This window comes from Lycium ferocissimum, chromosome 5, assembly GCF_029784015.1.
Source record: "Lycium ferocissimum isolate CSIRO_LF1 chromosome 5, AGI_CSIRO_Lferr_CH_V1, whole genome shotgun sequence".
NCBI lineage: Eukaryota > Viridiplantae > Streptophyta > Magnoliopsida > Solanales > Solanaceae > Lycium > Lycium ferocissimum.
Window position 1 is genome coordinate 6,952,962 of NC_081346.1, and position 70,386 is coordinate 7,023,347.

At 34.2% G+C, this 70,386-nt stretch overlaps 6 protein-coding genes and 1 long non-coding RNA gene across 9 annotated transcripts; 4 read left to right on the forward strand and 3 right to left on the reverse strand.

The window, feature by feature from the left end:
* Positions 1-11,739: 11,739 nt before the first annotated feature.
* On the forward strand, positions 11,740-18,033 carry LOC132055695 (ribulose-phosphate 3-epimerase, chloroplastic). Of its 3 annotated transcripts, none has more exons than XR_009414632.1 (10): positions 11,740-12,165; positions 13,577-13,691; positions 13,960-14,100; positions 14,194-14,307; positions 15,676-15,754; positions 16,461-16,570; positions 16,644-16,700; positions 17,134-17,203; positions 17,314-17,429; positions 17,845-18,033. XR_009414632.1 is itself a non-coding variant. In XM_059447644.1 (9 exons), exons 1-9 carry the CDS (start codon positions 12,044-12,046, stop codon positions 17,361-17,363), a joined length of 858 nt encoding a protein of 285 aa, XP_059303627.1. In that variant the 5' UTR covers positions 11,741-12,043; the 3' UTR covers positions 17,364-17,626. The 3 variants fall into 3 exon arrangements, 1 of the variants encoding a protein (XP_059303627.1); XR_009414631.1 differs by having other exon boundaries at positions 17,314-17,418; XM_059447644.1 differs by lacking the exon at positions 17,845-18,033 and having other exon boundaries at positions 11,741-12,165; positions 17,314-17,626.
* Positions 18,034-18,232: 199 nt separating this feature from the next.
* Positions 18,233-29,644, reverse strand: LOC132055694 (vacuolar fusion protein MON1 homolog). Its single transcript, XM_059447643.1, has 14 exons — positions 28,925-29,644; positions 26,611-26,690; positions 26,401-26,472; positions 26,227-26,266; positions 25,689-25,790; positions 25,400-25,521; positions 23,716-23,848; positions 23,505-23,596; positions 22,189-22,270; positions 21,668-21,732; positions 21,124-21,426; positions 20,947-21,038; positions 19,290-19,354; positions 18,233-18,571 (listed from the first exon to the last, which is right to left on the reverse strand). The coding sequence occupies exons 1-14, from the start codon at positions 29,378-29,380 to the stop codon at positions 18,476-18,478; spliced, it is 1,800 nt and encodes a 599-aa protein (XP_059303626.1). The 5' UTR covers positions 29,381-29,644; the 3' UTR covers positions 18,233-18,475.
* LOC132055696 (uncharacterized) lies at positions 22,274-23,498 on the reverse strand. Its single transcript, XR_009414633.1, has 2 exons — positions 23,286-23,498; positions 22,274-23,145 (listed from the first exon to the last, which is right to left on the reverse strand). It is a non-coding gene; the product is annotated as an uncharacterized LOC132055696 (long non-coding RNA).
* Positions 29,645-30,523: 879 nt separating the features above from the next.
* Positions 30,524-32,542, reverse strand: LOC132055697 (putative pentatricopeptide repeat-containing protein At1g74400). Its single transcript, XM_059447645.1, has one exon. It carries the CDS (start codon positions 32,349-32,351, stop codon positions 31,071-31,073), a length of 1,281 nt encoding a protein of 426 aa, XP_059303628.1. The 5' UTR covers positions 32,352-32,542; the 3' UTR covers positions 30,524-31,070.
* A 1,176-nt stretch (positions 32,543-33,718) lies between these two features.
* LOC132055698 (pentatricopeptide repeat-containing protein At5g66520-like) lies at positions 33,719-36,779 on the forward strand. Its single transcript, XM_059447646.1, has one exon. The coding sequence runs from the start codon at positions 33,847-33,849 to the stop codon at positions 35,497-35,499; it is 1,653 nt and encodes a 550-aa protein (XP_059303629.1). The 5' UTR covers positions 33,719-33,846; the 3' UTR covers positions 35,500-36,779.
* An 888-nt stretch (positions 36,780-37,667) lies between these two features.
* On the forward strand, positions 37,668-42,761 carry LOC132055699 (protein NEN1-like). The gene is made up of 6 exons (XM_059447647.1): positions 37,668-38,048; positions 38,406-38,563; positions 39,594-39,640; positions 40,190-40,253; positions 41,341-41,957; positions 42,395-42,761. The coding sequence occupies exons 1-6, from the start codon at positions 37,769-37,771 to the stop codon at positions 42,624-42,626; spliced, it is 1,398 nt and encodes a 465-aa protein (XP_059303630.1). The 5' UTR covers positions 37,668-37,768; the 3' UTR covers positions 42,627-42,761.
* Positions 42,762-53,154: 10,393 nt separating this feature from the next.
* LOC132055700 (two-component response regulator-like APRR1) lies at positions 53,155-59,903 on the forward strand. The gene is made up of 6 exons (XM_059447648.1): positions 53,155-53,997; positions 55,063-55,224; positions 55,313-55,446; positions 55,784-55,951; positions 57,197-57,293; positions 58,426-59,903. The coding sequence occupies exons 1-6, from the start codon at positions 53,865-53,867 to the stop codon at positions 59,388-59,390; spliced, it is 1,659 nt and encodes a 552-aa protein (XP_059303631.1). The 5' UTR covers positions 53,155-53,864; the 3' UTR covers positions 59,391-59,903.
* Positions 59,904-70,386: the final 10,483 nt, after the last annotated feature.

Sequence of the window (70,386 nt, forward strand, 5' to 3'; positions counted from 1 at the left end):
TGTTTAAGGATAAAGAAAAACGAAAGGAACAACGCATGCACGAGTTAAAGACTTTTTGTTTAATTATTAAAAGTTAATGATGGGATTTATTTTCCTCTTTTATGGAAAATACAATTCATGGCAGAGAAGGCTACATCATATGAACCTGGTGAAATTAGTTGGATATTGGTAAAGAATGATACAATGGCAGAAGGAAAGGTGGGAAAGCCTAGATATTTTCCAGTTCAATGAAAAAAAAAAAAAAAAAAAACACAATCCATGGCAGAAGTTTGGAATAGAAAGAAGAATTGAGGGTATGTCAATGCCTATGGCAAGGCTGACAAATTACAGAATAAATTTTTTGGTAAAGAATAACACTACTAATCTTTTCTATTTCTTCAGGTTAACAAATATATTTAATTTATTGCCTATGATTTCTTGATACTATAACTAATATAGAAAAGATTACAGGTGAACCCTACTCAACAAAGTATTCTCACATATTTTTTTAGTCGCTCAAACTAATTATTTGATCTTAGAATTTAAAAATGGTAAATACTTATGTATATCGGGTGTTTATGTCAAGTCAATTAATTTAATCTTAGAATTTAAAAAGGAGTAATAATAAAATAACATCGCTTAATTATGATTAGTGATAAATACGTGTATGGAAGATATGAGTAATACATAATTTATTTATTTGATATAATAATCCGGTGACAGCAAATTTCTACCGGTACAAACTATGAAAAGCTCCAACAACCACTTTTTCCTGATTTTCAAGTTGATGTAGTTGATGAGTTCATGAACATTTTATTGATATTTACCCTTTTATTAAGTGTAGAATTGACAGGGAGATTACGGAATAGGAATGAAAAAAAAAAAAAAAAACAATGAAGAGAAAAACTGAAAAAGGAAAAAGAATGGGAGAAGAAATAGGTACTTGGGTTAATTTTTAAGAAATCATAACTTTTTCTTATTTAAGGGAATATGTTTTTCATCTTGCTCGAATTCTTAGAAGATATAAATAATGTGTCATTTTTAAATTTATTGTTGTCTTTAGTATAATCGCGCGAAGCGCGAACAAGTTTACTTGTGATTATATATTCCAACAATCTTAAGCAAGTAGAGTAACATTTGTCCAAGACGATAAGAGTATCATTTGCATTAAGTATTTAAGGGAGCTAGTTTCTCGGTACGTGCATTGCACGTATACGCCGAATCATGTACCATGTGAATTTATAAAGTACAGTTACTATTATTCAAATTATTTGAACAAATATTTATACATGAAATAATAAAATACGAATTTGTGTGAATGGTCGACGCAAATCACGTTATGGTAACATGTTAGTCACCATCAGGATGATTGCATGTTGTCGGAACCTGCAAAGATGAACAATTAAAGTTTATTTAAATACTTGTAATTTTTTGCTTATTTTGATTTTATGACGTACAAACATCTAATGAAGCACATCTCGCCAAATATTTCCTTATAGAAGTATTCTTGATTTATATTCTTTTCATTAGCTGTGGTTGCTCTATCATTACCATGTTGGTTATGTGAGAAAACATATTATAGTAGATACAATCCAACATTGGTGATTGACTACTTCAGTTGTCATTTTGACTACACTTGAGATGGTTTGTTGACAAAATAAAATAAAATAAAATAAAATAATAATAATAATAATAATAATAATAATAATACGTACCTTCTATTACGATTAACATTTTTGTTTGATATAGACAATAATTTAAAATAATTTTAATAGCTTTAAGATTTTTTGCTAAAAAGCAAATATTACCAAGTAAACTTACATGAAATAGCTACCCTTTAATAGGTCCTTACCTTTAGTAGCTACCTTTTCAATATTACCAACCATAGCTACTATTTAATGAACATATGTATTTTAACGGGTGTATTTGTTTGTTTTCAAATACATATTGATTACGTAGCTACATTTATGGGTTTTCGTTGTCTTTGATGCCATTTCAACAAAATTTCAAATACATTGTGTACATTCAAACTACATATGAAGTCAAATACATTCAAAAATCCGTGTATTTGAAAACAACGTTCATATATTCAATGTATTTGAATGGATTTTAACAAAATGTCAAATACATTGTGTACATTCAAACTACATATGAAGCCAAATACATTTAAATTTCCGTGTATTTGAAAACACTGTTCATATATTCAGCCAAATACATATGTTCACACATTCAACCAAATACACTGTTTCATATATTCAGCCAAATACACTGTTAACAAAAACACTCAAATCCGCAGATCTGAGCTAGCTAGATCTGAGCCATTTTCCCCATATACGAGATATACATTGTTCATCTATTCACCCAAATACTCTGTTAACAAATACACTCAAAAAATACAAAAAAACACTCAAATCCGCAGATCTGAGCCAGCTACATAAAGAAAAGAAGATGAATGATGATGTATAATATGTGGAAGATCAGTTGGTCTGCGAGTGAATTAGTTGTATTTGGATGCGCCGACACCGGAATCGACCAGATCTGGAAGCAGATCTGATTCTCTCCGCCGTTTCATGCTGCCATTTATGGTGACGCTGAGGTTTGTCTTCAAATGTTCAAAGCCGGTCCAGATGTGAGAAGGGGGGAGAGAGAGAGAGAGAGACGGTTGTTTTGGTTGGGATCCGTTGGAGTCGTCGTCGGAGCTCCGGGACTGTGGCGGCGGCGATTGTAGTGAGGAGGGAGAGAGAAAGTTTTTTAGGGTTTTGAGAGGATGGAAAATCTGAAATGGATAGTGAGTGGGAATAGAGAAAGATATATGTATTTGGGTATGTATTTTGATATAACTACCAATTGTAATTTAGAAAAGTGAATTAGCTACTAATTATAATTAAATAAAAGGGTAGTTATTATTAATAATTAGGTCTTAACAGAAGCTATAACCAGTAAAAATTCCTTTTATGATTGAGTAATCCAAGTCCTATTAATAGAGCACAAAGTAAATTTCCATTAGATGCAATATTTAATTTGTAAGTAAAAGAATAACTATTTTAAAATAAAAAATTGTTCCAACAACGCTTTGCGTGCAAACGTCTTACTTAAACCAAACAATATAATTTCTGAATGTGGCACAGTAATTAAACAAATGAAACATAAACTCAATGCTAATGTCTTCGTAAAAGTAAATGTATGGAACACAACCGATTTGATCGGTAATTTAATATTTAATTAAAAATTGAGCCTAATTAATAGAATAACTAATTTGAAAATATTTTATTTAATAATTAATTAAAATATCTTATTTTGGGATACTTTTGATAGCATCGTCTTTCTATTCTTTTGATGTCAAAAGTATTATTCATTATCTCCATTATACTTCAGAAAATAATAATAATAGTGTTATAAAATAATAAAGCAAGCAAGAAGAATATTGTGGAGAAAGAGAGAAGAGGGGAGAGTTCTTATTTCTCTTGAAGGGATAAAATACAATGAAGAGAACCTCTCTATTTATAGGAGAGAATTGACTTGGTGCCAAAGTCACAAACCCTAACAAACCCTAAAATTCCTCCTAAAGATAGACATCACAATATTATAATAATATTTATAACACTCCCCCTTGATGTCTATTTTGATAGATAATATGCCTCATTAAAACCTTACTAGAAAAAACCCAGTGGGAAAAAATTCTAGTGAAGGAAAAAAGAGTACACATTTCTAATAATACGCTATTTGGTTGCCTCATTAAAAACCTTACAAGGAAAAACCCAGTGGGACAAAAACCTTGAAAGGGAAAAAGAGTACAACGCGTATTAACTCCCCCTGATGAGAACTTCAATCCAAAAACTTGAATCTTCACATCTTCACTTGAGAGTTGCAGTTGCTATAGACTTGGTTGCAGTTGGTATAGACTTAATGAATAAATCAGTCATATTAACGCTCAAACAAATCTCTTGCACGTTGATATCACCATTCTTCTGGAGCTCGTGTGTGAAGAACAACTTTGATGAAGCATGACTTGTGCTTTTATGAATCCTCTCTTTAGTTGGGCTATGTATGCTTTATTTCGTCTTCGCTCTTTGGATAGAGTTGCATTGGTATATGATATTATTGAAATCACCGCAAGTGTATTCTCGACTTGCTTTATAAATAGATGCTATCTTTATATGATTTGATTGTCATGTAGACCAACATCATATGACTATAATCCCTTATAGTCGTAGCAAAATATATAAATGCATCAATTGCATAAAGATATGGCACTTCGGACCAAAGAATTCGCAAGTTTCTCATTTCAACTTCTTTTAACGAATAATATACTCTTTTGAGAACTCTTCAAGAGTTTCAATAATATTCAAGTAATCAACTTGCACCAACAATATGACAGATTTTGATTTTCGCAAAGACGTAAGGATAAATAGAGTCATTTGTGACCTTAGTCAGTAAATATTCATTAAGGTGATAAAATCGCGTTCACCTTGCTTAATTCATATAAGAATTATGAACAAATTTCTACAACATGTATATGCTTCAGGCATTTAAAATTCTTCAGAATTTTCATATAATTTTGTCAAGTAATTCATATAGGTCAGGACAACATCTATTTCTATTTAAATATGTGACATCTTCTCGGTGTCCGAATAACGAGTCCAATAAGCTTTACGCTTACCAAGATGCGTCATTTCACTTGATAATAATTTACGCGTTAGCATGCTTTAATAGACGTAGAATTTAGATCCTCACAATCTTTTACAATATTGCGCTATATTGTACCAAAGATATCATCGATGATATATCATTTGTATCGGTTCGCAATGTGACATAACTTATCGAGATCTCATCACTTCCATTATTTTTAGGTACCTAAACCTCTCATGAGGTTTCATGAAGTGTTATGTCGTAGGCTCTTCAAGAGCACATTGCCTCCTTATAATGATCATTGATCATTTGCTCCTCTTTCTTTTCCATGATTATTGCGTTTGGAACCGATTAGTCTACCACACTTCATGTATGCTATAGACTCTGTCCTTCAGGGACATGAATTTAATAGGAGCATTTTGCAGCTGAAGTTAGAAATTAATTTTGGGTCAGCAAATGCTTCTAGCATTTGAGTAGAATTATCTTTTGAATGAGGATCATACTAATGATATATAATTTATCACATATTCCTCAGCTGCTTATTCTCTCCCTTATGTTAGAAAAACTAACATACACCCCATTTTCTTTGGGGGAATCCATCTTTATGCATCATGGTAGATTAATTAATCGTATACCACATATAAAAAGCGTTAGATGGAAATATCGGTTCCTAACCCCGAACCAATTGTGAGGGGAAAATTTATCATAATTTAGCACATGAAGCATTGTTCTCATAAGCAATGGTTTAGCTTTTTATCTAAGCATTCAATGCCAAACCAACTTGGATATAAACTAGCATTCACAAGATGAATTATCTTGATTACATAATCTGAAAATTACGCTCTCAACTCAATCATTTTTGAGCAAGTAACATTGCATATGTCAAACCGCAGTTGACAATAAACGCACATGTGATCGTCTTATCGATGCATCTATTTAAGACATCACATAACAATGAACGGCCCATATTCACCTTTTCTATATTTTCAGAATTTGGGAAATTCAATCCCAATATTAGCCAGTATAATCCACTTATCATGAGAACAAGCAACAAAAATAAATTCTTGAAGAATCTTCAAGTTCTTCAATATATGTCGAATATTCAATCTGCACATCATATTTGAATCGGATGGCCAAATTGCTCATGCCAACTGATAAAATTATCTATACTAGTAAACTTCAGGTTTACCATGCCATGTGCTATTTGTTTTAGTAAACTTCTGGTTTACTATGACATGAATTATTTTTTGTACCAATAAACTTCTGGTTTATTGTGGCATGCAATTCATCATGCTTATATTTGTTGTACAAATCGAGTAACCTTTCATATTCATATTTCTTTTCCACTATGATATTTTGAAGATATTTAGTCCTCCAATCATTTAAATCTTCAATATGATAGTCATTTACTTTAGTAAACTTCGGGTTTACTAGGACTTTTGTTTCAATCATCACACCTTCAAATATTACAATCTAGGATGAATGATATAATAATATATAAGCTCTTTAGGAGCCTTTAATTTATTCTCCATAATCACATATTGTTCGGACACTACTGGTGTCATGATACTTGTAGACAAATGATTAGGCTCTTCTGGACCTTGATCATTAATTTTTAACTACCAAATATTGCTCAGATATCTTTAGCTTGGTATCATAAAAGAGTTTTAGTTAGACACTGAGCCGGTGTCATGAAATAAACAAATTAAATGGACATCTAAAGACAATACAATTTATAAATGATTAAACATTAAGTTCTAAACTTCGATTTTCAAACATCTCCTTCGGGAGATTTGCTATTAACGTCCGAATATTTTGGATCTTAGCGGTGACCACAAATATTACATCCTCGATCAAGAAAAATACATGAATTTGTTATTTCCTTCGGGAAATCAATAACAACTAATCATGCTATCAATGTGGTTATAATAGAAAATATTCTATAAAATCTTTTTCATTTGCCTTGGAATGATATATAATAAAAGTATCCAAGATAATTTGACGTACGACAAGTACGTGCGGCAATGACCTTCATACCACAAAATAACATCTATATCTTTTGCTATTTTATCTCTTCAGAGGTGTGTTGTGGTATTTCTTCATTCACTTGTGGAATAAAACTTGGTCATTTAGATGAGCTTTATACATAATTTTCAATAGCTCATTATTTCTCACAAGAATCCGCTTTAATATATTTCCCAAACTTTTTCTACTTATCAAAAGTTATACCGATACTTGTAGACCACCAAAATACATATAGAACAATTCCTTAGTAGTAAGTTACGTAATACCAAGACATGTTAGTAATTTCCGAATGCTGACAACTTTAAAATCTCTAGTTAACTAATTATATCCGCCACAAATTGCTAACAACTTACTTTCCATAAACATGCATATAATACCAAATTAATAATCAACAGAATAAGTTCTCATAATATGACCAAACTAGCAAAGGGAAGGGACAAAAATATATTCCCGTTTAATATAGTGAAAGAAGGCAATTTATGAGTTCCACCGCAAATAAAAATAAGGCTAATCGGATGCCTTTTCCTTTTAACAAATATAGATATTATATCAATTTCAAAAGTTACACATAAAACCCTTAGCCAATTCCAAATATAGTATAAATTTGACGTTTGAAACCAAAGGATTTTGAGAATTGCAATTGATATCAAGATATTGAATTGAAACGTTGGACACTTTCAACCACGATATATTTTAACGGCATGTACTTTGTCCTACGACTTCCATAGTTTGATATTAGGTCCAAGATGTCTAAACTCAACCAAGATTAGTACTTGACAATTCGTTTCCAAAGTAAAAACATGTACAAAAATAGGATAATATTTATCCGCTTTATTTTCAGAGTCTTACTACTTCGGGAGTAAGTTTAAAGTTTTACTACTTCGGGAGTAAAGTTTAAATATTTACTACTTCGAGAGTAAAATTTAAAGTCTTACTACTTCAGGAGTAAATTTCAAAGTTCTACTACTTCGTGAGTAGATTTCAAAGATATACTACTTCGGGAGTTGAGTTCAAAGTTCTACTACTTCGGGAGTAGGGTCCGTAGTTTTGCTACTTCGGAGCAAATTTCCGAGTTTACTACTTCGAGTAAAACATATAATATTCAGAATATTTCTTCTCGATTACTCTACCTCTTCTGGAGATGAATCATGATATTTTCACAATCAAATGCACGTTTATATTTATAGGCTTTACTACATATTATCACATTCACTTCAGGGAATGGATCTATATTTATAGCTTATATCAAAAGTTCTCATTCTTCATAAATGGAACACAATCATCCGAATGTGCAGGTGCCATAAGCATATCAAATTGTAATAGCTTAGAATTTCTTTTAAGATATTGCTACTTCAGAGCAAATCGAGGCATACATATGATGTAGATAAATTTTCTTAACACATCTTCAGTTGTAATCACAACAAGCCTATGAATAAATGAATTTACTTAAGAAAAGAAATATTATCACTGCATTGGACTTCGTAACACAACAATAGCAATGTATTGGATGCCTTTTTTTTTCACTGTCAATTTTCCAAAACTGGAATACTAAATAAAATAACTCAGCAGTAGCCATGGCAATAAAAAATGCACTTGCTAAGATAAAGCTAAGGAAATGATTTCACTTACCTCGTGGAAGCCGATTTATAGCTAGTGGACTTTCATTGCTTGAGTTTCGCCTTTCAAAGCTAGACACGGCCATCCACAATATTTTAATAACCAAGAAATTAATATGGCAAATCATACCTGTGGACAGATTAATTAGTGGACGTATTCGGCGTCCAATTCCTCAATTGGTTAGAGTCTCGTGCTGATAACGTGTTATAAAGTAATAAAGCAAGCAAGAAGAATATTGAGAAAGATAGAAAGAGGAGAGTTCTTATTTCTCTTGAAGGATAAAATACAATAGAAGAGAACCTCTATTTATAGAGAATTGACTTGGTGCCAAAGTCACAAACCCTAACAAACCCTAAAATTCCTCCTAAAGATAGACATCACAATATTATAATAATATTTATAACAAATAGCACGTTTTGATTTTACATTTAACCGGTCTATTATAGCCATAATAACATTCTTTTTTAAAGTTAACAACTTTGGTACTTGTTATATGCAATCTTTTAGTTCCGGACATGCAAGCACTTGTTATTTTTCATTTAATTTGTTCTAGCTGTATTTATTATTGCTGAAAGGCATACATGAAGAAATATAAAATATCTTTAATAAGATATTATTTCATAATCTTTAAAGTACTCCCTCTGTTTCAATTTAAGTGAACCTATTTGATTGGATAGGGAATTTGAGAAAAAAGAGAAAACTTTTGAAGTTGTAGTGTAAAATGAGCCACATATATTTTGTTTGGCTATAAATCATTGCATAAAAGTAAATTGTTTTCAACTATGAAAAAAGGTCATTCTTAAAAAGGAAATAAGTTTACATAAATTGAAACAGAGCGAGTAAATTTCTTACTAAGGGTATGCAAGGATTTCATTTCAATACCCATCTAATATTTCTTTGGAATGTTCTTATAGTCAACTTCAATTATCATAATTTAAAAATTCTAAACACAAAAGAAAAATCAAGAGATTAAAATAAGTAACATGAATACTAATTGAATTAGATAATTAAAAAATACATAAACTAAGAATAATACTAAAACTTACAGATTCAAAGAGGGAAAACGCTTGTAGCCACCGATGAAATTGCAACAATTAAATACACAAAGAAAAAAAGTGTTTGTAAATGTGTAAGAAAATAGCGTAATATTAAAAATAAGAGCGAGATTGTGATTACTTTTTGTCGCGCATTAGCCGAAAATTTCTAAGATAACTATTAAAAGGTGTTTTCAAGGCTTTTTAATGTTTCTGGCTCTTCAAATAAGAAAAAGTAACCGTTTGAAATATCGGTAACTAATATTTAGAATAGATGAGCATGTAAATGTGAATTGAGAAGACAACAATCTTATAATTGTTCATAACTTACCAGTTACCATGTATATAGAACCATATTAAGGACAAAAAAAAATAAAAATGGCAGATTGCTAGAAAATGTATTGTGAAGTCATTTACTGATACCTAAAGACAACCGAACATTAAAAGTAGTAACTAATGAGAAGGGTTGCATCCTTTCGGATAAACTTTTTGTTTTTGTTTATTCTTTATAAGTAAATTATTTAGAGGGGTACTTAAGTAATTTAACTTTTGGCTTAAGAAAGGGTATTTTAGTAATTTAACTTTTAAATTAGGAAGTTCATGCTTTTAATATAATATAGATAGATATGTTTTTCATCTTGCTCGAATTCTTAGAAGATATAAATAATGCATCATTTTTAAATTTATTGTTATCTTTAGTATAATCGCGCGAAGCGCGAACAAATTTACTTGTGATTATATATTTCAACAATCTTAAGCAAGTAGAGTAACATTTGTCCAAGACGATAAGAGTATCATTTGCATTAGGTATTTAAGTGGAAGAAAATCATCATCGGATGTTTATCCTTCGACTTCCAATTAAGGCGAGCTTTGACTTCTAGAAAGTTGCTACTACTCCATCTGCCAATTTTTACCAATCCTATTTATTAAAAATCATTATTCATTTTTATTTGTTCAGTTTAAAAAATTAAGAGATAAAAGTTCAAGGAATTCTTAATAGCTTTACAACTATTAAATTATAATTTATTAATTTCAATCATTAAATATTTAGCAATAATTAGAGGTGATGTAATAGTAAAATTTGTCATTCTATAGTTGGCTCGTTAATAGGCTAGTCAAGTCAATACATGACCAGTAAAAATGGACGGAGTGAGTATTATATAAATACTACTCTCTCAATCCATTTTTACTTTTCCATGTTTGACTTGGCACACTCTTAAAGAGCAATAAATAAAATGATAATTTTACTATATTACTCCTAATTGGAGTATTATAGATCATTTAAATAATAAACAGTTGTGCAGCCACTACAATTCCTTGAAATTTCCAACCCAATAATTAATAATAAAGACAAAATATATGTGAAACGATAAATTATTTTTTAATTTTTTAAACTGAACAAGTAAAAGTGGATATCTATTTTTAATCCACTGGACAAGTAAAAATGAATGGAAGTACTAGTATTGTAAGACATATTTGTTAAAATATTTTTGCCATCAGCTATCACCAACTCACTGGTAAGAGTTCAAGACAGTAAAATCCAAGATAGTTCCGTTGGTCATTTAATGCTGAAGCTATCGTAGTTTTCCTTCTGTTTGTTATAGTAGTATTAATATTATAAAGTTTTGGTTTAACTTATACACACATGGTAAACTATACTACTCTTTGTAGTCCTAATTTATACAATTATATTTGATTAGATACAAATTTTAATTTTTTTTAAATGTTTACGGTCTAAAATAAGTCATAAGTATTTGTATTATACAAATCATCTCATAAGATAAAAAGCTTAAAATTGAATCTTCACTAGTATAAAAATGTGCCACCGACTAAGAAAAGAAATATCATTTAAATTGAGACGGAGAAAGTATTAGATATAAAAGAAAAATTACACATAATTGCTTATAAGTCATAAGGTGGAACTAATTCCCTGAAAATTAAAGCAGACAACTTAGGGCAATAAATTATTCACTCAACAATTTAAACATTATCAATATACTCCCTTCGAATAGAAAAGAGTGTCCACTTGCCTTTTTTTTCTTGAGAAAAAAGAAGTGTTCACTTATCAAATCAAGAAAGAACTAACCTTGCCCTTTCAATTTTGCTCTTATTAAACGTTAAGTGACCAAATTTCAAATGCCTATTTACTTAAGAATTTTTTAGTCAAATTACTATTTTTTGCCTAGAAATTAGTATATTTTAAAAAGTCGTATATAAATGGCTAAATAGATATTATTTTTAAATCGGAGTATCACTTAATTTTTTTTAATTTTTAATGTCAATCCCAATGGAAAGATCATTAAACAAGGCAAGAGAGAAGGTGGCTTTTGGCCTTGGCCTTTGGGCTTTAGTTTGGGCATTTTGTTGGGGGTTAGAGGGCGGGCCGGGGGGGGGGGGGTGGGTTGTTTGTTATGTGTTGTATTCTATCTTCGTCTCTCTGTTGGTGTGCTTGTGCCCATCATGCGAAATGAAGGATGGCAGGTCCCTACAAATTGAGTCAGCAAGATAGAAGGGCCAACCATTGAAGATAAGCAAAGTACCCTATGAGAAATCAAAACGGACACGTGTCAACCTGATATTTCATTCTTGATTTTCTTCAAAATAACAGTTTGTTTCTTGTCTTGGGAGTCTCAAAAGTTAAAAAAAGAGGGTGGTTGGGATTGTTAGTTCCATTTTGTCAAAGCACCAACCTTTCTCTCCTCAATTTCCCAAACTTCCAAGAAGGGAAAGTTTGCTGCAAGAAAAAGAAAGAAAATTAAATGGCGAGTGCTTCTTCAGTGGGTTCATCAACTGTGTTACAATCCCAAATTAATGGATTTGGCGGGAGTCATAAGCTTCAAAAGACTTCTTCCTCCAACCCCAATTCACTCACTTTCACCAGGTTGGTTCTCTACTTTCTTGATTGTCTTTCTTCCCCCCCTTAAGAGTTAAGTTTATATATTGTTTATCCAATCGTTTACTTGTAATCTTTATACTTAGAGTTAATGTTGAAAGCAAATAAGATTGCTAGCCTTTTGTGGGAAGTCTTGAATCCGTCAATTCCACTGGAAAAAATTCGCACCTTGATGTTTTAGGTGTTCAAACTGGGTTTTTGGATATTCTTTATGGTGCTGTTGTCATATATTTCCTCCATACAGATAAGGAGACCTAATTTGACTTGTGCGGTTGTTAGAGTAAAATGTTTGTGGAGATTATTAAATTGATTTTGGATAGTATTAAAAACAAGAACTGTTAAAAATCATGGAATGAAAGAACTAATTAGTTGGTGAAATATCCGGTTAAGTCTGAAATGAAATTCGGCAGCGCTAAATTATGATTATTTGAATTGTCATAGGAGAAGTTGCTAAAAGATTTTCTGACGGTCCTAAAATGGAAAGAAGGTTAAGTTTATCGGGATAGAAGGGCCCTTAGAGGTATCATGATGTTGCATATTAAGGATTACCCTTGAAATTTTATTGGTCAGAAAAGTATAGGAAATGATTGATTAGGGAGTTAGTTGGTAAAGCCCTGAGTTCCTTTCAAGGCTAAAAAAGAAGGCTTTCTTGCGGTGAGGGGATTTAGATATGTAATGTAGTGTATGATAAAGATATAGCAGGAATTTTTGCACACCCTATGTCTGTGAATATGCCTTGCTGAGCTTAAACTAGTAAGGTTCTAATAAGGCCTGAAGGAGAAGTTTCAATGTCATATCCTATTTGAAGTTTGATCCCTCTGTGCAAGGTAAGTAAATAGTCTCGAAGAGTCAATGTTATAAGCTGGATAATATGCAATTCAACATTGCCTTGTGGTGATAATTTAGAATCTAACAGCATCAAGAAGCAACTATCTTCAATTGGCAATTGGCTGATAATGTAAAGTCATTAGGGGCCTTGTTCTTGGCAATGTCAAAGGTCTTTTGAGTTTTGAAATCCTGATTAATTCTTGTTCAAGCCACCGTAACTTGTATGTTTTTCAACAAGCGCCAATCTTAACTTGAATTTGATTCCAGTTGCTATTAGCTCTTTATCTCTCTGATGAGATTATGTCCACTTGGTGATGCAATTTTGCTTATATAGTTGTAAAAATGAGTCAATTTCTTGAATATCAGCTGAGTTTATGCATTTTATGTTCTTTCTGGGGACGAGCCATTCGTTTTCTTTCCTGCTACAACTGCATGTTCCTTTCTTACTTCCCCTCTTAGAAAATATAGGAAATTTATCTAGTAGTCGTTTCTCTTTCTGCCACTATGCCCCTTATAGTAGCGGCACAATCTGTCCAAATGTTATTATTCCTAATTTCGTTTATTAATGCAGGAGGAGAGTTCAAACTGTGGTGAAGGCTTCTGCTCGAGTGGATAAGTTTTCGAAAAGCGACATTATTGTTTCTCCATCCATCCTTTCCGCTAACTTTTCTAAATTAGGAGAACAGGTTTGTGGTCATATGGATCTCTTGCTCTACCATTTTTATATAGATCTTATAAAGGTGTAGTTTTATTTGGAAACCAGATTATGAGAAATTTTTATACATTTACAACTTTGACATATTGAGTAAATAAATTTACCTTCCTGATTTTAAGATCAAGTTCTTTTGTGAAATTCTTCTTTTTGGTTTGTTATTTCTCGTAAGAATGGCTCTTAAGCTGGTCAATCATTCATAACATGTAAGTGCTTTACTCTTGTACCTTTCATGCATTTAGGTGAAAGCAGTTGAGCAGGCAGGTTGCGACTGGATTCATGTAGATGTGATGGATGGTCGATTTGTTCCAAATATAACTATTGGACCCCTCGTAGTTGATTCGTTGCGCCCTATCACAGATCTTCCATTGGATGTGCATCTGGTATTTCCCATTGTTCATTCATGTTGTAAAACTAATTTCAGGTCTATAGGCATGAGGATGCCTTTTCTAATGTTCAATTTCAAACTTCCGCAGATGATTGTCGAACCTGACCAGAGAGTACCTGACTTCATAAAAGCAGGTGCTGATATCATCAGTGTTCACTGTGAGCAATCTTCTACCATCCACTTGCATCGTACAATAAATCAGGTAAGTGTCTCTCTCTCTCTTTCTATCTTTCTTTCTTTCTTTCTTTTTTTCATGTACTTATGATACCATACAAGGAGTCTTGAAAAATCTTATCAACAGTGCTTTCAAAAGTGTTGATGTACTGCAACTTGAAGAACTCCTCTTCACCTCAAATTTTTTAGGTTACATAATAGATTGGCCCATGAAAATATATTTTTGGATTAAACACAAACAATGAAAGGGCTTTTAACTATTCTCATATACAAATTTTTGTAGAAAGTGCACAAAATGACATTCAGATTAAGCTATCTTAGTATGATTGATGCATGACTTCTGCGGCTACTGGAGCTAGTTGTGTGAACCGCAAGATGACTGCTGAAGTGATCTTTCAAACAAAGAATTGCATAGTTGAGTGTGTTACTCTGAAATTTTCTGTAGGAGCAACCTCCAAATTTGCTAAATCTTTATGGTATAAGGCCTATCAAGTGCCTTACACTTGCTAGAATTTTTGGTACACGGGACTTGTTAAGTGTCTTTTTCAGTCTCTTGAAATTTTTGGCTTCACTTACCTAAAAAGATTTATTCTTGGTTTTGTGATCCTTTAGACCTTTTGATGCTCAATGGCATGCTTGTTTTTGTCGAATACTAGACACCTCTTTGTCAGTAATGACTATCTCCTCATAGGAATTAAATTGCAAACCTACTTAAATAAGGTTACAGCAAGGGGTTTTTTCTTAAGTTAAATTGTTAGGAATGTTGTACATAAGTTACAGAACGATCACAAGCCTAAAGTTTTCACTCACTACAAATTTTGTATCTGTGAGATCAATCCATGATTCTTGGTATCCTTTATCAGAAGTCTAAATATTGGTGTTTTTCATTTGCCTTTTTTCTTTTAGGATATCAGTTATAACAGACTTGTTGGAGTAATTGTTTAACTATTCGTGATGAATTTTATTACTTTTCTTATAGATAATGTCTCTCTTGAAAACTTTTCACATGATGCAAAGCATCCAAACTCACACCATGGAGGTTAAGAAAATAAAATGTAGAGTGCTTGTTTTTCTTACATTGAACACTTCTTCATTTGAAGTTTCTTTTTTTTCTTTTTTTCTTTTCTGATTACCTTTTACATTAGATCTACTTTATCTATGTGAAATGAACTTCTAGAGAAATTATAAAATCATTGTTAGGTGTTCCATGACATTGGAACTGGTCTGCTGCAATTTGTAATTGTGAGCGCCATAGGTGTAATATTTCAGCATGTTATGATTTTGTTACCCAAAGATAGTTCTAACTACATGGTTAGCTTCTTGTGTTTTGTTAACTGTCTATTATTTCACATATTTAAGTTTTTATTGACCACCTTATTAATTGTTTCTGGTTCAGATTAAAAGTTTGGGAGCTAAAGCTGGGGTTGTCCTCAATCCTGGAACCCCTTTAACCGCAATTGAATATGTCCTTGATGGTAAGATATTGCTTCTTAAAGACAATTTTTCAGAGATGATACTCTTAGGATTTTTCCTAAAATTTTCTGCTTCAGTTTCCTTCTTTGTTACTGGTGATGTGAGAGTCAATAATGAAACTGCGACTGAGAGATGGGAGAAGTACTCCTCTAAATAGGTGATAGAGTCATATAGATTATGTTGTCTTTCAAAGTTGACTTCATATTGTAGAAAAGCATGTTAAAGCACCTCGGATCCTACTAGTTAAATCATTAGGCTCACTATGCTGAATATACTGAAAAATGTCGCAACCGTATTAGATTGGTGAATGAAGCAAAAGCATGGGAAGTGTACCCTTGAACTACTTGTATATTAATTTGAGTGCAAGAATGAAAACTGAACTTAGAGATGTTGATTTGAAAAGCAAGGTGTTAGGAGCTATGTTGCTCGGACTCTTCAAAAATGTTGATGGGTGAGTGTCGGATCCTCCAAAAGTAGTGCATTTTTGGAGAGTCTGAGCAACATAAGTTAGGAGTCCCACATTGGTTGAGAGTATGGGTTGCAGTCCCTTTATATGGCCTGGCAATTCCCCCATATGAGCTAGTTTTTGGAATTCAGTTAGGCTCAAGGTATATTATTCTTAATATGCTGTTACAGCCAGAACTGAACATTATTCTTGGTTTACCTAAATTGCTTGTGTCTTTATTTATTTTTTTCTTCGTGCAACAGCTGTTGATCTGGTGCTGATTATGTCTGTAAACCCTGGATTTGGCGGACAGAGCTTCATTGAGAGTCAGGTCAAGAAAATCTCAGACTTGAGAAGAATCTGCGTGGAGAGGGTAATTCTTTTACCATTTTTTCAGTCTCTTCAAACTATGCAATGTGATGACATGCCTTATGTGAACTTCGCAGGGATTAAACCCTTGGATTGAGGTTGATGGTGGAGTTACTCCCAAAAATGCTTACAAGGTCAGTATTGCTCTCCCATGATTATAACCCCTCTCCCAACAAGCTTGTCCCTTTAACCCTCGTTAACTGTGAAAAGATTTATGTTTCTTTTTGATATGTTCTTGGGATAAGTCATAGGTTATGAAAAAAGGATAAATCTTACCTGCAGCATTTTAAGTGGTGTGCAAATATTACTACTTGATTTGCAACTTGTGTATTCATATCTTTTCCTAAATTTTTTTGATATTTTATCAGGTTTCGTGGAGCACAACCTTATCTTTCTCCATAGTTTTTCATCTATTGTGCAATCGTGTTTTATATTGCAACGAAGAGTAACCTACATTTCAAATTATAGAGAATTATATGTGATGATGACAAAGAGAACATTGTGCATCAAAGCAACCAACCATTTATCCACACGAGATTACAATTTAACAGTCATTTTTCCTTGCAGGTCATTGAAGCTGGAGCCAATGCCTTGGTAGCCGGTTCTGCTGTCTTTGGAGCTCCTGATTATGCCGAAGGCAAGGATATGAAAACTCTTTATTTGCCATACTGAGAGACCCAGAACATGATGTTTATATATTAATAACTAATAAACTTAGAACTTACATAGTGTATTAACATGTTGCAGCTATTAAAGGAATCAAGACAAGCAAAAGGCCTGAAGCAGTTGCTGTGTGAAGTTTCCGCCTACTTGGTTCAAGTCGTCATAACTGTTAATACGTAGTTGTCCTGTGTATGTTCATCGTCAGTTTCTGATTTTTCTTCTTCATCTTTTTCAGTCAAATCACATTAAGATAATTACTTTTCTTTTTTCTATCATATCTTTATAACCTTTGTGATCATTAGAGGGAGCCATTTTAAGGTTGACCTTCATATCTTTGTATTCATCATACGAAAAGTTCATGCTATATGTATTTGCAGTGGAGGAGAAATTCGTTATCCATAGCATGTTTTATGAGACTGAATTCAGTATTTTTCTTCTTTTAGTAATCACCACATTCAATTTACACCTCCATTCTTTTACTCTGTTTTATTAGGCTGAGACAAGATTGGTAAGATCGATCCATTTTAGATCCTTATAAGTGGATTACACTTCCATCGTTTAGTTCTTTACATTTCTGTGGAGTGCTCACAGTAACTTTATTTGCATTTGACGCAGATGACCTAGCAAATCATAGTAGCAAAGCAAGAATAGTTGCGACACTGCGTCATGGTTCACTGTACAACCTACACAAAATAGGAAAAATGAAATAAGCCCATTTCAGAGATTGTGTAATACAATATGTTGTATAACTTTTCTTGCATAGGGATCAAGATAATTCTATATTGAATATCCAATTTCCACTTATTTCCAAGATTGACATTTTATTGATGTTAACGACTTAAATTGTAAACGCCCTTTCCCTCTCGGAGAAAAAAAGTAGGGAATGAAGGAATAGATGGTTGCAACCATATCATGTGGCGCTCTAGTCCCAACATGCATTCCAAATTCACCAAAATCTTCTATTTGTCCGCATGTTGGATACTGCGGGAATTAACGCATAATATACGTAGAACACAATAAATTTTTGATACAGATAAGCTACAAAATTTTCATAAATTGTACAAGCCAAAATAAAATGATGGCTAGAGTGAGACCAACTCATATCTTGACTGCCAAACTTTAAGCTACAATCGGCATTATATAATTGAGCCACAAAAATGGGAAGCCTACCAAAATGAGGCAATAACTTATTACAAGGAATTCCAGAAAAAAAGGAAGAAAAATAGAATACATAACATGGGCACAATCACCACGAAAAGGCACTGGCTCCTAACAAGAAAATCTCATTCTCTATGTTCTTGATCCATTGACATACTCGATTGCAAGTCTTAATAGCTAGAGCCTGCAAGGTGGAATTTACCAAACGTAAAAGAAAGATCATGGGTAGATAGTGCAATTCTCACATTCCCAAAAAATGGCATAAGAAAAGTCATAGGATAACTATTGGTGAATAATACCCCATATGTCAAGCACATTTAAACTAACACAATATATTGAAGTTTAAATAACAGAATCAGCTTTGACGTATTTATCAGCATTTCAGTCTACAAAAAATGTACTTAGTTGTATAAGACTGACGCCAGTAACGAAATGACATCTCAAATAATAGCTGTTTGACAATGATGCATAAACAATAAGTCGACTTATCTAGGGGTGGCAGGATAAGATCATCTTGGAAGATAACAATCTCAAGGTACACGTTGGGGTAGATTCTTTTATTGAGCAAAAAAACTTTGTAAAAGTGAGATTTTGATTTCAATCGCTAGGGCTAAAGACCTGGCACAAATCTCATGTGTCATTATAAGTGGTAACCAGCTTACTACAGTACAGAATAAAAGTGAACTACGGTCTATTTATCGCATTGGTCTGCAAGTTTGGATTGCCAAAGTTTCAATACCTAAACTGTCCCATGAATAGTCCAAATATTCCTTAACCAAAGAGGAAATGAGTCACATCTAGCACGTACAACACCATTGAAATGATAGGTGGAAAGGCTCTCTAAAATAAAAGTGACATTCAAGAAGACAAACAGGCTTAGAAGAACAAATAAATAATAAAACCTTGTCTGCCAGGGGATCAAATGCTGCGTAAAGTTCGAAATCCTGAGTAACCCAGCACAGTAGAACTGCAAGATAAAAGTACGGAAGTTATTCTAAGAGGAACTAAAAAGTTATCATGGGACAAAATCATGAGAGTTGTTTTTCTACGTTTCTAAATTCTCATCCCAGAATTCAGTAACCCTTTTTTTTTTTTTAAAAAAAAAAAAAACTTAATAGTAATTAGAGGTCAATACTGAATCAAAAAGGTATACACTGAACTTGATTGTAGCGAGCACCTTCCTGAAAGAGCTCCAGCTCGAAGAAATATGAATAACGGTACCAATTAATTACTACATATCCTCGATAGCACAATTCATTTATTCATGTCTATGCACTTGGCTTTTAGAATTGGCTCAGCGTGCAAATATGAGAAGTGCTTTGAAATCACCTGCAAACTTGCAAGGGATCACACTTTCCTTGCAATCAGGACTCAGTAGATTTATACTCTTTTTCTTGTTCATGAATAACGACTAACAGCAACATGAAGTACAATAAAAATGAATAGGAGAACGCGTTCTACTTTTTTTTCTCTTACCCAGCAACTGTCAGTGTCGACCCAAAGAAAACTTCTCCATCCCAACCTCAAAGTTTTGACAAGAAAATTAACCTGGTCTATGGTACTATGCAAGCAGAAAGATAGATAGATCTAGATTCAAGAGTTAAATTCGAAAAAAGAAAAAGAAAAAGAAAGAAGATTTAGGATGTGTAGATCAGATCATCTATGCAACTCGGACCTCAATTGACTAATAGTCTGTTCGGCCAAGCTTCCAAGATCTGCTTATATGGAAAGTGCTTTTTGTCAGAAGTGCTTTTCGGAGAAGTACTTTTGGAGAGTAGTAGTTTTTATTTGGTTAGTCAATTTGAAAAGCACTTTTCCCAATATTAGAGCAGTACATTGTACTTGTCCATTGTTCCAAAAGTACTTGTCCATCCCAACCTCAAAGCTTTGACAAGAAAATTAACCTGGTCTATGGTACTATGCAAGCAGAAAGATAGATAGATCTAGGTTCTATAGACTTAAATTCGAAAAAAGAAAAAGAAAGAAGTTTTATGATGTGTAGATCAGATTATCTATGCAACTCGGACCTCAATTGACTAATAGTCTGTTTGGCCAAGCTTCCAAGATCTTCTATGGAAAGTGCTTTTCGAAAAAGTACTTTTGGAGAGTAGTAGGTTTTATTTGGTTAATCAATTTGAAAAGCACTTTTCCCCATATTAGAGCAGTACTTTGTGCTCATCCATTGTTCCAAAAGTGCTTCTGGGGAAAAACTACTTTTTTAGCTTCTGAAAAACAGCTTCTGCTACTACTCAAAAGCACTTACGTTTTTCCTAATGCTTGGCCAAACACCTCAACTTTCTAAAAAAAGCACTTTTAGTTTCCCAAAAGCTTGGCCAAACAGGCTATAAATTTGTATGCTATAATCACAAAAGGCAGCAGTGCCATGTCAGCTATACACAGCTAGAAAGCTCTGACAGCAAGAGTTGTCTAGGAAGGAAACGACCATGAACAAGCATTCAATTATGAGAAGAGAATCGAGAGGTCTGTGTGCTTCAAGAGCTTTACAGAAGGGGGAAAAAAAAAAAAAAAAAAAAAAAAAACAAGCAGCCAAGCACGTACCATAATTTTCATCCCTTCTGAACTGAGTTCTGTGCGGTCCAATTTCTTTATCATGCATGGATGCATAAAGCTTCTGGTAAGCTCTATACAACCTGCAAATAGAAGATCTCGTCTTACAGGGAAAAAAGAAGAGGCAAAGATATTGTTTGTTATGACAGCAACTTGAATGTAGAGTACCTTTTCTGTTGTTGTCTATTATTTACTGGTGAGGAAAACTCAGACGACACATACTGGTCAAGATAAATACTTCGATACATAAAATGCCAAAGTCCAGCAGGACCACCAACACCTATGAATGCCTCAGCAAATCTCTCTGATGATTCTCTAGTATGTCCAGGCTGACCCAGATGAGCGGAGACTGCTCCAGTATGAGAACCGGGATCAGCAGGTAAATCCTCAACACGCATGCCACCATCTACCATGGATCTTTGGACTTCATTGAGTACATTGGACTCCACAAGTACCTTTTCAATACGAATCCTACAAGTATATAAGAACTTTGCCTTAACATGGTTATTATGGGAAAGATAAAAGTTGTTCGCTTTAACAAGCTAATGCCTCTTAAAAGAATTTAAGAACAGATATACATGGCTCATATTTCCCTTGGTTCAGATCTAATGTAAACCAAAAAAAAAAAAAAAAAAAATCAACTTTGAGTACTAGAACCAAATGTACTCGAAAGAAAAAAAAAAGAAAAAAAAAGAGAAAAAGCATCATTTACCTGCAATCTTTAAGATGATGAAAGGCATCTGAGCTCGTAGTAAGCAATATTAAGTATGTGTCCACCTGTAATATACAGCGCCAAAATTGAGTAACTTGGAAACACCAAAATCCTAGAGTTCTTGTAAGGCAACCTACTATCACCAATCAAAAAGAGATTCAACTTAAAATCTTTCATCAGTAAATACTTCCTCTGTATTAAGCTGGCGGTATTACTTTGAATTGCTCGGAATAAGAGAGTTAAAATTTACAGTTGTCCAAGGAAAATAGCAGCCAAAAGTTCAAAGATAAATAATAATTGTTCAAGGAAAATAGCAGCCAAAAGTTCAAAGATAAATAATAATTGTTCAAGGAAAATAGCAGCCAAAAGTTCAAAGATAAATAATAGCTTTTGACAAATTTGAATTTTTGTAAGAATGCATCTGTAGTACAATGTAATAAAGATTACCCTTTGAAGGAAAGTTGACAACATTTTGGGAGAAGGGGATTAAAAAAGAGTAATTCAACACTGTCCCAACTTACATCGAGGTAATGCACATAAGCATGTAGAAATGACATGGGATTATATCTTGGTAAGCAAATTGGTGAGAAGGATTCTGATGTCCTGCATGACATCAATGAGCATGTTATAATATAGCCTCCAGGAAATTAAATGGTACAAAATGGAATACAGACCTTGAGTGGCTGTAACATATGATGTTTCATTTTTTTTATCATTACTTTTTAATATGGAAGAAACCCCACCGCATAATCCTCTCTTCCCAAGAGTCATCAATGGTCCTTTCCCACTTTTCTCTTGGTGACAGGAACCCCAACTTCAAGGTTGGAGGATCTTTTTCACTAGGCTATCACTCAGTTAAAACATATAATCGCTCAGCATCAATTATATTATTATTATGTAAGGTATGATCCAACCATCACAGTCAACAAGGGCACAGAAAAAGACAAAAACATTCAAAGCACCAATAAAAAGGAGCAAGCATTAGGAACACCAACCACACAAAATAGAAGAAAAGAATTTGGATGCAATGTCGTGATGATAATCAAATCCTAGCTACGCCAAAAGATACATTAGCTACATGCTGCCTCAGGACATGAGCCAAATCAATGGGGGCAGACCATAAGCATAAAAAGTGAAAATTTCCACAGCAGCCCCAGATAATTTGACGGCCAGATAAATGTTGTGGAGCCTAAAGAAAAAGGGGGTCCTTCGTTGCGGAAATGACTTGATCAAAGCACATGAAAACCTAAGTGAATGAAATCGAGGAAAATATGAAATGTAACAACTAGTAGAAGTGACCTAATTATGTGAAACCACTCTCATATAAAGTAATGGGAAATTTCATAATGGTAAACCGCTACTACACAATCCTACCAAGAATGCAAGCACAAATATACTAAGATTAGCACGGCCATTCACAGTAACATCTGTATCCTCAAAGGCCACGCCTGCCTCGATAATTGACAGCATTTAGCAACCTTCCCCAATCAACAACAACAACAACAAGCCCAGTATAGTCCCACCATGTGGGGTCTGGGGAGGGTAGAGTGTACGCAGACCTAACCCCCACCTTGAAAGGTAGGGCGGCTGTTTCCGAGAGACCCTCGGCTCAAGCAACCTTCCCCAATCCTTTATTAAAAAAAGGTCAGCAAATTAAGGTACAATATGAGTCATATTACTACAAGGTTTTAGGACGAGTTACCAGCCTAATAAGGTTAAACAGCAAAAAGAATATGCATATACACGAGTTAAATGAGCTTATCAATCATCTCCAAACATTTGCACCATATACACAAGAAAATGGCCCAAACAAGAATCAAAAGTTAGTTGAACTTGCCTAAATGATTCAGAAGACATAACAAAGTTGGAGAGCAATAACATATCATCAGGGTGAAGAGATGCTTTTTGAGCACCAACAAGACTGATAACCTGCAAATCAATTTTAAACAGGATGCTTTAGACAATATAGTATACTGAAACCTGTGCACCACTGAAATGTGCAATTTGAAAGAAGAGTTCCAAAGAAGAATAAGAAATAGAAACAACACCTTGTGTTTACACATTAAAATGGCAAAAAGGACCCCTGAGTCAGCTACATCTTGCAAGATGGCACTAGCAGCTTGCCTTGTCGCATAAGCAAGTGGAAGACATGAATAAGCATGGAGAAAGTTAGCTGGGTTCCTGAAATGAAAATAAGCGTACTTAATATATTAGTATAGGTAATGATATCATTAGCATAGGTAGCTGGGTTCCTGAAATCAAAATAAGCATACTTAATATATTAGTATAGGTAATGATATCATTAGCATAGGTAAAAACAGTTTCTAGTAAAAATGTTTGCATCCAAATCATCAGAAAGGTGTTTCTGAACAGCATATTCTGAAAGTTCAACCAACAAGCTTCCCAATATTCTTTTTTCACTTAAAAGAATGTCCGGACTGTAACTTAAAATTGAGTAGAACCTTTTGAAAGGAGTTGAGAATAGTAAAAATGTCTACATCATCAAAAATACAGCAACAACATACCCAGTAGAATCCCACAATGTGGGGTCTGGGGAGGGTAAAGTCTACATCATCAAAAATATGGTGAAGAAAAGCTTCCTTTTATAGTTAGTGTTGGGATAAAAAAAAAAAGACAACAAAGATGAGGAAGAAAAAGATTAAATCAACAGCAGAGTAAAGACCAAGTCTAATACACAGCATATTTCAGAGGATAGAAAACAATTTTATCGGGAAGCACTTTTGGTTTTTATTTTTCCTGATAAGGTAAATTTTATTGGGAAACACATTACAGGTACTATATTCAGCAAGTAGTAGCTAGACATGAGAGAACAATACTTTTCCATCAGCTTAAGAAAACAGCGGTCCTAGTTGTGCCAGAAAGCTAGAACTGATAATACAGGACCTCCGCAGAGATGGAATGGAACTTTTGCTATATAGAGAATATTTATGCTTTTCCTTTTTGACAAATAAGTTAAATATTTTCTTTTGTGACCGTCTTTTGTGTAACTTATAAGCGTACATTCCGTGCATTGTCAAATCCCCTGGATTACACAACATCTTCTAAACAGTAGGCAGAAATTAATTTCTTCACTTTTTCATCGTTCCTATTCCTAAGCAGAAAAATAACTTCCAACTTTTTAATCTATTCAGTTACTTTTTTCTTTTTTGCTTTTTTCCCCAGCTATGGAAGGAGGATTGTGTGTCTGTTACATTGAGTTCTTCTACATCTCTCAAGTATCAATAAATAATTTTCCTTCCCATAGTTATTAAATACAAGTTAACAGATAAGCTCCTGAAGTTCTTCTAAGTTGCAATGACAGAGGATGTCCAGTACTTGAGAGATTTAAAAATTGCGCTCTCACACCCTAGTAGATAAAGTATATGTTATTAGAATTAACGAACACATCTTTTATAGTTCTTCTTTCAAGTTTCAACGGGACATACTGTCACACTGCTCCTGAGTTTTAATAAAACTGGCCTCTCGCATCATAGTACATAAATTATATGATTATGATTAATGGATAAAGCTTCCGTAATCGTTTCTTAAGTTCCAAGGAGACAGAATGTCTCAGCACTCTTTAAGATTTAACAATTCCCCTCTCTCACCACAGTAGATGAAGTATAGGATATTTCAATTTACAGAATTAATGTCACAAGAAGTAAAAGATACCACGATGAAGATAAGTACACAGGCAGAGAGAGAAAGAGAGAGAAAGGGGAGAGAACAAACCAACTGAATGAATGGATTAGAGAAGAGAAGACAGCATCTGTTCCTCCAAGCAAAGGAGTCATGTCAAATTTAGGGTTCTTCTCGAAACATCTATTCAGAGACTTCGTAAGAATAAGTATCATCTGCACAGATAACAACTGATACATGAGAAATTGCATCCATCTGTCAGAACAATAGGCAGTCAATTAACATGCTAAGGAAACTATGAGCAGGCCAGGATCTCAATTATTATAAAATTAAACAATAAAAAGAAACAAAGGAGAAACAAAAAAGAAAAAGAGTGACTTACCTGACCATAAAGGAGCTCTAGTTGTCCCTTCAGTGACTGATATGACTCTTCAGTACAGCTTATGCAAGCCAAGTAAATAGGTCCTTTCACAAGAAACACAACCTGAAACACAAGCCTTAAATGTCTGTTAAACAAGAAACAGAAATCAGGCAGCACATATTCAACAAAATGCTTAAGCCGAAAAGTCCTCAGTTAAGTTGCCTACTGGTGCAACTCAATTGCTAATATTACAAAATATTCCTAGGTGACCACTCACTTGCAAAACCAAACAGCATGTGGATATCTTCTCTTTCCTTTCTTTCCATCAATACCATTTTCAAAACAATAACATTCAAGCATTTAAAAAAAGAAAAAAAGACTAGCATGAAACTGAAGTAAGCAGGAATATATACATCCACAACCACTAGGCACTAACCCGCGCAGCTTCAAAATTACCAAGTATTAACTATCATAGAAGAAGGTGAGGTATCAACCATGAAAGAAAACACAAGTTCCATCATCATTGCATTATGGAGAATTTCGACACAAGGAGACTGACCTGGTGTTTACCGGCTCTGACCAAGTTGACTCGATCACCCCTGAAAAAGAGACCAATCAGGCAAACTTCAATATCCCGCTATGACTTTGCTGAAAAGGAAGGGGGTACCAGGTAACAGCCAAAGGATGAGCTTATAAGAAAAAAGAGCAACTCCATAATTCATTGACGAAGTACCCATTCTCGACAAATGAAATGATGGCTTGCAAAGTGGCAGAGAATCCAGCAAGTTTGTGCTCATCTCCATATCTTCAAACGAAAATGATAAAAGAAAAATAAGTAATCTCAGAGGACATTAAATATGATTAAGTAGAAATAGACAACAGTATGTAGTACTCTAATTAATAAATGTCATTCAGCACTCTGGAGGGGGGCTTTAACACTGACCTTGAGTATATTGGTTTTCCTGAGTGACTCAAGATAAAGAAGTGCTTCTTTCGTTTTCTCCAGGAAACAGAAGCATCATCCTGCACTTCATCAATCAAAAAAAGTCAAAAGATAAACATGAGACATGAATCAAATCAACAGTGGATCTCCTTTACTTCTCTTTTGATGTTACTGAAGACTCAGTTTTAGTTGTCTGCATATAGATTAGTCTCACCAGTGTATTTTCTGCAGAATAGCAGTATAAAATATTGTTTTATTGTCTTTGCCACTGAGGCGAGCTCTTAAACATATATTGACTTGTTTTTCAACAATTCTAAACAAGACGAAGGACCAAAACCTATGTTGCCCGGATTCTCCAAAAATGTTGCCACGCCGTTGTCGGGTTCTTCAAAAATGCACTACTTTTGGAGAATCCCACACGCACCCGTTGACATTTCTGAAGAGTCTGAGCAACATAGACCCAAATTGCACAGCTAAGCAACAGCTTTTTCTTTGGATAACTGTGGTGTCCGGGCCAGCTTGCACACACCTCGACTAATTCCACGGGGCACCTACTACCTCCAACCTGGAAGTCTTTATCAATACAAAGTTCGCCATAGCACAGATTCAAAAAGAGATTAGAGAGAGTATAGATTTACTACACTGTTCTAAGAGAGCTCATCGATGTCACTCTCTGGTTCAAAGATTATGTAATTAGATTTGGTTTTTTGCCAGCTTGAGGTCTAGATGGTAATAGCACCCTTCCTAGAAGTAGAACGTGGTTATAACACTGGATCTCTTTAGTGGCCAAAGCTGAAAAGAAACTTGAAGATGGAAGTAGGTAATGGGAAAAAAAACAAGGTTCTGGAAGGATGCTTGGAATAAGCAAGTCCCACTTATGGATAATTATCCAGACTTGTTCATTTTATGCAATAACCCAGAGGTGACTATAAATGAAATATGGAGTGTACAGGGATGGGACTTGACGTTCAGAAAATTTTTGAATGATTGGGAGATAAATAGGGTGGCTGATCTGTTGAGCAGGATTGGTAACTTCCAAGGTACCAACACTAATGCAGATACTTTGAGATGGAGACATAACAGTGATGGACAATTCTCAGTAAACAGAGCTTACAGAAAGGAGGACATAGGGCAGAATGAGGAGCACCAAAGATTTTGGATAAAAATTTGGAAGTGTCCAGCACCAACCAAGGTGAAATGTTTCACTTGGTTGGTGGCAAAGAGGGCTTGTTTGACTCATGAAGTGTTAAAGAAAAAAGGAAACATCATAGTCTCCAGATGTTTTCTATGCAATGAAACTGATGAAGCCAACAACCATCTCTTTCTTCACTGCAAATTCACAGCAGAACTATGGTCCCTATTTTTCAACCTGACAGAGACAACATGGACTATACCAGAGCACACTGCAGATCTACTAAGTTGTTGGATGAGAAGAGGAGGCAGCAAGAGTCAAAAGAAGTGGCGGAGGATGATCCCACATTTTATCTGGTGGACCATCTGGAAAGAAAGGAATGGGAGGTGTTTTAAAGATAGATCCAATTCCATTCAGAAAGTAAAATGGAATTGTATAGTATCTTTATACTTTTGGTGTAAAGAAATAGGATTAGAGGATATAGATCATTTTGTAGACTTAATAAAATCCCTGTAAGTATCTCTTTTCTATTTCTGTGTTTAGACCAACATTTTTGAAGGTCTCCAGCATATCCTTAATGCTAACGAATACAAATTTACCAGTTTCAAAAAAAAAAAAAACACCGGATGCTCTTTAGGTTTAAAAAATCTTTGTTGTTGATGGTAATATTTTCACAGTTTATTACCCAAAAAAAAAAAAAAAAACACCTTGAAAAATAGAGTGTATGCAGTAGGAGGAAATATAAAAAGTTGTAAGCTTATAAACAGTAATTGCTACCACATCTACAGCTTAATCCCAGTTCATGCCATCTACAACCTAAAAGTTAGATTTCAGCCAACGATTGGTCCTTAATTTGACCTTATTGCAGCCTACAGGTTGTCCTCAGTTGATCTTACTGTGTTAAAAAACTATCAAGAATCAAAACTCCCTAATTGCAGAATCTAACATTTAACAAACTTCTTCTTAAGTTATACACTGTATGATTTGTTGGGTGTGTGTGAAATTTGTAGGGTGTGTGTGAACAAAGTACTAGCTGAAAAGGAAAGTAAGTTACTTATAAGTTGTTGGACATTCTTAATGGATGAGGCCTTTTGGGGGAAACCGTGCAGGTCAACTGGTATGTTGAACTAGACACAACTACTATTTAGAGCTAAAAAAAGCACTAGCTTCAGTTGGACTGACCTCATTGCCGTGGCGTTTCCCGGGAATCCATTGCACCTGAGAGTCCGAAACTCCCTCATAAGCATCACTATTCCCAATTTCAATAATCTCACCATCAACCTCCTCAATACCAGATGCCCTACTACTAGCATTACTACTCCCTCTTTCAGCTGCATAACCACTGCTACTAGGACTTGCCGGCGCTTCCATTTCTTCAGACTTGTTCCTCCACACAGAGCTAAGGTCTTCCACCCCATTGCTATTATCAGCTCCGGAATTCCCATTGGCGAACTCATCCTGCTTGGATGAGGAAGCTTCTTTTGTATCCAAGTCAGATTCGGATTCGTATTCGGATTGACCCACTGAAATTGAGGATAATTGATTCTCAATTGCGTCCAGAGATTGATCGATAGAGTTATTGCTAGGGCCAACATTAGGTTTCCAATCATCGTCCGATAACTCAGCGTCGGAAGGCATAGGTGAAAACTGTCAAAGATGACTATAAAGAGTAACAGAATCGTCAGGATTGGGGGGGAAAGGAAGGACAATTAACCTAGCAGCTGGTGTGGAAGTTGGAGTTAATTGAAGTCGGTATCCATTTTCTCCTTACTAAGCGACTCACTTTTCTGACCGGTAGGTGACTTCGCTTCGCCTGCAACTGCTGGACCGGGTTGCGTATCTCACTACTTTGGGCTTTGGGTGGCAAAGCTCTTTGCTTACATTGAAGATTTGGGAAAGCGCCCAGATGACCCTTTTTGAGACCCTTATTTAAAATATAGCCGAAATTTATAAATTTTTACTACCTCCGTCGAATTATATGTGGCCTTTTTGTTTCACGCGCTCCTTAAAGAAATACTACTCCCTCCGTCCCAGTATTATTTTAGTAAAAAACATGCGTATTAAGAAACTAATAATACAATATGAAGTTTATTAAATTATCCCTATATAATAAAAATAAATTAATTTTATCTTTTGATTATAGCAGGCACAAGAAGTAAACCTTTTTTAAATTGAAAATCCAACAATACTAAGTTATTATATGGCTTTTCCAATCATCATTTAGATGTTACTCCCTCCGGATAAAAAAAAGAGTCTACTTAGTTCTGTGCACACCCCTTAAGAAACTACTCACTCCAAGAAAAAAAAATGTAAATTGACTAAACCACACTCCCAATTAAATAGGCATTGGAATTTGATCACATAACACTTAATAAGGGCAAATCTAGAAAGCTAATGTTAATTGTTTCTTGATTTAATAAGTGGACACTTTTTTTTACCCAAGAAAAAACAGCAAAGTGGACACTTTTTTTTATCCAGAGGGAGTATTTTATTGTCTAAGGGTAGAATTGAAAAAAACTAGTCAATTTATGTCTTGATTTCCTAAAGTGACACTTATTATGGGACAAAAAAATTTGGCTAGAGTGACACTTATTATGAGACGAAGGGAGTATTTGACTAAAAACTTCACCCTTATTTATGTCTAAGTTATAATCTCTCGATTAAATGTTTACTCTATTTATGTGTCATCTCCATTAATAACAAAATTCTACTAAGGATAAAATGAGAAAAAAATAATTAATTATGCCTTGAACTTCTAAAACGATAAATAATTTGAGACAATTATTTTTAGTAACCACGGCATATAATTTGAGACGGAGGGAGTATAAGCTTAGCTATTTTAAAATCAATTTCAGACGTAGGCAATTGAAGTTGCAAAAATTGGAATTTGAAGTTACAATATTTTGCATGAAGTCTCAAGCTGTTGGCGCAGCAGTCCCAAACTTCAAATCCATAGGTATGAAGTTTGATGGAAAGATCAATGTTGGGAGTTTGATTGAGTTTACCCCCAACGACTCAGCGCTCGCGGACTCAAGAAATACAAAGATTATTTCCATACTCCTCTCATATGGATCGTGTTAATCAAGCTGGCACAATGTAGATTAGAAGGAATGCTAGTCATGTCAATACCTTCGCCATCCACTTATTGGATCCTTTAAGAAATGTTTTTTCAATCAACAAGATTATGAACATATTCAACAGTCAGTGTATTTGAACTTTCTGCCCGAACTTTTTGATAAAAGCTGGCAATTTGACAAATGTTCTTGTGGCCCAATAAAGTGATCAAGAACCTAATCCATAGGATAATAACTTCTCTGCACTTAAACATTCAAGAATGCAACTTCCACACCTCAACAGAACTGCATCCAGGAGTTCTCCTTTGTGTCATCTCATGTCTAAGCATTATTTTCTCCTCCCACATCCCCTTGGCAGCATAGATATTAGATAACGCAACATCATCACCAACAAGACTTGCGTCTAACTCACGTAATTTAGACCGAGCCACTGCAGCAAGTTCTTCATTGCAATGAACGCCAGAGGCGCCAAGTAGTGTCCTCCATGTAACTGCATTTGGCTGAATTGGCATTGCCAAAATAAAGCCATATGCCTCTTTTAGCAGCCCACGACGACATAACAGATCCACCATGCAGCCAAAGTGAGAAAGCCTAGGCTTTATGCCATACTCATCAGTCATACTTCTAAAATATTGTTTCCCCTGTTCCACCATCCCTGCATGGGAACAAGCCATTAAAACCCCTATAAACATAACATCATTGGGAACAAGTAATTGGTCCTTAGTCCCACGGATGTTTCCTGATCTGGACTTGTTCTTTTCTTCCAATGCCGAAAACAACCTTAGCGCTTCCTGTCCTTGGCCGTGTAATGCATGCCCAACAATCATGGATGTCCAAGTCCTGATATCCTTAATTCTTATATTATCAAACAGTAACTTAGCTTTTCTGATATCCCCGCATTTTACATACATGTTCAACAGAGCATTCATTAAAGATAAATCCTCACTAAATTCCGGTTTTCGACTTATCAAATCATGAATCCACACCCCTTTATCCAATGCTCCTAGATCAGCACAGGCCGACAGAGCAACGGTAAGTGTTACCTGATCAGGCTCTACATTATCCATTTGCATTTGCCTGAATATCTCTATGGCTCTGTATGGTTTCTCATTTCGGACATACGCAGAAATCAGCGAAGTCCAACACACAACATTCTTCTTGGGTATTTCGTCGAACACCTTGTGCACATCAGCAACATTGGCAGTTGCCGCGTACATATCCATGAGGGATGTTTGAACAAAAATGATGGGTTCGTAGCCAAGTTTGATGACAAGGGTATGGGCCTGTTTCCCTTCAGTGGTCAGGGATTTCTTAGCACAAGCTTTGATGACATACAAGAGAGTGTAGCTATCTACTGCAGAGATCTTTGTACTCAGCAAGTCTGAGAAAAGCAATATAGCCTTGATAGGATCGGAGTTGAGGTAGCTTTTCAGGGTCAGGTTAACTCTTTCTGGTTTAAGATGTTTAGGGAAATCGATTTGGGGCTGTCTTGCACTATTAAAAGATTTGGCTACGTTCTGCAAGAATCTTTTCATCTTGTCACAATGTGTCCAAGTTATATCATTTCAGAACTTAATTACTAGATTTATGGCAAGTAGCTGTGTTAAGTGTGGTGTGCGATACTCAAAAGACTTTCGTTTACCAGGGTTTGAATTAAACGAAATACATTCCCTTTTAAAAGTAAACCCATTTTTTTGTTTCATTAAGGTAGACATGTTTTAAGTACATAAAAGGCAAAAGTCTTACTTAGCCCCCAAAACTTTATCACATTTTCCTCATGGCTACCTAAACTTAACATTGCTCCAATTTCATACCTAAACTACTCTGAATTTGTACCATATAGACACTTTTTGCCCACATGGCACGTAAACTGAACTACACGTACAATAGGCGCGTGGGTCCTCTTGTAAAATCTCATTTTAGTATTTCTTAAATAACTTTTTCCTTTCTTCTTATTTTTCATTTATTTTGATTTTCAAATAATTCGTCGTTTTGCCACATCATCCGCGAGTGGCCTACACACACTTCATATTTTGCACTGATTGTGCAAAAAGTGCTTCTGTGGTACAAATTCAGAATAGTTTAGGTATCAAATTGGAATAATATTAGGTTTAGGTAGCCATGAGAAAAATGTGGTAAAATTTAGGGGGCTATCTATGACACAACCACTCATGGTTGATATGTGATGGATGCTATTCTAAAGCTTACTTCTGCAGATAATTCAGCTTTGTTTACAAAAACAGTAATAGTATCAAACTATCAATCAATAATAAATGCCTCAATCCAAACTAGTTGTACATGAAAAGTGCTACTCCTACTTCATTGTTACCGTATTCATCATTATTTTGAAATTATTTTGTCTAGGGTCACAAATCATTAGTTAGAGTTGGATTTAGAAAAAAAAAAATTGTAGTATACTAAACATATTTTCAGTTCTCTTATTCACTTTTTGCTTGCACAAGATGGCTCATAAACATTTTGTAGTTAGAAGTATCAGATCCTTACATCATGCTGCTTCTTGTTATATTAGGTCCGACTTAAATTTAAAAAATCCTTAAACAAGAAATTTTACATAAAGCAGGGTGTGCGCTTAAGTTAAGAATAAAAAATAAAAAATAAAATTAAAAAGCAATTTATAATTGCAATTTTGTCACAACATTAATTCATTCACTAAGAGCCCGTTTGGATTGGCTTATAAGCAACTTATAAGTCAAGTTTTCAACTTTTTTTAAAGATTTGGTTGATCAAATTAAAATCATTTTGTCTTAAAAATAAAGGCTTAAAAATAATTGAAACATTTGATTTAGGCATCTAAAAAGCCTTTATAAGTTCGCTTAAAATAAGTCCATCCAAACAGGCTCTAAGACCAACTCCCAAGTACAAGACTATGCCATGAAAATCACTTATCTTTTCATTGCATAAACAAACAACCCAATACAACATAAGTAATACTAGGTAACAACTAACAACCATCCAAACAAGCTATAAACGACCAAAGGTACATTGTATTTGGTTTAAAGAAGAGGTTGAATGCCAGTTGAAGAATCAGTTCCCGCCAAGCAGAGAGGATCAAGAGCTCTTCAACAACGTCTCTTTTCTCTCTTGCGAAGCTGCAAATTCATCAAACAGCTAACACAAATCCACGCCCACATTATCACAAATGGCTTTACCCAAAAAAACTTCATTCTTGTAAGACTACTTTCTCCTTTCTTAACATCTTACACTCTCAAATATGCCGACCAAATTTTCCATCAAGTCCAAAGTCCAAGTACCACTCTTTGGAACCAAATTATTAGGGGCCATGCTCGTAGTGAAAACCCACAGAAATCTATTGAACTTTTTTGTGAAATGGAAAAATCAACTGCTATGCCTGATGGGTATACATATTCCTATGTACTTAATGGTTGCGCAAAAGGGGGTTTATTAAGGGAAGGTCAACAGCTTCATGTGAAGATTTTAAAGAATTGGTCTTTGGTAAATGTGTTTGTTCAGACTAATTTGGTTAATTTATATTCAACTATTGGAGGGGAATATGGTGTTGATGATGCACAGAAGGTGTTTGATGAAATGATCGAGAAAAATGTGGTGACTTGGAATTCATTGTTATTTGGGTATTTTAGAAATGGGGATGTTGATGAGGCTCTTAGAATTTTTGATGAGATGCCGGATAAGAATGTCGTTTCTTGGACGTCGGTGATTGCAGGATGTACGCAGAATGGAAGATGTCAACAGGCAGTGGCTTTGTTCCGCTTGATGCAAAGGCGCAATGTGGAATTTGATCAGGTGACTTTGGTAGCTGTTTTATCAGCATGTGCTGAATTGGGAGCTCTGGATCTGGGGAAGTGGATTCATTCAAGTGTTGTTGAGCGGTTTAGGAATGAGCCGGTGCTGGTGTCATTGTACAATGCACTTATACATATGTATGCTAGTTGTGGTGAAATAGAGGAAGCTTATAGGGTATTTGAAGGGATGCCAAGAAGAAACTTGGTTTCTTGGACTGGTATGATCACAGGTTTTGCAAAACAAGGGTATGTACACGAGGCTCTTACTATTTTCCAGCAGATGGAAAGCTGGGGGGGAAACGATGTTACGCCGGATGAGATAACGTTCTTGGGTGTTCTGTTTGCTTGTAGTCATGCTGGTTATGTCAATGAGGGGTACCAACAGTTTAGATGTATGAAAGAGACTAGGGGTATTGAGCCGAGAATTGAGCACTATGGATGCATGGTTGATATGCTAAGTCGTGCTGGACTTTTCGATGAAGCCGTGGCGCTTGTTGAGACAATGCCTATGAAGCCAAATGAGGCTGTTTGGGGTGCTCTTCTTGGTGGATGCAAAATACACAAAAATGTGAGACTAGCTTCTAGTGTAGCTCAAAAATTGGCTGTGGAACTTGAACCTGATAGAGCTGCAGGCTACTTTGTGCTCTTGTCAAATCTATATGCAACTGATAAGAGGTGGCGAGATGTTGTCATCACGAGACAGAAGATGTTTGGAATGGGGGTGAAAAAGCCTCCAGGTCAAAGCAAAATTGAAACTGATGGTACCATTCATAATTTTCTGTCCAGTGACCTGAGTAACAAGCATGCTTGTTCAGTCTATGAGATGCTTGGTCTTGTCACTAGTCAAGCCAAATTGCAAGGTTACCAGCCAAGTATTTCAGAGGAGGAACTAATTATTTGATGTAGATATGTGACAAGTTGGGCTCGCATGGAGTGGAACAGAACTTCTTCTGCTGGAATCAAGCGTTTGGAAATTTATCTGCCTCGTGCCGTTGAATCACATATCCTAGTGATTTGCTGGTGGAGAACAATTTGCGTGGTCCATCTTCTTCTCCTTTAGCAACTGATGGCAATGGAAAGTTTTCTTTTTGAGTTGGGAATGTGGGTATCTCCAAATAACAATAGCAATGCGAGATACAGTACTTAAATATCTCGTGTGGATTATGATCGCATGATCACCCTTTTGCTAAAGAGCTGGTCAGTTACTGCTTTATGCAGGTTTTCTTGAACTTGCGTGAGGAGTGAGAAAACAGTGAACATCTTTACGTAATGTAAATTTTGCAGCATGTTGTTGCAGTTGGGGAGAGGAAAGTTCTTGCTGAAAGAGCAGAGCAGCAAAATAATTGAACACTACAGATAATGTTCCAGCTCACAACGATGATGCGACATACGCTACATGTACAGTAATTATTGTAAACTTCTCCCCTTCTTTTTGAATATGCCCAGGGGTAATCCAGCTACAAATGAAAGATTAATAAAGCGCACTATCTTCATTCCACTTCCAATTAGATGTGTTAGGCACAGTGACATTTGCCAATCATCTTAGAAATCAATTGAAAACAAAACTCAAGAGTGCTTAGTGCTTGGTCCCAGATAGCAACACCTGATGAACTGCCCAGCTATGCACCCAGCTAGGCATGATCGCAGACAAACACAAACAGGGCGCCGCTTGCCTTAAGTGAGCTCAAAACGATGATACTAATTTGGCTCTTAAATGACATAGGGGTAAGTTCAAGAATGGTCCCAACGTTGGATATGAGTTTCTTGTATATTGCATATGTAAAATAGCCTATCTGGCGGAATCCCTGACAATTAGCTGACAATACATCAATTTTTTCGGAGTGGAATCAAGAAGTGAAGTGGCGACGTAATGCTATCGTGTAACCTCTGCAACAGCATAGTTTTCCCGGACTTGGTCATCATCAAAAGCAACATTTTACGCGTAGCTAGCAAGTATTGGGGATTAGAGGAATTTCTAGTTGTCCCTGAAGGCATCTCGTCTAGATTTATTACTGTAATTCAAGTGCAATACTAAACCATATTTATCCTGGTTGTCAGACTGGTTAGTAATAAGTAGTTGCATTTGAGACATTAAAGTCGATAGTAGTTTTATGTAATACACGGCTCGTGCGAATTCCTTTTTATCTTTTTGGTTTATGAGAAAAAAATGATTTAGAGTTTCTTTGTTCCAATCAGCCAGTTTTGTTCACAAAGGTAGACATTGCCCGAAATTTTGAAGACATGTAAAGCTTCTTCATATAGTTTGTCTAAGCAAAATATGGAAGAGAGACTTGAAGGCTGAGGTATACTAGGAATTCCCTGGATATGAGATTGCTTGCGTCATCTGAATTTCAGAATTTAAGCAATGAATATACCGTCTAACTGGTATTATAATTAGTAATCTTCAGGTAATAGTGGCATACACGTTAGAACTACTAAATTATATACTTATCATTTGACATCACCTTTAGGTTTTAGAATCACGTTCGCTTTAGGATGTCCCCTGAGCTAAACAAAGAATATGGCGCAGCAGTTATGATCTCCCTATTTTTAATTTGTCAAATACTTTTGGTAATAATAGGTAAGGTTCATCATAATCAATTTATCAAATCCTGATAAGCATGTACGTACTCCCTCCGTCTCAAATTATTTGTCTGTGGTTACTAAAAATAGTTGTTTCAAATTATTTATCGTTTTAGGACCTCAGGCACAACTAATTACTTTTTTTTTCTCATTTTACTCTTAATAAAATTTTATCATTAATGGAGATGATACATAAATAGAATAAAGAGAGATTATAACTTAGATGTAAATAAGATAAAGTTAGTCAAATAACTCTTCTAATTAATATTTTTTAAGGAGCATGTAAAATAAAAAAATCACAAATAATTTGAGATGGAAGAATTATTGATTTTCCTTTTCTGAAAATAAAAAAAAATAAAAATTGGCGGGATAGAACCGTGAATAGGAGGAGACCAATTTGAAACCTGCAAAATCAGTAAGCAAATAAAGGAAGCTTCTTCGTTCCGTGTGCAACATTTCGCACTATTCCTTCCTCTCTTTCAAAATCTCTCTTTACCTCTAATCTATATATATCTGTGCGTTTCTCATGCACGCTTATACATATCCATAAACCCTGGTGGAAGAAATAAGTGTTATAAGCACAAAACATGATGATGGGCGATGAGAGATCAGAGGTAGCTTTTTTCGACATTGAAACAACAGTACCGACCCGACCCGGACAAGGATTTGCGATCCTGGAATTTGGGGCAATTCTTGTTTGTCCAAGGAAGCTTGTCGAACAGGAAGCCTACTCCACCCTCGTCAGGCCCACTGATCTTACCCTCATTTCCAACCTCTCCGTTCGCTGTAGCGGCATTAACCCGGAAGTAGTCACATCTGCCCCTACCTTTGCTGAAATCGCTGACAAAGTTTACCACATTCTCCATGGTCACCTCCTCTTTCTACCTGCCTTTTCAAATTTACTTTTTTTTCAGTGTGTCTTCGTTATGGAGGAAAATATTTTCCGGAAAATGTGTTTCTAATTTTCTCATGTTCGGTTGGTCAAATTCAAGTTCCTTAAAAATGAGGAAAAAATAACTTCCCTAATGTAAGCAAGAAAAACAACCACTAACCATCCGAACATGAGAAAATAAGTAAGAAGTTCACTAATTTTCAAGGAAAACATTTTCCTCTATACCGAACACGGAACACACCCTGAGTGTTTTTGAGTTGTATTTCGATTAGATGAGTTTTGGATGACTTATTTGCAAAGGGGTTGATGTGCTTGTTATGTGGTTTGTGCAGGGAGGATATGGGCAGGCCACAATATACTGAAATTTGATTGTCACAGGATTCGGGAAGCATTTGCTGGGATTAATAGGCCAGCACCAGAGCCCAAAGGAATTATTGATACATTGGCCTTATTAACTCAGAGATTTGGAAGGAGAGCTGGTGACATGAAGGTAAAGAAATATTCCAAGCAGGCAATTTAAGTTACTGGACTCGGATTAATCAATTGATTAATAAATCAATGCGGTTTTCGGTTTATATTACGAGAAAACTCACCGGACCTTTAGTTGCTTACCAAAATCATATGGATGTGGTTTTAATCTCACTCTTTAACATTGTAGGATGTAAACATTAGACTTGGTATAAGAGTTTGTTCCAATGGTTATCGACATCTTTTCTCTATTGAAGCCACTGAATAATGAAGGAGAGGATAATTAAAAAAAACTGTTTTACAAATATCAAATATGAGCTTATATTAGGCTAATAAATTGCATATTTTTGTGAAGCATGTCATCTAGGAGCATATACTTTCTTTCGTTAGTTTGGGATTTTCTTTTCGAACTTAATTGTGATAATTTCCATCCTCTCAAAGCTCACTTTTTTATTTGGTTAGTAAAATGGATTAATGTAATGCTGCTCTATTTCTCTATACTCTGTTTTGCTCTTACTAGGAAGTAAAGAACAAAGAACAAATTGGAAAGAAATTATATCACTAAATACCAGATATTGTTTAAGAGAAGCAGGAGTATTCAGTTTTTTTTTCCTTTTTCTGTCTTCTTTTTGCAGTTCTATGAAAATAATAATACTACTAATTTTTTTGTGATACATGCTTTACACTGCATATTGGACATTTTACACTTGGAGTTTAGGCGATTTGGGTTCAATGGGAGAGGTTGCGGAAGTTTTGGGTACCAGGGGCGGATTTAGCTTAGTATATGGGGAACCCCCATGTATTTGTTCGGATCCTGTATTTGTATTGAAAATTTCAGTAAATATATATCAAATACGACTTGGGAACCCACAAGCATAACCATTCTCTATATATTTTTTAATTTGATATGGATTGGAACCCACAAGCATCAAATCCTGAATCCGCCTCTGTTGGGTACTGTACTGGACAAGAAATCTGAAGTACAAGTGAAGCATTCTTACGGTCAAATGTTGACTGCTGATTGGCTTTTTCTTTTTAATTTCATTTTCCAGATGGCCTCTATTGCTACTTATTTTGGACTTGGACGGCAAACACATAGGTAAAGAGTTTTTTTTGTGTGTGTTTTAGCCCTTTGTTGAAAATCAAGTTTCAGTTATTCTATTTTTGTAACTTAAGCTTAATGTTCTTTGGTCCTCTTGTTTACCTTAATTAAATTGTGGGTTGCACAACATGGGATAGGGTTATTTCCTTCTTTGTAACTTCTCAGTGTGCTAGTTCTTGCTCAATATACTACAATAAGCAACATAGAATATGTTAATACCGTTTGCTTCATAACTTCTTTTTCTTGTGTTCCTCAATTTTGTTTTGTAAGTTAGGTTGCCTTGTTTCTAGCATCCTTCTTTATGAACCCTGCTGAAGCAGGGGATTGAGAGGGTCACTCTTGTTATTCTAACAGATTTAGTTATTTAACTATCACAAAAACCAAGAAATGTACTGCTGTAGGAAATGTAATGTGCTGTTCATTTGATACTTTCAATGCTTCTTTTCTGTGCAATTGCAAGTTCGTACTTTCTTTTCCGTGGAATTGCAAGTTCTTACTCTTTCAATTGATATTGAGTTTGCAAATATTCCTTGTGATTATTTTCAGGAGTTTGGATGATGTCCGAATGAATCTTGAAGTGCTGAAGTACTGTGGAACTGTCTTGCTTTTGGTAAGCTAGTCATCCATCACAGCTACTTTTCTGTTTGTTTGTTTGCTCGTAAGTATTAACTTATTCGTGAATGTTAGCATCACTTGTGAAGTTAAGTTCTTCTCATATTATTTCCTTTTTGTGTCTTTTGCCAGCCATATAGGGTGGAATATATCTAAACTATATGCATTGCACTACAATATTATTCTTCCATGGTTCCTTTCCAATTTTTGCCAACCTAGGAACTCCAGATGATAGTGGTAATGTTATGATCAGTCAAAAGCTATGTTGCATAGCATGGGCTCCTCCTTGTTTTTGTTTGTTGCTAAACACCTGAAAGACTACAGTGATGAGAATAATCCATAGATGCAATGGATTTTTGTACTTACCACTTTTAATTACCTCATCCTTGCATAATCCCTCATCTGCTCCACCTCCCCTACTCCACACACTCCTAGCCAGAAAAAGAGAAGGAAGTGGACAAAGGATATAAATGTGATACTTGAAGCTCTGGTATTTGCAGCTATCAAAGTACTGATCCATTTTACTCTGATTTCTTGTTCTTTCAAAAAACTAGGTGGCTTTAACTAAAGGCAAGAAAACAAAAAGAGTTCTTTCCTTTTGCCTAAACAGAGGCGTGAGTTGGCTTCTATACTGACTATTGGCACAGGCTAGAGTTTGATGACAAGGATACATATGGATGAGAACTCGCTGTCTCACAATTTTTGGCTGGTTTGACACTTCGCGTGTTGATATATTGTCAGAGTAAAGGGTGACACTCCTGAGCCCCTAATCATGACCCTTAGGCTGGACGGACTGACCAAAATTATGACTCACCATAAGTTTATAATATAGTGAAGCTCTGCAAGTAATTAAGTTGAGCCAAAAATTATCTGAGTTTTAATCTAGTGTCCCGGACTGGATTCTACTGTATTCTCATTCCTGTTGGTTCTGGTACTGCCATCGGTCTGCCGCTGCTTAGCTCGCCCTTAATGGATGCATTTATGTGGATCTTATATTGTCATTCGATGAACTCAGGATTGGTATTATTTGCTTTCTTAACTTCTGTTTGGGCTGAACAGAGTAATGAATTATGGTTGTGCTGCAGGAATCCAGCCTGCCAGACATATTTACGGAGAATAGTTGGGTGTCTCCTAATGCTACTACAAGAAGCCGTAGTAATTGGAAAGCTTCTCCAGAGAAAACGGGCTTCAGTGCAGATACACCCTCATCGAGCGTCAAGATGGACAGTCATGTTGAATCTACAGCACAAATCGTCCCTTTTAACATGGACGAAGTGGAAGAATCCCTTCGGTCAGATGTCCAGGAAGATGAATCTGGTTCATATTCTCCAGAATCGTCCACAACTGCAACTGAGAGTTTCATTGGCTGCACTGACTTCTTAGAACCAAATGAAATCTCCATACCTTCGATCTCTGTAAGTCTTACCCCTTTTTATCGTGGGTCTCAGAAGATACAAGTATTTCATGACTATGGTGAACTACAAGTTTGTTGTAGACGAATGAAGGTGCGGTTTGGTGTTAGTAAAAAGTATGTTAACAAGGTGAGTTTAGTGGTTGATGCATCACCGGGCCTGTGCCAAATCTTGGATGCAGTTGATCATCTTGCTCAAAAGCTATCTGTGGACTCAGGTAGCAGCTCAGAGTGGAGGCCTGTGGTAACTAGAAAGCCTGGATTTATGAACTATCCTACTGTCCGTTTAAAGTAAGTTTATATCTTTCTTTTTCTTGCTCCTCCTACAAATGACTATGCTTAGTTCTCCGTTTCTCAAGACCAGGAAAAGTTATGCTTATGCTTGCCATTTTCTTTCATGTTAAAATTTTATTTATCCCTTCTCACCTCAGGCTTTCTAATGTTAGAGGTGTGGATACATGTCAAAGACAAATTATGTGCCCTTATCTATCAGATTTTCTATCCTTAGTCACTACATGAGTTACTTACAAGGTTTTTTGTTCATGGTTAGCCCAAGTTTCTTATTAAAAGTTAGGACACAAGAGTTGTGAAATACATCAGATAAAGTGGTGTGATATTTTACATCCTCTGTGTTAATCCTGCTCCATTTACCGGAGCAAGGAGCCTCTTTTCACTGATGATGGTCTTCTTGTGCTATAAGCTAACTTCTAACATGTGTAAACATGCAGTTTACCAACTGTTATAGATGGTAATATTTCCCGCTGGACCACAGAGATATACCAGAAAGAATCTTCCACAACACAAAAGCTCGTCTTTAGTAGATTTGATGTGGAAGAACTGGAATCCTTGATAACTCCGGGAACGTTCGTGGATGCTTACTTCTCAGTGGATTCATATGACGTCCAGCAGAATGCTGGCATCCGCTTAGTCGCAAACAAGTTGATTGTGGATTCAACCTGATAGATCAGGTCCCAGATTGACTTGTATGACTTAAGCTTATGGGAACTTGGACTATATATGAGATTGACTTGAGTTAGAAAGTCGCTGTAATTATCTCTCTTGTACCATGAATTGAAAAATGAAAGGTTTGTCCTACTTTGGCTTTGGAAATGATTTTTGGTTTGCTTCTATATATAGAAGCAAACAACGTTTACAACTCATTAACTCCTCTTAAGGAAGATAAATATTTCCTAATCAGTAACTTTTGTCTTAGCGCATGGCACTTGAAAGGTCTGCCTGTGGGCAGCAGATGATGTGTCAATTACTCCCTCCGTCCCAAAATGAGTGTTACTTTAGCAAAAAAGAATTATCCGAAAATAAGTCACCTTAGAAATTCAAAACTAAAATTGGTAAGTGTTTCCAACTATGTCATTAGCATTAAAAGTAATCCTCTTTAATATTGCTTAATTCTCAAAAAAATCTAATAAATAAGGATAGTTTAGTAAACTTCACATTGTATTTATTGATCTTTTAATAGGAGTGGACACTTATTTTGGGCGGAGGGAGTATAATATACTAATAAATCATACACTTGGTACCTTGACTCAGTGGCGGAGCCACTTATGCCCAAGGGTGGTCACCTGCACACCCTTGGCTGGAAAATAGTACTAGTATATGGATTAGATATTATAATTAACTGGATATAAATTAAATTTTGAACATTCTTAAAATAATTGAGATAGATAGCTTAGAGGTAAGGGTGTTGATTTCACCTAAAAATCACGGTGTAAAACTTGCGTCAAACAACCTGTCATCTTCTTCTTTAAAAAAAACATACAAACAATGTCTCGAGCTACTTGGTTGATTTGTATTTACACTTATTTTCTTTCATGTTCCGACTAAACTTATTTGTATTTGAGTTATGATTTGCATTTGGTTTATTCATATGTTGGTTTGGAGTTACGTTGGACTAATTTGTTGAAACTCGCTTCTTTTCTTCTTTTCCTTCCAATTTCTGAAAAGAAGAAAAATGAGATCTAATAGCAAGTTAGCTACCACTTATTTTGTTCTCTTTTCTTTTTTAATTGTTCGTGACATTTTAATTATCAACTTTGTTCTCTTTCTTTCTTTCCTAATTAATTAGTCGTTATCTCTCGCATTTGTAACATTACTCGGAATGCCTTGTTGTTCTCAACTTGTGGGATTACGTACATTTAGGTATGTTGTTGTTTTGTTGTTATTTGTCATTTGATCTTGTAATCGCGTAAGAGTTTTCGAGCGATGAAATTTATAAAAGAATAGCTTGCCGAAATCGGATGGACGTAAATTTTTAGGCAGGTGTTCAGTGATGATGTTAAAAAAAATTGTTGCACTCGTTCATCGGAAAAAAATTATATACTCGTCAACATTTGAACAACCTTACCAAAATTTTTCGCTCCGCCACTGCCTTGAGTATACCTGTTCTTCAGTTTTCTAATATTTAAAAATCTAATCTTGCTCATTCTGGCAAAATTACTAAAGTATTACTTGCGAGTTCAATTATTATCTTATTCTATGCGATGTTCACTACTCGCAACAATTCAAGGCATTTGATCATTTAATTTTTAAACCTAGCAAACTGTATTTTCAACCATTAGTTTAACTTAACATCATCTTCTACTACTACTACTACTATTCATGTAATACGCCATTCAACATTAATTTAGTAATTATTTCATGTCAAATAAAATAATACTACACTTTTTCCTAATTTGGAATACCTTGCATTTTGTCTGTTGCTTTAAATAACAGTGAGTGCCTAACCTAAAATAAGCTTCACCTAGTACTATAATTTATTTGAATAGGAAAAAAAAAGTATTTTAAGAGCAATCATGTTTAGAAGACTGAGTTAATCTGCTTTTAATTTGTCATTTGATCGAACTATGCGATCCAATCCAAGTATGCCACAGAATATGTGATCGACTGATCGTTTTGTGACTTTGTCCCCCAAATGGTCACGTGACCCACACGACATCATGTGGTCCTTGCAAGTATGATTATTACAGTTTTGGTCTCTAGTTGCGCTAGTTGACATGTAGAACTTCAAATTGCTGAATTTAAATTGCTTTTTGGTTAGCACTGGAAATGCTTTTCTCAAGAGGCAAAGGCATATTAGCACAAATAATTGCAATGAAAATGAAGGATAAGAAAAGGACATGGTAATTGGTAGGCTCTAGGAAGATACATACTACTGCACTTACTAGGAAGTAGAAACTTATTAGATTAACTAAAAGACAGAAGAGTATGTAGACACAGATAATGATAGATTCAGAAAAGTCATTGTTTAGTCTGGAAAATTCTGTTTTTATCTTTATTTGTGGTATGTAATTTTCGCCCTGAAATATGATGGGATAGATAAGATTTTTAAAAATTTTAAAAGATTTCGCATTTTTTTGTAGAATAAAAAAAATTCTAACAACATTCCCACTTAATAAGTCGGATCAATGAGCCTCAGTGCGATCGAATACCAAATGATTATATAAAGAAGAAAAGCAAAATTTTCTTTACTTGCGTGCCCCATGAATAAACAGACTTATTGAAGAATATAGTTTGTTTGGTTCCAGAAGGAAGCATCACTGGTCAAGAACACAATTTGAATCCATAATGCTCGAATCTCAGTGAATCGATGACGACTGACGAGTGTTGTCAAGCTGAACCTTTCTTGTGCCTTTACTAAATATGTCTAATGAGATTATTCAAAAGGAAAAGATAAAGAAACAAAGATATAAGTAGTCCCTTTTTTTTTTTTTTTAAATTTCTCACACGGTGATTGGTATCCGTGTTGGGTGTGCGAAACAATCTACATTGGTAGGCCCCCGAAAAGAAAAAGGAGCTATTTATAAGGAGTTGGATCTCTTAATGATGTGAGCGCTTTTAGGGGGAACTTAGTGGGGGCTTGGCCCAAAGCAGACAATATCACATCATGTTAAGAGTATCTTTGGGTCGTTTTAGCCCAACAACTGGTATCAGAGCCAATGGTTTAGCGGTTCAACTATGAAGATGGCGGAGTGTGGCGTGGGGCAGGCGCTTAGTGCGCTTTGCCGTCATGGGCGGGTTGGATCTTTCTTAATGATGTGAGGCCTTTTAGGGAAAACGTGAGGTAACTGGCTAAAATGGATAATATCACATCATGTTAAGAGTATCTTTGAGCCGTTTTAGCCCAACAATCCGCTTTGCGGCTCTTACTTATTTAGACCATGCCGCATAAGAATTATTAAATGAGAAACATTTTTATCAATTTCTTTTCATTGTCAAAGCTCGAATTGAGAACTTATAATTAAGAACGAAGGAATCATATTCGTCTCAATCTCATCATAACGATGTTGGAATTTATATATGTGGTTCTACGTCTATATTCACATAAGAAAGATAAGATATGTGGCATGTATAAATGGAGAAATCTTTTTGCGCGTATAAAATATTCATGGAAAGAATTAATCTGATGGTTTTAACACACCAAATGGGAACAAGGATAACAGTACCATGCATTAGTAGTCCCCCACAATGTGATAGAATTGTTTAAAGTTGCAATTTACCCCTCGCATATTTAAACTTAAATTTTTATGGTGGAATCTCTATTACAGGTTGTATGAATTGTAATTTAGTCTTCTTGAGAATGGATCTAATAATTTAATTTACAATATCAAGAATGGAATAGTGATCTCCTTGCTACTATCGTCCAATTCGGTTTTTCTTTCTTCGTCTTTAATTGGTCACTAATATTCAATAACAACATATTCAGTATAATCATTAAGTGAGGTCTAGAAAAAGTAGAATATACCAAACCTTACCCCTACTTTTATGGGGTAGAGATGTTGTTTATAATAAACCCCCATTCAAAAAAAAAAAAGGTAAGAATTTGAAGCATGGTATCAAGAAAAAAATGATAACAAGTAGCAAGATAAAAAGCAAATAAGTCAACCGATAGTAATATTTATATATTATTAAAAAGAGGATAGTTTGCAATAGAATTGTGACAAGTTGTAGCACAAGAAAATGCCATGTGTTAATTTTAGGATAAAAATTAGGTAATTAGTTAATGATTAGTTAATCTTTTGAATTGAATTCAAATCTACTGATTTCCAATTTTAAAAAAATATAAAATTAGATTAAAAGGGACGTGGTCCAAAATATTAGAGCCAAGCATACCCACAATCATCCTATATGGGCTGAGCATGTTCTACGTTGCTAATGTTCTTTTTTTTTTTGTCAAATACATGTTGTTGTGGTGCGTTTACTTTCTAATTTGGTTAATTGGAAAAAAAATCATAGCATGTTTTTTCCTTTCTTTTCAAGTCACGTCAGATATTTTCCTCAATTTTGTATATTTTTTAATGTAATTTTAAAAAAAAATTAATTTAAGTATTAACTAAATTCTCAATCGTGTCCTAAATTTAAGCTCCATTTACTTCTTTTTTTATTGAATCTATATATATATTATTAAAAAGAGGATAGTTTTAGGACAAAAAATAGTTAATTAGTTATTGTTTTGAATTTAAAAATAATTAAATATTAATATTTAATTTCAAAACCTGAATCTATGTGATTGTGTGTGTCGTGTGAGAGGTAGTGGAAAGCGAGTGTGTGCATATGTAAATGTGTGTGTCGTGTGAGGGAGTGAAAACGTGGGTGGGTGGCTATGTGCATATGTAACTGCTTTTAAAAGTTGAATAGAATCATTACTTGCAAATCTTATCTGCAAGTCAACATTTCTCCACACTATATTCACATGAAATGTATAGTCTAGTCACATGTTCTAAAATTCACATCTTTTTTTAAAGTATAGCAAGATTCCTATTTTTCCAATTAGGTTCACTGTACTCGACAACACTACTCAACAACCTTAAAACTGATCAAACTTCTTTTATGTTTCACTTTTACATGATTAGAAAAAACAAATAAACCACACGTTCTCATGTTGGTGTCTCGGAGAGATTTCAGGAGATTGCATTGAATGCACAATCCTGAATTTCTTTATGGAGCTTGGTTTGAGTTTGATACTGTAATAGATTTTGTTTCAGTCCTGTAATATTGTGTTTGTATTTGTTTACGATAGTTGGTTAATTGTGAACGTGAACATGGATTCAAGCGTAGTTGACTGATTTTGGTGATGTTCGGAACAATGATAGTTGGGCAATTTTGATGAAAAGGTAACATGCTGATTTTAGAATAGTATTTGTATGTATGCCGATATAGTTATAGGCTGTGGCGTCTAAATTTTGAAATTATGGAAGCTATTGTTACGATCTGTTTCAGGCTTTCAGTATAGTGATGCATACCTCATAGTTGAAATGAATTTTAGTTGAAAATCGTAAATGATGCAAATTTAAGAATTCAAAATTGTATTATTCGTTTGGGTTTGTGCTCAACTCCTATTCGGTTGCTTCATTTGCATCTTCATGTCGCCTCTAATTGGTGAGCGCAAAGGAGCTTGGTTCCCTGAAAAGCCTAAATGGTTAAAAGGTATGTGAGAACACATCTATTAAAGTACTAACTATTAGGAGCAGTAGTTTCATATGTTGCATGTAGAAGCATTGATGAACTTGAAGCAGAGTTGACTTACCAAGGGAGACCTGTTGCTATTGATACAGAAGACTGCTAATCTTACCCTTTCTGAAAATGTTTACTATTGTAAGCAATATTAGAGCTATATTTTGATAGGATTTTAAAGGAACACCTGGCAGGAAGGTAACAATATACATTTTTCTTTAAACAATGTCAAACGTAAGCATAAATTGTTATCTCTAATTGATGTAGTTGATGTTTGTTACGTGATACTAACACCAAATATTAGTTTTACCCGCTCCTATAATTTGTTTTCAAGGTCCATATACCAACATTTCTTCTATACAGGAGAAGAAACTAGTATAATGACAGCTCATCAGATTGATTCATTTACAAGGGCCACAACGATGGAGGGCAAGAGACCACCTTAATTACAGATTATGTTCTCCGTCTCTGTGTTCTATTACATTTTGGTGTCAACTTCCTTGCTTGCGGACAAAAGAAGCACATCAATATTGGTATATATCTATGATTCTTGGTGTTTGAGGTTGATTATTATTATGCATAGTAAGCTCGATATATAGGAAACTAAAACAAAAAAAATTAGTTGACTGACTAGAGAGCAAGTGAGTAGAAGAAAAGAGCAAAAGAGGTGTCCGGAAGAAGGAGAAAAATAAGAAGAGGACAAGTTACTTGAAGAAGAAGAGAGTCATCGTGAATGAAAAAGAAAAAATGAGAAGAGAAATGGTCTTTACATGAATTGTAAGTGTACGTTTCTTTAACATATCTATCTCCTGACATAAATAAGTTTGTCAAGTTCAAACAAGATAACCTATAATTGTGTATAGTTACACAAATGTAGCATACAATAATACCAAGGAACAGTATATAGTTTATTAGCGTATAAGTTGAAATAGACACTGAATATATACTTTGTGAGTTTGCATACCTAATAATACAATTGCTAGCTTAATAGAGTTCATTTACACTTGAATGCCTTTCGGTTACAACATGGCCTAAGAATTTTCTGCTTCTATCTTTGGAGCAGAAAAAGAATTCGATCTGTCACATCTTTATACTTGTGAAGTTTTTGCGGTAACTGGAGCAAAAATAGGCTCCAAATTGAGGATATGGTCAACCTATGGTGGCCATGGCCAAGTCATGAGGACTAAACAACCACATTTGGCATATTTTCTCAGGTAATAGTGAATCTATTCTTTGGGCGGTTTCAATAGTTTAGATCACATATTCTGTTCTTTCCATTAGTTTGTTCAGATTTCATTCGTTTACTTTCTTTTGCACTTTCAATAGATGAATGAGATGAATGAACAAGTCGTATTTGTCCAGAGATAGGTTACTAGATCCATATACTCTAGAGCATCCTTATTTAATATTACAAACGGAGCCTGGTTTTTACCTTATCAAATGAAAAGAAGTTTGGGCCTGTTTTCAAAAGTACTGAGTCACTTCTAAGAAAACTAATATGTCTGCTATTATATGTTAAGATATTCAGCTGCTAGCTAGATATTACTTCTTTATTGCAGCTGATGTTCTGAGTTGTTCTGCTACACGTGACAATCATCATTTCTATCAATTTTTTTGCATTATACTCGGCCTTAACAATGTATTGTACTGTAATCCCGAACCTATTCATTCTATATAAATGTGGTATTTAAGTGTTTTGTGTTGGCGCTTCATGAACATGTAATGACTATTTCAATGAAATTTTCTGCAGGAAATTCATATTACATGAAAAGAAGGGAATAAATGACAGCTGATAGACTAAACTCCCTTTACACGGAGTTACAAAATTAGCGCTTCGGCTCTATTATACACACGATGGAACTGACAATTACTGTGAATGGAGATCTAAGTAAGCTGCCTCACTACTTGAGAAGAAATTAAGTTCGTAATATTTGTTGCATGGTGAAAGGATTCCATATGGTTGGTTTACAAAATCAGAACTCATGTAACTATGACAAACTTACAGAGATCAAACTGCATAGTTTCCTGTTTAGTTTATATTCCTTTCAAAGTTTCCATCAAGCATTCACCTATTAGCAAAAGTGAATCAAACTTGCACAATTCCTCAATTCTAAACTTTGTTATTCATTTATGTGTAAATTGTTCCTTAGAGTCTATATTTGCTTTACTGCGTTCAAGTCCATCAAGGTACTGTAAACAAACTAGCTGCCACATCAAAGAAACATTCTCCATGGATATTGTACAAATGAATTGAGTTAAATTTACAGGAAGAGATTTAAGCAAACATGTTCATGTACCCTTTAATTATTTAAGTTCTTGAGTTGTTTCTGTATCCCATACAATAATAAAACCATTGTTGGATCTGATTTAGGCCTCATTTTCATGGTTTCCTGTGGACTTTAGTACCTCTTTCCTGATAAAGGACTTCATAATACTAAGTGTTGTTGACAAACTGATCATCTATCTATCTCCATTTGATCAATGACTTTTTCCAGAAAAAGTTGGTTTGGTTATTCTGCCCCAATAATACATGGTCTTCTGGGCTTCAAACTCAAAGCGCAAATAAAGAACAACATATCATTTTTTTGCCTTTGATTGAATCATACACTGGATGACGAACATGTGCATAAATATTACTATCAGTAAAAAATGCTTCGACTTATTACCAACTACTAAAACTAATATAAGTTAAAACATTATTACATTAATGGCAAGAGTTTATGGTATGAACTAATTCTTTGTACCCCTTTGTGCCTTACCTATTTTTCAGTTTACATTTCAGATGATTAAGTTTCGTTGATATTTTCCATGAATCTTGCGGGTACTATATTAAACCATTTTGGATGTCGATTTGATAAAAATGAACCTAGCCAAGCCAACATCACTAATTTTGCAGGCATAATTGTTGTCTAAAAGAATTAAAGAATGTCTCATGGCTTAAGGTCACTATGGACAAGAGGTTCTGGCTTTGTATAATGAAGGAATAGATGCCCTGTAGCGATTTCAACTACGATTTTAAACCGAATTTCCCATGGGTTTGAGGGGTGTTACCTTTCTAGAACAACCGATCTTCCAGGCTACCATTATTCATGGACTCATAAACTAAACATTCATACTCAGGACATGCACCTACGAGTCGAACAATATTTAGGTGCCTCATAAAACCAAGGACCTAAACCTGTAAATGACAAAGTCTATTCTATGAGAAGGCAATCCTAAGAGTTCCTATCCAAAAAGTTAAATTTAATTTGCAAAATGTGTAACACCATTTGGCTACTCAAGTCACCTATTTGCAAAAATGGGATGGTTGAGAGGATAGAGGCCTTGCAAACACCATGGTTACGACAGTGTGAAATATGGCCGACTTGAACGTTAATCAGTGGTCTAATATTCTTTTTCAAGAAAAAGAAAAAGGCCCTGATGTATTCCTCTAGCACTAAAAAAAGATTTCCAAAATTGCTTTCTAAAAATTGTTACCGGAGCATATACATATATAGAACAAATTTTTTTAGATTAAGCATATGCACCAAAATGCTTCAAGATACATAACTTTGTCAGTCTAATATCTGGCCTTTGTCATGCTTCCCTCAAGTTAACTGACCCAATGCTCATAAATCAATAAAGAAGAGTTGTTCACCAAAACAAAAGAGACGTTTTATATCTTAATTTTGTAGTAATTTGTATCTTTACGTTAAAGCCAAGATTGTTACAATTATTTCTTTTCACTCTTTTTTTTGTTTTTTTTTTTTTGTTTTTTTTTTAAACGATCCGCGCATTGCGCGGGTACGTATACTAGTACACATTAAAGAAAAGAAACTATCTGATTACTAGCTAATACTAAAAAATAAGGAGAACACCTGGCTAGGAAATAAGTTATCTTGGCCTCTTACGATTTGAATAGAAGAAAATGACTTTTTCATAGCTCGTATATTTTTTTTTCCAGATCTCTTATTGTAAAAAAATGAAGATTGCTTGTAGAATGATCATAAAACTAATTATTTTTTTTGTAAGAATCAAATAATCATTTCTCCAACACTCGGCTACCTACTATTAACTTTCTAGCCTAATCCCTAACCTCCACACCTTTCTATCTTTATCATGGTCGTATACTCTCAAGTTATGTTATGTCCAGGGGGACCCACAATGTGTTGGTTGGGGGGACACGTGCCCCCCCCCCCCCCCCCCTCCTTCCAACTTTGAAAAAAAAAACCCTATATTATATATATATATATATATATATATATATATATATATATATATATACCTTGAAAAACTATAATATATTTTAAAAGGACCCCTCAAACCTAATTGCAAAAGTAGTTCGGTTGGTAGGATTGTAACACTGGTCACCACTCGAGATCAAATCTCGGCTCCAACACAATTTTTTTCATCTATATACTTGTATTTTCGCTATTATTATTAGTGACCAGTCCAACACGGTATTATTCCTTAGTCATCATTAAAAAATTTATTATCGTGTATGTTAAGATAATGGTGTCTCCGCCATCTTAAAATCCTGAATCCGCCTCTGATTATATCATATCTAATTACCTCCCTTCAGTTCTTCTTCGACCTACCCCTACCTCTTGTTATGGCCAACCTCTATTATTATTAGCAGTATTATCATTTCTTTTTTATTTAAATTTTGTATCCGAAAAGGGTAGGGAACGACAAAGGACGGGGAAAGGATAAGATCAGAACAAAGAATAACATGCTTGAGGATTGAAGGCAAGTTGGTTTCACACGTGGAAGAATATAACTGTGTGGAAACTTGGGCCTTGCAATTTATTTCCCCCACGAATCCAATCCAATAACCAATAAGAAACCTTATACATATTGCGGGCCTAAAAGCAAGTCCCACCCTTTCACAACGATCCTTTACTCTTTCCTTCACAAAAATCCTTTTACAGATCTCTATATGACGTGGCACCTCCTCTATCTCTAAAAAAATATCTTCCTCATACCCAACCCCCTTCATAAAATATCCTACCACTCTCTTTTACCCTTTTTTGATCTTTTTCCTTCACTTTTTCTTTTCCACATTCCACGTATTACATTCCACTATCTTACGCCGCGTTCCAGCTACGCCCATTTCATCCAATCATCACCGTTCATCCTCCTCACTCTACGGTTCAGATATTTTCACTTCCAACGCGGCGCACTTTAGCCATCGCCATCTACCTAAAAAGTGCTACTATTAAAATATTTAAATTTTTCGTCGGCCTCAAAAAAGCTCGAACTTTCTGACGACCACTTAGAACCTTACGAGCCAGAGAGTAGACTCTTCATTTTTTTTTTTCTAACTTAAGTCTTACTTTAGGTAGGTAAAACCGATTAGAAATTGTGTACAGATTTAGTAGTTGTTGCTAACGGGCGCCGGATCGGTCGGAAAAACGATGTGGATTGTGAATTTATGTTGTTTGCCGGTCGTTGATAACATCCGATCTATATAATTGTACTAATTTATGATGTGTTTGTTTAGGACAGTATAAGAGAAGAAATACTGTTGTTTTAGAGATGTATATGCTTGCGTTGGATAAGATTGACTAGGTGATCTACTAATGAAACCAGCTGAATTAGAAACCCTAACTTCATTTTTTCTACTTTCTAATTTTTACTTATAGTGAAGAGAGGAAAGTGCTTTTAATGGTGGTTTTGTAGTGATAATATAGGGGGAGTGTGGTGTTTAGAGCTGGAATTTGTGAAGGTTGTTGATTTTAAGTATTGATTATGGAGAAGAATGAGGTTGTTAAGAGTGGTGATGGGTTTATTGATAGGAGTAAAGTGAGGATTTTACTGTGTGATAATGATGCTAAGAGCTCGCAGGAAGTTTTTACGCTCTTGTGCAAGTGTTCTTATCAAGGTAATATTCAGGTCTTTTGTTTAGTGCAGTTCTTGGAGCTACTAGTTTATGTTTTTTTGTTATATTTCATTATTGATAGTCTTATATATGTTTTTTTTTGTATATGTTTTGTGCAAATGTTCTTATCAAGGTAATATTCAGCTCTTGTGTTTAGTGCAGTTTTTGGAGCCACTAGTTTATGGTTTTTGTTTTATTTCATTATTGATAGTCTTATGTATGATTTTTTTATGTGTTGCGTGCAATATGATTCGAGATGATTTATGTTTTTTTTGCCTAAAGCAGGTAATAGAATTAATGTGAACGAAGGTCCGGCAAGTACTCTTGTTATGAGTGGGCATGTTTTTGTTAATTTTAACTTAATTCCTGTTTTTATAGATGATAGATCACTTGCTTTATATAACATGAGCTCTGATGTTCATAACTTAAGCATGTTACTTATCCTTGATTGTTTTGTTTTGAAGATTAGCGTTCATTATGTTTATCTCGAGGCTCACACTTTATATTAATCGCTGATGTCTTATAATAACAGTGATAGAGGCTTACTTCCCCTCAACTAATTATTGAAGGTCTGGTTTGTGGTTTTGTGGTTTTTTTTTGTTTTGGGCGGGGGGGGGGGGGGGGGGGTGTTGTGGCAGGTTTTGCAACCTTGCGAAAAGATTCCGTTCAACTATCCCCAGTTCATCCCCCCCCAAAGCCCCAAGCCGAAAAATGATACAAAATGAGAAGAAAAAGGAAAAGGAGACATGTACTTTTTTTTTTTTTTTTTTGTGGTAATGTTTTGGAAGTAAAAAGAAAAGGAGAGTAGAACCAGACCTTTTAAAAGGAAACAATTCGCATATAGCAGCTTAGTTGGTATAATATAGTTGAAAGAATGAAAACAAAACTAAAGGACACAGGACACCTGGGGGCTAGTGGTGACTGGGGTTAGAAGCTTGTGTAAGTAAGTTACCCGTGTTTTGATCCTATGTCAGTCTGCAGTTGGCTACTTGGCGTATAATACACATGGTACTTTATAAGGCAGCATTGAATGTTCTTGTGTTGATGGTGGTAATTGTTGTCTTGCAGTAACTTCAGTAAGGTCACCCAGACAGGTGATTGATGCACTGAATGCTGAAGGACCTGATATCGATATCATCCTTTCTGAAGTTGACATTCCTATGGCCAAAGGATTCAAGATGTTGAAATACATTATGAGGGATACAGAACTGCGGCGCATACCTGTGATCAGTAAGCAAACTGACTTTGTATAAATTGTAACTTGATTTCGACTGTACTGAAAGAGCAGTAAAATATTTCTTTGTTATTCCTTTCCTAGTGATGTCGTCACAAGATGAAGTCTCTATTGTCGTCAAGTGCCTCAAATTCGGAGCAGCTGACTACCTTGTAAAGCCTCTCCGCACTAATGAGCTGTTGAACTTGTGGACTCACATGTGGAGAAGAAGGCAAATGGCATGTACTTTATTTGATCACTTAACAATTCTTCCTAGAAATTGCATTTCTTTTGCCTGAAAGATCTATTTTTAGAAAGATTTCAGTGGATTTTGTGTAAAGGTAATTAGAAGGGTCTCCTTTACCAATAAAGAAAAATGGTAATTAGAAGGGTCTAGGTGCATGATCCTAATAAAGAAGCAAATAATGTCTAAACCCTTTTTTCTTTTTGACATCATTTTCCTTAGGTGCATCATGCATGCACAGAACTTCTCTACCCCTTTAATATTTGGATTCTTATATGCTCTATGACAACATCCATGTAACATTCCTTCCTTTTCTTTTGTTTCATGTACAGCTTGGACTAGCAGAGAAGAACATCTTAAGTTATGACTTTGATTTGGTTGTATCAGATCCCAGTGATCCTAATACAACTAGCACAACTCTTTTCTCTGACGATACTGATGATAAGTCCCGGAAGAGTGTTAATCTGGAAGCATGTCCCTCTATTCAGCTAGAAGACGAGGTAATTTTGCATGGAAGCCCAAATTCTTGTAATATTACTGTTAAAATTCATCATTGGGCCTTTATATTTTCTCCGTATTCAAGGTGATTGTTATGTGGGTATCCATTACTTGTTCCTTTGTAAGTCTGTAATTTGTAGATAAACCTTGAATGAAAGCGTGGAGGCTTCAGAATTGAAAGTTGACATAACCAAGGGGTATCAGGGATTTTTTAACATACTTATGGTTCTTTGGCAAGAGGTTTTAATTTGAATATGGCATGTTCTAGTGTGGTCACGGACCAAACTCAATCTTTTGGTATAATTCATGGTAGCTTGCAGTTCTAATATACCAATACCTGGGGGATGAATGTAAATTCTGGCGGGAAGCACCAGTAGTTCCTTTGTTTTGGAAATTACGTGCAAATTATGTTTCTTAGCTGCAGCTAACAAATTCATTCAACAGCCACTTAACCATTTTCTGGGGTCCATCTGTTAATGTGCTGTTTCCTAGATTTTAGATAGAGTCAAAACCGCTGTTCTTCCTTTCTTAATGATTAAATTAAATGAGCTGATTTAAACTATAATTTATATGTTGTCACTAACAGATATGGGCATGCCCCTTTACTAGAATTTTCTTTTCCTATTTTCCAGCTGTAACTGCTGAATTGTTGAGCTTATCGAACATATAAAAAATAAAGTGATGTTTTTCCTTATAAAAAAAAAAAATCTAACATATAAAAAATAAATTTGTTGAGCTTAGCGGATGAAGAATTCTATACCATTGTAAAGGGTAGTAATATTGCTAAAGCTATTTCACTTTATTAACAAAAGAAAGTGGCTAAAGCAAATCTTAAACATCTAAGCATACGTTATAAAAAACATAATGCACATTTGTTTTGCATCAATTCCAAGTGACAAACAACAGGCTGAGAGAAAGAATTAGTAGTATAGAATGATAAAGGGGCTTTTTGCATCATTACACCCAACCTTCAGATTTGTTTAAAGACTTGATCGTAACTCTTATCAGACAATTATTTATGAAAAAATATTATCTGATACAAAGTTTAAACAAAGATATTCATATTGCAACTTTTTTGGAGTGTGGCTTTCTGATCGGTTCTATTTGTGATATAATAACCTTTGTTCATGCCCTCTATGAACCAGTTACTCTTTTCGAACATACAACAATAGTTTCCTTCCTGATTAGAGAGGTATACTAACATATGATGGTTTTGCGTTTCCTGTCTTTCGGCTACTATATTTCAGATCAATGCAGTCACCACTGCTGCTGCTGTAGAGACTGTGGCTGTGGTTCCATTTCAGTGTCGGTATAATGTGCCAGGAACTTATGATCGCCAGACAGGTCAGTGGTCACGTGGTTTTAAGTCACTCGTTCGTCTTGATTGTTGATAAAATGATATTTACTTACCATTATTTTCAACATATGGAGAATAATGAGTAACCGATCTTATTGAAAGTGAATACTGCCTTTCAGTGGTTTAATTTTTTCTCTATTGTCATGTCTGTTGAATGCTATTTGCTAAAGGAAGCAACATTGGGTTGACAGAGTAGGTGCCTATTACATATTTCAAAACCCATATCCAGCACTCAGCCCTCAACCCCATCCAAAAAAAAAAAAAAAATCTTCCCGCAACCCAAAGGAGGAAGAGAGAGAGAGGAGTGTAGCTTGCTACTCGGATTGCATTTTCACTTCCTCCATGCTTGAGAGGTACTCAAAAGTCTAGGCATTCGAGTATATTTCTGTTGCTGTAGCCTGAAATCATTCTGTTTTTCAATTTTCCTCCATGCTTGAAAGTTATCTTCTAGGTATTTGCGTATATTTCCGTTACTTAAGCCTGAAATTATTGGTCAGTGACATGTTGCTCGAACTCTTCAAAAATATTGACGGGTGCGTGTTTGATCCTCCAAAAGTTGGTGCTTTTTCGGATGATATGACACGGGTGCGGCAACATCTTTTGGAGAGTTTGAGTAACATATTGAGTCTTTTGGCACTCAAATTCTGGAGCATAAACTATTTGCTGGAAATGTGAGGCATGTCTAAGGTAGTTTCAGCGTAAACAAGTAACAGAAGCAGGTCTTACCTCTGTGAGTAGATTTGGCATATGCTGAGGAGAAGTTTGAGTACGTCCTGTATTCTTTTGCCTAAAGTCAGAGAGAGATATTAAGAGATTGATGTATTTTATCGCTGGAATGGTTTAGGGCAATGATTGAGTACTTGTTAACTGATGTACATAAATGTCTTTAAATTTTATGCTCAAATAGCACTTATAAATGAGTTACTTAATAAGCAATTTCATTGGTAATCTCTGTGTTGTAGTTGTATAGTTATGTAACAGATCCGGAAATTGATTACGATATCTAATATGCTTTGCTTTAGATGCTTCTGAGAATTATTATAACAATCTGAGATTATCCTCTCCTATTTCTTCAGATGGGTTTAACTTTTAATTTAATGTAATGCTCTTATTGAACAGGACAAATTTCTTCTTTTCCTAAGAAGAGTGAACTGAAGATAGGTGAGTCCTCAGCTTTCTTTACCTACGTCAAATCAGGCATGCCTAAAAGCAATGACCAAGGAACAAACTCTACCCATGAAAATGTGGCTCACCAATCAAGGATGGAAGAGAAGACTAATGCAGCCATAGAACATTTAGAGATTGAAAATCAAATGCAAGTTAATGGCGATGCAGTTGAAAATCATTCACAAGGTGATGACTGTCCAAGTAGTAACAGTTTCCCAGACTCGTATTCCATGGAAAGGTCCTGTACTCCCCCTTTATCACTAGACTTAACGCAACAAAGGAACTCAAAGATGGAGGAGTTCTCGCAGGTGTACATGCATCCGCGCAATGAAGCTCAGCGTGATGCTGTGAATTTTCATGCTCAAACTGCTTATTCCTATTTTATGTCTGGAGCAATGAATCAAGTCATGATGCCACCACCACCACAAATGTATCCGAAGAACATGCAAGATCTCCACAACCATGCCAATTCAGCTGTGTTACCTCAATACAATCATATGCCACCATGTCCCCCTCATATGCATGGGATGGCATCATTTCCTTACTACCCTATGGGCCTATGCTTACAACCTGGTCAAATGCCAGCACCGCATCAGTGGCCTACGATTGGAAATTCGCCTTCGGCTGAAGGTAAGGGGAGCAAAGTTGATCGTAGAAAGGCAGCACTGATGAAGTTTAGACAGAAGAGAAAGGAAAGATGTTTTGACAAGAAAATCAGGTATGTTAACCGAAAAAAACTGGCAGAACGGAGACCTCGTGTGAGAGGACAGTTTGTGAGGAAGGTCAATGGTGTGAATGTCGATCTTAATGGGCATCCTGCTTCAGCAGATTATGATGATGATGAAGAGGAGGAAGAGGATGAGGAACAAACAGGAAATTTTGATTCACCTGAGGATGATCCATCGATGTGTCTATGATGATTGCAATCTTTTGGTAGTTTTCCCTGTCATTTAATGGCTTGTGTTCTCAGAATTACCTGTGCTAGTGAGCTATTATACCTTGAGGATGAATGCAGAAAGACGCTTCAGTTTTGGTCAACATGCCCACAAGTGGAGCAGGCTTGCTTTTTGACTTGCCATCAGAGACTTGGTCTACATGATCAGTTGTGCAATGAGATATTAAGAAATCCTCCTGCTCCTACTGCTTTTCAGCATCATGTAACTATGTGTTAGCAAGTTAAAAATATATAAAGCTAAAATCAAAATTCTAGAGAAGCCGTCTGGACAGGAGAACTTAATTGTGTTATAGTGTCTCTGACTTTTCCCGTCTAATGTCACTGCAATTTAGGATTGTTGAATCTATGTTGGAGTGAAGAAGCCAGAGCCTGTGATTTCACAGTCAAGCAAGGTAATGAGATCGCAGTGACATCTTTCTGGGAATTGTTTTGAATTTTACAATATAAAAAAAATGGAGGCTGTATGTTACAGATAGATTGCATCGTCAACTTTGAAATTCTGCCAAAGCTTAGTGTAATCGTTGTTTGCTGCTTCTATCCCATAACGGTGCATGTCAGTAAGCATTAGGTGATAATGCGAGTTTTGGGAGCTCCGTGTGGGGTCTAATCGGTCATCAGCAGGTTATTACCAGGAGCTGCTTTGCGTTGGCAAATTATGTCATCGTTTCATCACAAGGTGTGGTATTTGCAGACCGTTACTGACCGATGTTCAACCAAGAGTAGATGAGTCAGAGGCAAAAAATGGATCTCGTATGCTGAATGTTGCCTCTGGTTTATACAGCATCACCTATCGGAACATCTAGCCAACACAAAGCATTAACTCTGAACCACATGTTGGAAAATTCTTGCTTTAAGTACAAAAAATTAAGATTTTCCAATACTCATGTTATTTTGCAAAAAATAAGACTCATGTACATGTGTGTATTATGTACGTATACATATAGTAGATAAACAGCCTTAAGAGTTTTCTGAACGTACTAACAAAATGACCATGTTTTACTTGATTTTAAAAAATAAAAAAAAATCAATCTCCTCCATCTCTATCACTAGAGAATGGAAGCGCACATATATATATATATATATATATATATATATATATATATATATATATATCAGACTAAGTAGTATTAAAGAGAATCAGTTAAGATTACAAGAATTAATAGATATAATATCAGGATTAGAATATAAATTATTAGGACATATAAGATTTAGGAAATACTCTCAAAAGCAGATCGAGAGGCGATTTAAGCCATACTAGTTACTTCTATATGAAAACACAATCTTTTGTTAAACAAATAGCTATAAACTACTGGTATTTATATAGAGATATAGAGAAAAGAAGAGAATATAGAAAAATTGAAAATGCCTTAAGTGCATATTTAGAAATAATAAATACAGAAACTTTATCATCCCTGATAGAAAATAGTCTGTTACAAAGCCAAATTAACGAAGATACAATTTCGGCTATAACTTGGGAATTACAAGGCATAAGAGAAAATATAAAAGGACTTACAAATAGTATAGAGTACCAAAAGAAAATTTATAAAATAAGAATTCCTTTAGGATAATAAACAAATTTTGATAAAATAGATACATTAAAGAATCTAGAATATTTAGATTTAAGAATATACCCAGAAAAGAAATATAGAGCATTAAAAGATCATAGTATTATAAAGTGTAATTTTAGTAACGGAGAACATATATTACATAGTGAAGACAAACAATTTAATACTCTAGTTGATTTAGTCATAAATTTTAGTTAAAAAACTCAAGAAAATAATAAAGACATTACTAGAATATTAGAAGTCATAGAAGTTTCTCAAACTAATCAAAAGAAGAAGTTAAAAAAATTAGAGCAAAATTTTGATTACTTAAAAACACAAGAATTAAAATTAGAACGAAAAATTCAGATTTTAATTAACAAATCGAATTTAGAAAAATCGCCTATAAAGACTGAAATAGAAAAGTTAATTAAGGCTATTCTAGAAAAACCTAAAGAAATAGAAATAAAGACAAACCAGATAATAACACAAACAACACAACAAATAGAAAAATTAAATAACGATATTAAAGATTTAAAAATGACACTAGAAGAGCTTAAGGAAATTACTCTTTCATGAACAAACTAACTATAGTCCAACAAGAAGCCTCACAGTTAATAGAAAATTTTATATCTTTACCACAAGACTATATAGATTATATACTTAACGCTAAATCTGATCAAATAGTACTAAAACAGATTATTACTATAATTTCTTTATTATTGGAAATAACTAAGAACGTAGAGCATGCAATAATTCCAAGGCTAGAAATAATAAGCGAACGCTTAAGAATAATAAGTGAGACACAAAAAGAGAAAACTAATATAGAAACCCCAAAGAATAAAGAAGTTGAGGAATTAATAGAACAATTAAAGAAGGTTGAAATAACACCTCAGAAGGAAAAAGTTAAAGTAATTAGAAAACCACAAAAATGGACTTTCTTTCAACAAGACCAAGAAACGAAAGAGGACCAGAAAGGCAAGGACAAAAAAGACCTGGAGTAAGTTTTTCAGACAATAGAATAGGTAATAATCTTTTATCAAGAATTCGAAATAGGAGAAGACCAGAAGAAAACAATCAACAGCTAAGTGAGGTAATAGACGTAGATAGAGATATACAAATTTTCCAACAAAATCAATTAAAACTTTTAAATCCAAAGACGTTATACAATATAGGACAGTTCTCAAGTACAGCACAATTATATAGACATTATAGAGAAGAACAATTATCAGCTATAGGAACTAAAGTTACTACCATAAATCTAATAAATCCAGAGGTTGTAAGACAAATAAAAAACACTGGAAGAAGTTTAATGCATATGGGATTAATAGTAGTCGGATTAAAAGGATTAACTAGAAAAACTTAGGAACTAAAGTTTTAATAGTAATTTATGACGATAGATGGCAGACATGAAAAAATCAATAATAGGACTAACGGAAGTAGACATGACAAACAATGGAAGAATCTTTTATATTAGCCCAGACTTTATAATGAATTTAATAGAATTTGGAAAACACATAAAAATAGGAATACAGACCAAGGGATATGAAGAAATGTGTGACGGTAATAATTTACTAATGTGTGTAGGATTTTTAGGAAAAATGACTAATAATAGTAATACAAAATTTAAAATTAAGGTAGAAGACCTAGTAGAAGTAATGGGAAATAGAGGAATAAGACTAATAAAACCCATAAAAATAAATCCTGAAGAATATGCAGGAATGGAATGGAACCTAGAAGATTTTAATAGAAAAAAGATTCTACAGCCAGAATCTCACCTAATGTACACCAATTCTAGGAGAGAGACATCTATATGTTTCACCAATTATAATTATACACCACAAAAAAACATAGAAGAAGAAAGTACTTTAGACGAAAATGAAATTACAGAATCAAATTTTATGAATATAGAACTAATACAAGACAAGTTTACGGTAGACACAGCTATAGAAGAAGCAAAAAGACTCCATAAAGATAACAAAAATATACTTTTTAGATGTAAAGGATGTAAGTTAGGAAAACTAACTAAGTCACTTTAAATTATGTGAAGCTAGAACTGATAATTGGGGATATAGAGTAGAAAATATGTACCAAAAGAAATCAGACGAATTTGATAAAATATTAGAAGATATGCAATTTAGTGATGACGAAATAGAGATAGACTCAATAATAAGTCAAAAAGAATTAATGGAATCTAGTGCGTCTAGTTCTAGTCCATTTCAAAGAAGAACTGTTGGAGAACAATATACTGTAGATACAAGTACAAGAAATGTACCTAGGCGAAGAGTTTTTAGAACAACAGGAGAACCCATAGACAATGTAAAACCATCAGGAAAAAGAATGCCTATAGAAGAACCTATTATTCTTCAAGAAGGAGGTAATAAAGGTAAAATATTAAATATAGCAAATGACATGATCCACAAAGATGGAATTCAGTAATAGATCTTTGGAAAGGAATAGTAGTAGCAGACTATATAAAAACATATAATGATACAGACGCAAAAACAATGTATAAATATTTAGAAACATTTTTAGGAGAATCAGCCAAAGCTTTATGGGAAGCTTATAAGGAAAATTTTCCAATGGAATTTCAACACTTAGTATCCATGGGAGCAAACCCATATAATTTTACTAATAAAATACATACTTTAATCACAGGGAGAAGATCCAAATAGTGGATTATTAGTATTACAAAGAAATGCGGAATAAAATTAGAACAGCTAAGTATAAGTAGTTGGTTCCATATTAAGAAATTTTTAAACGATTATTTTTATTACTGTACTATCAGTTGAAATGCTTTTGATCAAGAATTAGGTAAAAAAAAAACTACTTAATAAACTACCAGGAGCCTTAGGAAGAGAAATAGAAGATAGATGGAATAAGAGAGACGAAGTAGTACAGAACCCTAATCTAAAATGGTCAATAGGGCATAGAATACAACATATAATGGATATACTACAAGAAAAATATACTCATATACAGATACAAAAACAACTAAAACAAAATGAAATGAACTTTTGTAAAAGTGTGGTTTACACTACTCAAAGCTATGATAAAGACAATTATAAAAAGAAAAAGCATAAAAAGTATAGAACACATTACAATAGAAATTATCCTCAATATAATAGAAAGAAATATTATTTTAGAAAGTCAGCATCTAGAAAACCTTACTTAGACAGGAATAGACATGTAAGAGAATACAGAACAGATAGAAATTATAAAACTAAACTAGAATGCTTTACGTGTGAAAGTGTAGAGCACTTAGCAAATACATGTCCAAAAAGAATAAATAATAAGACAAGAAATTCTCAGCTAATTGAAGATTTTCAAGAAACATTAATAAATGTAGATGAATATATGTCAGATACAGAAAGTATATATTCTATAGTAAGTGTAGACACTGAAGAAAAAATCAAAACAGACTCATCAGACTCAGAAGCAGAAGAATTAATTAATGAAATAGGATTAGAAAATCTAGACTTAGAAGCAATAGATAATTTAGCAAATATAGCGGAAGACTGTAATCATGAATTCGAAAGAAATAAAGGATTGGATAGTAATGCATGTTTCTTTTGTAAATGGTATCCTAGTAGAGACAAAAGAGCTAAATGTAAAAATTATTAAATAGAAGAATGTACAATGTGTATAGAAAAAGAATTTAAAACAAAAATAAATAAAGAAGAAACCCATAAAAAAATTGAAGACCCTACTATTAATCTAAGAATGATAACATTAGAAACAAGAATAAATGAATTAGAAACTAGATTATGTAAACTAGAAAAAGGAAAACAAAAAGAAGTAGATAGTGAAGATGAAGAAATAAGATTATCAAATATACAACCAATAATGAGACCATTAAGAACAATACCAAAAGATTCTCAAGTAGAATTATTGAGTACAGAAGACCATGAAGCATTAGTATGTAATGAAGATAAAAAATTAGGAACAATAAAAATACTTGCAAGAATTAAAATAGATGATTATGAGATAGAGACATTAGCATTAGTAGATTCGGGGTGCACAAAGTGCATAATAAATAAAAGAATAGTTTCACCTAATTTAATAAAAATTCTAGAAAAATCAGTTGCATCCATGCAAATGGATGGAACACATAACATATATAGACATTATGTTCATAAGGCCCACATTAGCTTTATAAATACATGTTCAGAATTTTACAAACCAAGCTATAAAATGGATAAGATATGGGTAAGAGACCTTAATATAAATGTAGATTTTGTCATAGGATTAGACTTTATGTTACATAATAATGGCAGTTATATGATTACAAGAGATGGAGTAATTTTTAAAAAAAATATTACTCATACACCAGTACAAGCTCATAAGACTGCAACTAGAATCCGCCATCAGAAGATCCCTATCACAGACCGAATAAACCTGCAAAGGAAAGAAGATAGTTGTTGTAAAGATTGTCAAGAGAATAATACATGTTGTAAAAATAAGACAGAAATAAAAAATTTAACCCTAGAAGAAGAAGAAAATTCTAGGACACGAAGATTTGTTAGAAAAAGATTATACTTTAATAGACATAGAAACAAAGTTATATAATTTTAAAACGGGAATAGAAAGAATAGGAGTGATAAAAAATCAAAAAGACTTAGATAATATAATAAAAATACTAGATGAAATAGAGATTATAGGAGAAAAATCGTTAAAACATTGAAAAAATAATAGGATTGTATGTAAATTAGATATAATAAATCCAGACTATATAATTAAAACAGCTTCAATTGAAGCAACAAATCAAGATGTAGAAGATTTTAAAGTACAAATAAAAGAACTATTGAATTTAGGAGTAATACGGACATCTACTTCTAAACATAGATCTGCAGCATTCATTGTAAGAAATCATAGCGAAATAGTCAGAGGAACAGCGAGAATGGTAATACACTATAAAAGACTTAATGATAATACTATGACAGATGGATATAACTTACCAGACAAAACATAATTAATAAATAGAATACAAGGAAAGAAAATATTTAGTAAATTTGATTATAAATCAGGATATTGGCAGGTACGAATGCATGAAGAAAGTATAGAATGGATTGCATTCAATGCGAAGGACATTTCGAATGGTTAGTAATGCCATTTGGATTAAAAACAGCTCCGCCGATTTTTCAAAGAAAAATGGATAGTATATTTGGAGAATACAAAAGGTTTGTATTAGTATATGTAGATGATATACTAGTATTTAGTAGAGATATTAAAGAACACTTAGGACACCTACAAACGGTATTTAGACTATTTGTAGAAAATGGAATAATAATTAGTAAGAAAAAGATGAAATTATGTAAAAATTATATAAACTTTTTAGGAGTAGTACTAGGAGAGGGTAAAATAAAGTTACAACCTCATATAGCCAAAAAAGCTTTGGAAATGCCAGATAAGTTAGACAATGTTAAAGAATTACAAAAAAAAATTAGGAATAGTTAATTATGCTAGAAATTTTATAAAAGATTTTGGAAAAATAGCAGGACCATTGTATTCAAAAACTGGATCTAATGGTCAAAAACACTTTAATACTGAAGACATTAAATTAGTACAAAAAATCAAAGAAAAAATAAAAAATATTCCTGATTTGAACATGCCTCTAGAAACAGACTATTTAATTATAGAAACAGACAGTAGTTTTGAAGGATGGGGAGCAGTACTAAAAGCAAACCAAATAAATATAGTAATAAAAATGAAGAAAAGATATGTGCTTATCAAAGTGGTAAGTATAAAGAAAAAGGAAATATGAGTAGTATATATGCAGAAATTTTAGCTGTAATATATGGATTAAATAGCTTTAGATTATATATCTTAAATAAACCAGAAATACTAGTTAGAACAAACTGCGAAGCTATAGTTAAATTCTATCAAAAGATAAATGATAAAAATAGTAGTAGACGAAGATGGTTAAATTTCTTTGATACCATTTCAATTTATAATTTAAAATTTGAACATATAAAAGGAAAAGATAATAATTTGCAGACCAATTAAGTAGATTAAAGATTAATGCTAACTGATTTCTTATTTGAACAGCATGAGACCTTCCAGTTCTCAGACAGCAGACAAGGGGAAAGGCATAGCCTCAACCCAAGACACATACAGACAGATAGTATTATGTAACCTTCATTTTAGACCTACATCTTTATTAGAGAGAAATACTATGGAAAGAATACAATTCGGAGCCAATAATCTAGTAGCTTTTCAAATGATCAAATTGGACTTTTAAAGTATTACCAAAATATGTAATAGACAGACAACAAAGATGCTTAGTAGATAATTTATGGATTTCGCATAATAGAAAAGACTCCAAACATTTCGTAGCTACTATAAATTCTCTTTGTCAATATTTTACAGATCGAAATTTAGATAAAAAATTTAAATTTTATGTTGTAGATCATGGTAAAACTAATGGTGTTTTTCAAACTTGGCTAGAAGTTTTAGACTCTATTAAAGACATAAAAAAAAACCTCTTTTTAAAGGATTTAATGATTTTACTGAGGCATTAGACTATGCTAGAGGAATGTTAGGTCCAAATTACTATATTTCTCCAACTCTTAGACAAAAGCCAGACAAAATCCCTCAGTACAACGTACAAAAATATACAGACAAGATAATTTTTTGTGATCACTGTTCTAGTATGGTAAGTGGTCAAGAGATTAAATCGACGAAAGAGACATTGGTTCAAGAAAAAATGAAACTCTTGGATCAAGTAAAGATATTAGAACAAAGACTACAAGCAGTTAAGTTCGAGTTAGTGCAATCTCAGAGTTCTCCATCTCCGATAAAAATGGATGAGACGGGTGTGCATTCCCCAATGAATGCAGTCAGACCCACTGTATCGGGTAAAGATACAGCTAGTCCGGTTCAAACGGTAGCCAGAAAGACTCGTCAAATCCGTTGATGGGCACGTCACTTTGCCAAAAAAGTGAAGATGAGGGGTGTTCATCTCTCCAAACAAGACGGAGACTATCAAAGACACTTACGCAAGGAGCAACTTCTACAAAGAAAAGCATACTTGCAAAGAAGAAAAGGAATGAAAAAAAATAGAAAATATAGTAAAAGAGACACTAGAAAAAAAAATTCAGACCAAAGAACAAGATAAACATATAGTTAAAAATCGTAATCCAGAATTATCTCCAAGTCAAGGGATGTCACCACTCCATAATTCAGATTTCGAAGGAGATGATATTAATTTTCAGGACAATGCATTTCAAGACTCTCAAGATCCAAATGATGTAGACTCAGGCATGAGTTTTGATTCGATTGCTCTACACAATTTGGACACTTAAACCAATTAATAGAGAAAAATAATGATAGAACCTAAAGAAACGGCTGAAGACATTGGTTGAAAACAATAAGCCTAGCAAGAAGACAAAATAAAAAAGGTGATACGAGATAACAAAACCTTTATCTTAGAAAGACATTTCGAGAAAGGAAAATGAAAGGAAAAAAGAAGACAAAACAACGTTGAAGGCTTTGGTGGAATCTGCATTTCGAGAAGAAAAAAGGAAGGCAAAGACAATTACGTGAAGAAAAAGAAAAGAAGACTTTTGTGGAAGCAATCCGACAAGGACATCTCAGAAAAAGAAGACCAGACTTTAATAAAGTAGTAACTTTAATAAAATAATGGGACAGCTCAACAAACGGACAAAAATATAAAGCATCTTTTGAAAAGTTTCACGTGAAGATGGGGCCCCAAGAGCACCCGGCTGAACTCAAAAGATTCTTCACAAATTTGTAGTCCGGAGTTCAAGTCCGCCGGACTCCTATAAATAGCAGCGTTTGCGAGCAAATCATCGAGAAAAAGAGAACATCTGACACTTCTCTCAAAAAACTTCTCCATATTCCCCTTCCCTTTCACAATGCCCCAATTCCTTTTTCCAGCAAAACCTTTTGTAATATGAACCCCCTTGAAAAAATAATATTAAGCTTTCAGTAATTTTCTCTTAGTGTGAAGTAGTTTTTGGGTTCCCCGAAAGGGAAACCTCTCTCCATCTTCAAGTCATGTAAGTTTTTATCTATATTTTCTGTACTAATTTCCCGACTATGTAAATTATTCCATGTTTAATTAAAATATTATGTTGATAATGTTTGAGTAATTACTTACTTATTATTATGAATCTATTACTCTTAGTATATGACTATTCTCTTAATTTCTTAATATACTCGATGGATTAACTTTGTAATTCCTAAAGCTTTGAAAAGTAGTTTTAATGTCAAATGATAAAGGATGATGTTGGCGTGGTAGTAGCAAAGGTAGTGGTTAAAAAAGAGGCATATTAAGAACTAAGATTAAGAGAAAGAGATGAACAGTGTAATAAGATTCATAACTGGACAGAGTAAAAGAAAAAAAAATCTTCTTACTTTTAGTATTGCTCCCCATCCTTTAAAACTACCGTCTGTTCCTATAATTAAATAGTTTATTTCTAGAGGCATGTTTAAATCAGGAATAATTTTTATTATTTCTTTGATTTTTTGTACTAATTTAATGTCTTCAGTATATTTTAAAGTACAAATAAAAGAACTATTGGATTTAGGAGTAATACGGAGATCTACTTCTAAACATAGATCTGCAGCATTTATGGTAAGAAATCATAGCGAAATAGTCAGAGGAAAAACGAGAATGGTAATAAACTATAAAAGACTTAATGATAATACTAGGACAGATGGATATAAGTTACCAGACAAAAAAAGTGATAGGGGGTTAATATTTTTTGTTTCAATATAAATCTAGATATGGCTTGAAATATAGAGTGATTTTTAGCAAATATTTTAAACAATTCTACTCGGTACTCCTAACCTCGATTCCTCTCTATCATGTAGGTATATTTCTTATTTTACGCATATCTCCCAATTTTTATGTTTTTTCATTTTTTTTTTACTCTGTCGAGGTTATGAATCTTATTCTGTTCATCTCTTTTCTCTTATCTTAGTTCTTAATATCCCTCTTCTTTAACCACACCCCTGCTACCACGGCCAACATTGTCCTTTATCATTTGGACATTAAAACGGCCTTTCAAACACACAAGGAAATTTACGGGTTTTCCATCGAGTATATTAAGAAATTAAGAGAATAACCATATACTAAGAGTAATAGATTCATAATAACAAGTAAGTAATTATTCAAACATTATCAACATAATATTTTAATTAAACATGGAATAATTTACATAGTCGGGAAATTAAAAACGAAAAACATAATAAAAACAAGACAAATGGAGGGTTTTTCTGGGAAAAAAATACTTCCCTGGGGAAACTTAAAACAATATTATTTTTTTAAGGGGGTTTTTATTACAAAGGTTTTTTGGAAAAAAAATTGGGAAAATTTTAAAGGAAGGGGAAAAGAAATTTTTTGAAGAAGTTTTTTTTTTCTCAAGCCTGCCAAAGGGTTATTTTAGAGTT

Bases quoted from the DNA above. Each gene is read 5' to 3' on its own strand.
- LOC132055697 (XM_059447645.1), bottom strand. From the start codon at position 32,351: ATGAAAAGATTCTTGCAGAACGTAGCCAAATCTTTTAATAGTGCAAGA.
- LOC132055699 (XM_059447647.1), top strand. From the start codon at position 37,769: ATGATGATGGGCGATGAGAGATCAGAGGTAGCTTTTTTCGACATTGAA. The intron at 40,254-41,340 runs GTAAGCTAGTCA...GTTGTGCTGCAG, and splicing joins GTGGAACTGTCTTGCTTTTG to GAATCCAGCCTGCCAGACAT. The intron at 41,958-42,394 runs GTAAGTTTATAT...GTAAACATGCAG, and splicing joins TATCCTACTGTCCGTTTAAA to TTTACCAACTGTTATAGATG.
- LOC132055698 (XM_059447646.1), top strand. From the start codon at position 33,847: ATGCCAGTTGAAGAATCAGTTCCCGCCAAGCAGAGAGGATCAAGAGCT.
- LOC132055694 (XM_059447643.1), bottom strand. From the start codon at position 29,380: ATGCCTTCCGACGCTGAGTTATCGGACGATGATTGGAAACCTAATGTT. The intron at 26,691-28,924 runs GTCAGTCCAACT...GATGAAGTGCAG, and splicing joins GGAAACGCCACGGCAATGAG to GATGATGCTTCTGTTTCCTG. The intron at 21,733-22,188 runs GTAAGTTGGGAC...TGTATATTACAG, and splicing joins CTTATGTGCATTACCTCGAT to GTGGACACATACTTAATATT.
- LOC132055695 (XM_059447644.1), top strand. From the start codon at position 12,044: ATGGCGAGTGCTTCTTCAGTGGGTTCATCAACTGTGTTACAATCCCAA. The intron at 13,692-13,959 runs GTTTGTGGTCAT...TCATGCATTTAG, and splicing joins TTTCTAAATTAGGAGAACAG to GTGAAAGCAGTTGAGCAGGC. The intron at 17,204-17,313 runs GCAAGGATATGA...AACATGTTGCAG, and splicing joins AGCTCCTGATTATGCCGAAG to CTATTAAAGGAATCAAGACA.
- LOC132055700 (XM_059447648.1), top strand. From the start codon at position 53,865: ATGGAGAAGAATGAGGTTGTTAAGAGTGGTGATGGGTTTATTGATAGG. The intron at 55,952-57,196 runs GTAATTTTGCAT...ACTATATTTCAG, and splicing joins CTATTCAGCTAGAAGACGAG to ATCAATGCAGTCACCACTGC. The intron at 57,294-58,425 runs GTCAGTGGTCAC...CTTATTGAACAG, and splicing joins AACTTATGATCGCCAGACAG to GACAAATTTCTTCTTTTCCT.